Source organism: Puccinia triticina, chromosome 2A (genome assembly GCF_026914185.1).
Source record: "Puccinia triticina chromosome 2A, complete sequence".
Classification (NCBI taxonomy): Eukaryota; Fungi; Basidiomycota; class Pucciniomycetes; order Pucciniales; family Pucciniaceae; genus Puccinia; species Puccinia triticina.
The window spans coordinates 2,561,744-2,632,120 of NC_070559.1; the positions used below are offsets into that span (position 1 = coordinate 2,561,744).

The 70,377-nt window shown below is 47.2% G+C and overlaps 9 protein-coding genes across 9 annotated transcripts; 6 read left to right on the forward strand and 3 right to left on the reverse strand.

The window, feature by feature from the left end:
- Positions 1-2,377: 2,377 nt before the first annotated feature.
- Positions 2,378-6,062, forward strand: PtA15_2A259 (uncharacterized protein; the record flags this gene model as incomplete). The annotated part of the gene is made up of 9 exons (XM_053166261.1): positions 2,378-2,443; positions 2,564-2,851; positions 3,427-3,543; positions 3,940-4,205; positions 4,534-4,697; positions 4,778-5,327; positions 5,416-5,574; positions 5,677-5,825; positions 5,923-6,062. 9 exons carry the CDS (start codon positions 2,378-2,380, stop codon positions 6,060-6,062), a joined length of 1,899 nt encoding a protein of 632 aa, XP_053017501.1.
- A 1,467-nt stretch (positions 6,063-7,529) lies between these two features.
- Positions 7,530-8,024, reverse strand: PtA15_2A260 (uncharacterized protein; the record flags this gene model as incomplete). Its single annotated transcript, XM_053166263.1, has 1 exon — positions 7,530-8,024. One exon carries the CDS (start codon positions 8,022-8,024, stop codon positions 7,530-7,532), a length of 495 nt encoding a protein of 164 aa, XP_053017502.1.
- An 838-nt stretch (positions 8,025-8,862) lies between these two features.
- PtA15_2A261 (uncharacterized protein) lies at positions 8,863-9,139 on the forward strand (the record flags this gene model as incomplete). The annotated part of the gene is made up of 2 exons (XM_053166264.1): positions 8,863-8,924; positions 9,028-9,139. The coding sequence occupies 2 exons, from the start codon at positions 8,863-8,865 to the stop codon at positions 9,137-9,139; spliced, it is 174 nt and encodes a 57-aa protein (XP_053017503.1).
- A 9,619-nt stretch (positions 9,140-18,758) lies between these two features.
- On the forward strand, positions 18,759-20,066 carry PtA15_2A262 (uncharacterized protein; the record flags this gene model as incomplete). Its single annotated transcript, XM_053166265.1, has 3 exons — positions 18,759-18,822; positions 18,905-19,238; positions 19,820-20,066. The coding sequence occupies 3 exons, from the start codon at positions 18,759-18,761 to the stop codon at positions 20,064-20,066; spliced, it is 645 nt and encodes a 214-aa protein (XP_053017504.1).
- Positions 20,067-20,722: 656 nt separating this feature from the next.
- On the reverse strand, positions 20,723-21,191 carry PtA15_2A263 (uncharacterized protein; the record flags this gene model as incomplete). Its single annotated transcript, XM_053166266.1, has 3 exons — positions 20,723-20,952; positions 21,029-21,072; positions 21,148-21,191. 3 exons carry the CDS (start codon positions 21,189-21,191, stop codon positions 20,723-20,725), a joined length of 318 nt encoding a protein of 105 aa, XP_053017505.1.
- A 158-nt stretch (positions 21,192-21,349) lies between these two features.
- PtA15_2A264 (uncharacterized protein) lies at positions 21,350-22,259 on the reverse strand (the record flags this gene model as incomplete). Its single annotated transcript, XM_053166267.1, has 5 exons — positions 21,350-21,415; positions 21,525-21,794; positions 21,866-21,939; positions 22,038-22,132; positions 22,195-22,259. The coding sequence occupies 5 exons, from the start codon at positions 22,257-22,259 to the stop codon at positions 21,350-21,352; spliced, it is 570 nt and encodes a 189-aa protein (XP_053017506.1).
- A 1,287-nt stretch (positions 22,260-23,546) lies between these two features.
- Positions 23,547-24,209, forward strand: PtA15_2A265 (uncharacterized protein; the record flags this gene model as incomplete). The annotated part of the gene is made up of 1 exon (XM_053166268.1): positions 23,547-24,209. One exon carries the CDS (start codon positions 23,547-23,549, stop codon positions 24,207-24,209), a length of 663 nt encoding a protein of 220 aa, XP_053017507.1.
- Positions 24,210-28,725: 4,516 nt separating this feature from the next.
- On the forward strand, positions 28,726-29,988 carry PtA15_2A266 (uncharacterized protein; the record flags this gene model as incomplete). Its single annotated transcript, XM_053166269.1, has 5 exons — positions 28,726-28,783; positions 28,872-28,977; positions 29,066-29,445; positions 29,524-29,891; positions 29,971-29,988. 5 exons carry the CDS (start codon positions 28,726-28,728, stop codon positions 29,986-29,988), a joined length of 930 nt encoding a protein of 309 aa, XP_053017508.1.
- A 37,693-nt stretch (positions 29,989-67,681) lies between these two features.
- PtA15_2A267 (uncharacterized protein) lies at positions 67,682-69,168 on the forward strand (the record flags this gene model as incomplete). Its single annotated transcript, XM_053166270.1, has 5 exons — positions 67,682-67,796; positions 67,868-67,918; positions 67,990-68,756; positions 68,814-68,990; positions 69,070-69,168. 5 exons carry the CDS (start codon positions 67,682-67,684, stop codon positions 69,166-69,168), a joined length of 1,209 nt encoding a protein of 402 aa, XP_053017509.1.
- Between the last annotated feature and the right edge of the window lie 1,209 nt (positions 69,169-70,377).

Sequence of the window (70,377 nt, forward strand, 5' to 3'; positions counted from 1 at the left end):
CAAAGCCTACGTCGACGCGGACTGGGGGAACTGCCCCGACACACGACGATCCTCCACTGGGTTCGCCATCATGGCGGGAGCGCACTTGCTTGCCTGGAAATCGTCTAAGCAAGCGACTGTGTCCTTGTCAACGACGGAAGCCAAATACAAGGCCTTGTCGGACTTGGGCCGGGAGCTCGCCTGGCTATCCAACCTCATATCTGAAGTCAAGATACGGGACAACTTAATGAACATTCAAGTCCTAGTCGACAACAGGGGAGCCATTGACCTTGCAAAGTCGGAAACCTCGCAGAATAGCTTTCGTACAAAGCACATGTCAATCCGGTTGCATTTTGTCCGCGAGCTGGTAGTCCGAAGATTAATTCAACTCAGCTACATCCGCTCCGAGTCAAATGCCGCAGATTTTCTGACTAAACCAGTCGGTCGTTTAATCATTCGGCGAGCGCTGGAAACAATCGGCATCAAGCCCTCTTCTCAGGCTGCTTCGACCCTCCCGGATCGAAGCATGGCGGGATGTCAAGACCTAGGGCTTGTCCCGGGTCAAAGGAAGCGCAAGGAACGAAACCCTAACCCCGCAAGGGGGAACGGTAAGTCCGCGCATCCCTTAGGTCCATGCATATGCATGTGACTCCCAGACGGAAGGAGTAAGCTAAAGCTGAAACTCTGTTCATATTCTATAGCCACGTCAACAACCGACGAAGAGCCTAAGCATCCCAACAGAAGCACACGACCAAACAGGTGAGTGATGCTCATTGGGATTGCCCTTAGCCGAGAGGTCTGCCGCTGATAAACAATGGAATTGTTTCTGTCTCAGCGAGCACGCACCCGAAGCCGAATCAGACCTCAGCGTCCCTAGCCTCATCGATAGGATCACCAGCTCTACGAGCGGTAAGTCCATTGATGTAGTGTTCAATAAACCAGTGTAGCCAAGAGCTGATGTGAGGTGCTGTTAATACAGCAGACCCAAACAATCACGGCACACTGCGCACTCGTATCGGCGGACTATAAGGTTGCAAGCCTAAACGAGCTAACGTAAGAGAATTGTCTCCGTTATTTAGCTTCCCACCAGGAAGTCCAAGCGCTGACTTCCGTCTCAGCTGCTGTCCTCAAGCAGGGCCGTTCATACCACGATTTCGTGGTCAAAGCTGCATAACAGTCAAAAGTTTCTACTTGTTTTCTTTATACCAGAGCCGGCTACAGTTCCGCTCTCAGGTACATACTTCTTGTTTCCTTTTTCTTCTATGTCTCTGAGATTGTCAGATAGACCTTTTCCTAACAAGAAATATTATCTCAGTCATCTGAATTCTTTTAAGGACCTCCCTCCAACCGCGGAGTGGTAAACACCTGGTTTTATTGTGCCCACCAGAGGGAGAGACTTAGGGCCTGTACCATAGGGCATGAAAATTGAAATTTTCCAAATTTATTTGCCTCCAAATTTCTTGGGACAAAAACTGAGCCTGGCCAAAATGTAGGCTTGAGCCCAAATGTGAAGAATTTTAACATTTGAACCCTCCGCTAGTTTTCAATTTCTGTGTACAGGGCAAAAAAACTTGAAATTTCTCAAAATTTAGGCCCATGTGGTACAGGCCCTTACAGGAAATGTCTGCAAACCCGTGACCTGGAAGCTCATTTGGGTGGGGACTTTTTCATAATCAACCTCATGCACACAAGTTGCTGAATAAGTATAATTCTAGGTTTGATGGAACAATGATAGCCAATGCCTCTCCTTTCCATATCCAATCCGTGTATTTGATAAAAAAACTTCCTTGTAAAATTGCAAGTTTTGGATTCTGTACAGTGCCAGTTATGTGATAGGAGAATCAATAGATGTCACAAAACCCCGTGTTGAGTGCAACACAAGACCCAATGTAATCAGGAAAAAAATATGGGAAGTTTTACCATCATCTTTCGCATGAGTTTCTGACCAAAAAATTATCCATCCAATAAGAACTGGGGTGGCTAACAGGAATTGGAATGCCCCCTTCCCAATGCTCAGGCCGCGGGGTTAACTTAGCCGTCAGTCCTCCCTTCGGATCCCTGCGGGACAGGTCCCCCCCTCCAACTAAGGGAATTAGTCTGGGTTAGTCAAGCTATATTTTGAGTGGACTGCAATGAACCGACCGGACGAGTTGCAACCTCACTGGAGCTCTGGTCAAGAAAGGTCCGGTCCCGGGCGGCTTCAGGGCTTCGGGGTTCAGCGTGCCATCCGGGCACCCCCCGGTCGGGCTGATGACATAATATCGCCGCCGGTGAGGCCTCGGCAGGAGAGCGAGCTCGGCGCCCGGCACCCGGCAGACGGTCAACAAGAACCACCAAGAACATCATCTGGACCAAAAACAACTATCCAGGAAACCAACGGACGAAACACGGAAGCAGGATGGAGTTCGACGACGAGGATGAGGACTTCTTCAACGACCCCGCACTGCACGCACAACTAGACCAGGTAGAAAACCAATTCAGACTCACCCAGACTCAGAACCAGCACGAACACGAACACGAACCAGAGCCACCAGCCAAGAAACCGAGACTGCAATCAGCAGCAACAAGGAACACCAACAATCAGGACGAACAGAACGAACTCAACAGACTCAAGAGGCAGATCGAGCAGATCAGAACAGCACTCCAGCAGTCCGATCGAGAGAAACTGCGACTCAAGGGCCAGGTCTCGATCATCAAATCCCAGCTAGAATCGACCAAGAGCACGACCGGCCAACAGCTCAATGAGCTCAAGACGCTCGAACAGCAGCTCAAGACGCGTGCCGAACGGGCCGAGCACCAGCTGGCGAGGATCGAGTCGCAGCGGAACCTGAAGGACACCTTCAAAGGGCTCGAAGAGTCGGCCAAGAAGCCGGCCCAGCCCTCCGCCTCCTCCCTCCACCGCCGCACCGTCCTCTCCTCCACACCCAACCCCTCGTCCCCCTCCAGGAACATCCACAAGGACCCCAACAATCGCAAGCTGGCCTCCCTCCAACAGTCCTTCACCCCACAGCCACTCCCCCATCCCCGCTCCAGCTTCAATCCTAACGACCAATCCACCCAGCCCCCTCAGAACTCTTCCAACCAACATCCCCCCCGCCCTGCCCCTCGGCCATCCATCTCCTTCATCGACCCCCCGGCCTCGTCTCCGTTCACAGTCCATGAACCTCCCCCTAGCCCTCCGCACTCAACCTCCCAGGCAGCTGCAGCCACTGGTGGTCCGCCGGCCAAGCATCCCTACGAGCTAATCCATTCGGTCAGTTTCCAATCTCTAGGTTGTTTTTTTTTTCTTTTCCGTTTTGGCTGAGGAAAAATGCTCGGGAACGACATGTGTGTTATCAGGTGATCGTCCGACTCTTCCAGAGCTTTGTTGTCAGCCTTGGAGACCCGTCCATCCCCACGAAAGGTCCAGGAGAACTACCACGGGCGCCGGTCGCGCCGACGCTGCAGCACATCCTGAACGCCTCGCGACAGCTTGCCCCAGGATATCCGACACTGAAGCCGGTCTTCGACGCACTGGTGATCGACCTCTTCAGCGCCCTTGCGTCCGCCTCAGACCTTGACACCGTCACGGCTCCCTCGAGCAGACCCTCCAATACTCTCCTCTCCCTCCACTCCACTCACTGCTCTTTCCTCCCAAGTTCGGCCAACAACGACGACTCTCGCGTCCTGACTTTTGTCGTCCGCCTGGGCTCGCTCTTCGTCCAGATCTGTTCTCTCTTGAGTCGCACCGACCTGGTCTGTCCCCTCCTTCCTCGTGTCCGCCCCCTTTGAAACAAGTCTTTCCAATTCATTTATCTTTTTTTGGCTGGGGATGTACCTTCTTAGATCGAATCCCAAACGCATACCGTCCACATCCTCGTGACCCTTGCACAAGCCTCGCCGCTATTCGGCGCGTTTTTCCTGAACCACCCGGACTTCGAGGCCTACCGGGACCCCCATCGCGTCCCTCACCGCCCACAGGAGCCGGACCTACTGGCAGTCATGCTGGTACTGTTCGATGGGCTTGACCGACTACGAACACCGCGTGACATGCCGAGCCCGTCTTCCTCGGCCGACCCGGCCTCTCAACCCGGGCTCCCCGCTCTCTCGCAGATCAAAAAGGACGCCCCTGGCGCCGCTACTGGTCTCTCCTCCCCCCGCCCCTTCAACCCCTGTCGCTTGCACACAGCATTGTTGGACCTCCTCGCCGCGCTTGCTTGGGACCCTCCTGAGCCTTGCTATCCCACGTACGTTTTCTCCTTGCTTGTGATTCTTTCTTTTCTTGGGTCCCCCTTTGGGCCGTCCAACCTTATACGGTACTGTCTCTGGGAAGCCCAGCGCCAATTCGCGCTAAGCCAGATCTATCGCTATCTAGCGCCGAATTTGGCCGACATATTGTCTGTCAATGCCCGTGTAAACGAGGCCTTGAACAAACACAAGGGAACAACAAACCATTATTGTCAAATACAGAGTCCTAAAAAAGCGAAGCCCTTCTGTTTACATCACTTTTACTTCAGAAAAACATAATAATAATATCTTGGTTAATGTTTCAAAATCAAATCCATGTACGAAAAGTTTAGAAAGATTTTTCAAGTCGCATGGACCATCAGTCTTCCAGTTCCTGTTAGTTGGCCCGCACTACCCCCAACACCAGGCCGGCGCAGGCTCAAAAGAAGAACAAGATGATGATCTGATCTTAACCGAGAAGTCGATCGACGTGTTGCTCTCCCTAACGTCCAGTTTAGTTGTCCCTCTTCTCCTCAATTGCAACGTCCCTCTTCGTCCTAACCTGAATTTTACTTGGACACGGTTCGTGTAGAGACTGAGTTTAGCAAGATTATCTTAGAAGCTCGTGTCCATGATTCTACCGGCCCCACGCCTTCGCAGCCGAACCCGACGAGCTCGACTTCGAACGCTCGTCAACAACAGCCGCAGAGAGCCAAGAGTGTCGGGTCGACCAACTCGCCCGCCAACCACCGGCGATCGACGGCCGCAGCTCCACCGGTTGATCCGCCGAAAACGGCTGAACAGCGGAGCGAGGGGAGTGGGAGTGGGATGACGGTTGTGGACCGGCTGTTGAAGGTGTTTCTTCTGGCGGCGACGAACCTCCCTGGCGCGACGGCGGATGACCCGGACCGTCACGGACTCAAGGTCAAGATCCTCTGCCTGCTCCATCTGCTCGCCATCAATCATCATCGTCAGCACCAGCCGTCGGCGGACGACCTTGCGGGGGCTGAATGGACCGGGTGGAAGGCACTCGAGTCCGCTGGCTCCTGCCTTTTTTCCGTCCTCCTTAAGACCATCTTCGTCGACTCCTATCGGCTCTGGAACGTCGACGGAGCCGTTGGCCATCGGCAGCTCGTCCCCAGGTCTGTCCACCCTCTTTCACCCTCCATCACCCTCTCTACTTGGGTTTCTTACGTTGGGTTTTTGCGGGGGCGGCGATGCGTTTGTTAGATACGTCGAGCGCATTACGTTGTCCGTCCAGATCATCCACAAATCTGTCTTCCCCCAATCTTCTTCATCCTCTTGCTCATCACCAAGGACCCCACTGAACCTGGTGCACCGAATCAAACAAGAATCACCCGTCTTCCTATCCACGCTCTCCTCGCTTCCGTCCGCCTTCTTTTCTTCCTCTTCTCCTTCTGCTGCTGTGGGTGCATCGTGGTCAATGATCATTGGTTCCCATAACAACATTTACCATGAATTCGTCCTCAGCTTCGCTAAACTCGCATGGCTCGACTACCTCACCCCCTCAGCCAACACGTCGTTCCCCTTCCCGTGGGATCCCGATTATCGCCACTTCGCGCCCATGTTTAATCAACTTCTACCCAGACATCTTTTCCCAAAACTCGACCTCATGGCTGGTGTGTCTTTCCTTTGCCTCCTTTTCTGTTGTTGGCCAAACGGGGCGAAAACAGGAGGAATGAAAACGGGAGACTGATTTATGGAGATACTTGATAGACCTGGCTTTTGATGTCCTTTCCTCTTTCGCCTCGCCCGACGAACTCGACGAATGGAAACAATGCGCACTCGACGACGATGACGAAGATGAAGAGGATCCCTCGGATAACGAAAATGGCGAGGATCATCGACGCGCGTGAGGTGATGGTCCTAGCCCGAATTGAAGCTCTCCTCTGGCTAGAGCTACTGTCAGTCGCTTTCTTGGGGTATCATGCACAATGATCTGGTTAGGTCTGCGTGCGGAGAGGGTGTAGCGTTTATTTATGGGGTCCCACTGTACTTGGTACTTGACTTGAATGAAGATTGACTGTTGTTATGTCATAAGAAAAGACCGCGGGGAGCAGACAACAATGGCGAACATAGTTCAGAAGTATACCTGTTTAACTTAGAGCTGATAGGGACAGCAATGTTTGAGAGTACACGTGTTGCAAGGAGCTGGGTTGGCTAAGTCGGGAATGCTGGAGATCAAGCAAGGACTCAGTCCGAGCACAATATTCAATAACTTATGATAATCAGTCAGTGACTGAGAGGAGACAGAACCAGGCAGAGATCAACTAGACTATATAGATATACCAACATGGTGGAGGACTTCCTGTTGGCTGAATGGCTTAATTTAAAAGAAGGCTCCAAACCTTCTTTGCTGGTGAAACCACAATCCTAATCAATTTTCACGAGCTTGTAACATTTAACAAACAATTTTATATGATTGGAATTTCTCCAGTTTAGTCTTCTAGATCTAGTTCTGGGTGTATAGATGAGAAGCATAGCATGCTAGAGAGATGCGAATATACTATCTCAAACAACAGTGGCAGAGTTGTAGGTTTCTTGCTGGCGGTTGAGAAGAGAAAGCTAAAAGATTGATTACTTGGACTAGGCTACAATATATAGACTGGATGCAGGAGGTCAAAAGGTGGTTGGGTTAATTAATGTGTAAAATAAAGTGGTGCTCTGGAAGATGCTATAATAAGTCTGATAAGAATCAAGTACACCCAAAAATGAAGTGCTTGCACACAAGGAGATAAGAGACCGGAGGAAAGATGACGAGCTCTGTAAACTAGGGTTCTTAGACTGCAAACATGACTATTAAAAATTCAGACTATCCTGAGGTTTTGAAACTAGTATTTTTGACATTCCAACAGGTTCAGAATACGTAATTGAGATTTGTAACATAAAAAAGGGAATTTAAGAAACACCAAATCCCAACAATGACAAGAAGTGCATGAGTACCATAAGACAAAACCACGGCAAGTATTACACAAGCGGAGATAAAAGTTGCTTAAGTGATAAGCCATTCAAGTCCAAATACGCTTACCAGCCAGTTGTATAGGTTTTCTTCGTCGGACCCTTCTTGATTGCGTGGCGCATTCCTAACGGTGTTGAACGTTTCTGGATATTCTGGATTAGCTGCTTGGTTATCCGCCTTTTGTTTTTCACGGCTCTCTGAATTAGGAGATCCCAAGAGCCTTTCTTGGTGAAGCCTTTTTGGCACTCGTTCTACTTCTATTTTTTGAGCTTCCTTTAATATTGCCTGGTCTATCGCTGCGTGTTTGATGTTTTTTTTTGGCCAAATTTGGATGCAAGAGATATTAAATGAATGTGATTACAATTCATGAAAGATATGGGCCTACGTCAAGGATTTCTAGCTGGAGAGGAAGAGATCTGAAGGAAGACTGAGGCTCACACCGAACCATTTGGTACCAAAATTTATCACCAAATAACGTAGGTAGCCTATCTTGACGAAAGTCGTGATTAGCCAAGGTGAGTCTGGTCGGAACTGAGTTTATCTCGTCCTCGATCAGACCACAGCGCAAAAGTTGCCTCGCAATCGCTATGTCATGACGGAAGCTTCGGTCGTGTGTAAGTTGAACCAAATCATGTTTAAGCATCAGACGAATAGCCATGAAGATAGCTTTGCGAAACGGATGGTGTTCTCGATCTCTGCTGTATACCTCTTCCTCAGGGAAAAGACGCATTGCCAAGAGGAGGGCAAGGTTGGACAGAATACCGTTTGGATTGTGCTCGTGATCTGAAACGTCTGTCCGATATCTGACCACCGACTTCGAAGAATATTTCCTCTTTAAAATATCGCTCAGGGTGCCCATTTGTAGGCCCAGATAAGCAAGTCGCGTTTGGTAGTGTTCGTTAAGTCCAACATTACAAAAATGTTCTTGGGCGTCCTTAACATTTTGCTGGACCTCTCGCAAATCGTTCAACGCATCTTCCAGAGTGATTTAAAAAAAAAGTGAATGCATATTTGGCTCATAAGTTTATCGCTCTAGCTTCTTGTCATCACGGAAGGAAAGTAGAATGTGGAATTACTTTGAGTTAGTGCGTTAGTCGGTGGGGCTTTGACTCCTTGAGCAATGAGCCATAATGGGAAAATGAGGAGGGTTCCTATGCAGGCAAATCTCATATCTATCTGGATGGAGAACGGCGGCTAAACTAGTCAAAGTGAGAGGAATATGGGGGATCTCAAGTTTATCCGGCCTGTCGTAACGACTCTGGTGTTAACATGTGGAGCTAATGGAGGTAGTGATGAAGCAAAAAAACGGAAAACATGGGTATACATGTACTCAAATCTCTCTTCTTTGGAAAGATGTTTGACCAATTCAGTGGCCGCCGGCGCCGCCGGTGTTTCACGTTCTCGCGGGAGGAAAGATCAAGTTGTTCAAGTTGTAGGAGAATCAAGTAGCTAACTTAGCTAACTCCCTCCTCCTCGGGGGAGCGAAGCGACCTCCGAAGGGCGGGACAGCGTCCCCCCTCCACATAGAGAGGGACTTAGTTAAGTTAGATCAAGTAGATAAATCAAGTCGGGAAACGTGTGCAATCTACATATTAGATTATTTATGTATGTGCCCAGGCTCCCCGGCTTGAGTCCGGAAAGGTCATTTTTCAAAAAGTAGTACGGAAGCCGAGGTACGACACAATCGTGCCACCCCCATGTCACATGTCCCATGTGCAGAAACCGAATGTCAAAAGCTGATGTCAAGAGCTGAGAGACGGTAAGCCCCGGCCCTGAAAGGGATGAGGTCTTGACTGGTCTTGAGATCTGTACATGTACATACATACAACCCCCCACGGTACACCACAGCCATGTAATCTTAGGTACACCACGACGCTGGGTGCCCATTACTGCGATCGCCTAGGCGAAGCGCTCGTCGTCAACGTGCCCACCCAGTATGTCTGGGTCCTCAAGGTATGTACGCCCTTGTGCTGATGAACAACACTGTTTCATATGCAGGATGAGAGTTCCCGGGCGGCGCTGAGTGCGGAATGCACCGAACTTAACAAAGTCCCTCGATGCTGCGGGCGTGGGACTCGCGAAGCGAGCCTCCGACAGCCCTCGGCAGGAGGGACTTATGTACACCGTACCTCCCCATCCTGACGCACGGGGAATGGGATTTTCACCCCTCTTTTTACTTTCCCCTTTGTACATCTCTCATACCACAACCTTTTTTTGTTTGTTTTTTTGCTCCAGGTCTGCCCAACATGCTACCGCTGAGACCTATATTTTTTTCCCTTTATGTACTGATACCAGTATGTCCTGAAAAATTAAACAAGACAAAAAAACCTCAAGCCTGTTACCGAGTCTGCAACCCAGAATTGCAGAAATTAATCACAGAACGAGAGCACGGACTCTCTGTTTAATACATAGTGTGTTTCACACGCAGCTAGCTTGAGGATGACCGGAATCAACCGGTCATCGAGGGGACTCGACCCTCTCAATGACCAGTATGTTCCGGTCATCGAGAGGATAAAGCCCTCTCGATGAACGGCACAGTACCGGTCACCGAGAGGGTCGAGTCCTTCCGATGACCGGTCGATCCCGGTCATCGGGTGTGTCAAGTCCCCTCGATGACCGGCACAGACCGGTCATCGAGAGGGTTGTATACTCTCGATGGCCGATCTGTACTGGCCATTGAGAGGTTCTACATATCCATTCGATGACCGGCATCCAGGGCGTTGTATATATCCCTCTCGATGACCGGTCTTTACCGGTCATCCAGAGGGCTATGCGGTCTCGATGGCGGGTCTGTGCCGGCGATCAAGGGCTCAGAGACTTGACTGTAAGTCGAAAAAAAAACTATATGTCCAAGTCATTGAGCACGGACCTCTTCTGCTACTCGGCTTCAGTAAAATCAAAGTTTTTATTTACTTTGATAATTTATTTCTCTTTGAAGGAGTTGTGTGGCGTAACTCAGATTGTATCTGATGACGCGCAAGAAGCAAGGCTTTGTGCCAAGCAAATATTTAAGGTTTTAAGTTTAGAGGGCCAGGAACTGTGATGGTTTGAAAAAACCACCCAGCCAAACTCAAATTCTAGGCTCTGCGAAAGGGGGTGATAGCGCGCAAGTCCCTCCTGCCAAGGGCTATCGGAGGCTTGCTTCGCAAGACCAGATGCCCGCAGCAGCGAGGGACTTGGGTTAAGTTTGGGAATGCACCCGTTGGCGACAGGCGCACTTGGACGAGTGGGAGAAGCTGGGCAAGACAGGGCCCGAGCAAGCTGGATGGCCCGTTGTCGCCGATGGGCTCGCAGGCCTGCAGAATCCCAAAATGCTAAAACCAAATTCATCATATAAATACATAAGCCCCACCTGCCTTCACATACAAATCGGACTATCGGACTACATGAGCCCCAAATTACAAACATGAAACTCACATATGTTATCGCCATTTACCAGAAGTGGCTGAAGCAGAGTCCGAAAAAAGTACATACATACATGTCACCATAGGTACAATGGGTGGGGATCCCCCTCTGAGCGGCAACAGATCCTATTTGTAACGACTGACTTATTTTATCGTTGTTATTGGGATTATGTTAATAGAAGTTTAGGTAAGTGATAAGAATGATGTCATTTTGATTGTTGAGTCATGCGCTTTTGTTTCCGGTAAAGTGTCATTAATAATTATAAGTCTTTTATATTGAATTAATACTCAGTTGGTTTGTAAACATGATTTCGGATTTGTTGTTATATTCTGGTTGCGTTCTTTCTCTTGTTCCTCTTTCCTCTTTTCCTTATCTCGATATTCTTGTCCTTTACATTATTATCAATAAAATCCCTTATTGTATAAAGGCTATTCTCATTAGAGTTTCTACAAGAATAACCTTTCCATCTCTCACTTATGCTAGGCTATCTTGCCGATTGAGATAAGTTGAGTAGGTTGGCCTTCACAATTATATCAAGATCTTTATATTCAGATTCCTCAAACATATTCATAACGTTCTTGGAATCTTGTTCATTTTAAAAGCTCTCTCTCTCTCCGTTGCAGATTCAATAACAAACCTTCAAGCTCTCAAGTTTATTCTCTTTTACATTCAAACTCGGTTCTCTCCATCACGCAAATTCTTTTTTTGAACAAGTTTTAAATTGATTGACTATGTCTGATGATTCCTCTCCTCTTGAGAGATCTTCTCATTGAATGCCCTTTCCCAACGCTAATACTTCTGCTTTGACTCCGTTTATTCAATTTTCCCCGACTCCTAATGTTCTTCCCACTCAACCTGATCAAGCTACTCTTATCAATAACACTATTCCCCCTCCTTATAACACTCTTCCTTCTCCCGGACCAGAACCTCCAAATTTTATTCCTCGTCCCATTCCCGGAGTCATAGATATTAATCATCGTCCAGGTCGTAATCCACATTTCACCACTCCCATCATTCCTATAGTTCCTCCTACTCCTAATGTTTCCGATTTGCTAGCCGATTTGAGAGTTAACGACGGTTTGGATTGGGACAACACGATTCTTTCTCACGCTCAATCCATCGCCAATCTGCAAATCAAATCTCGCCGAATGAAGGACAACTTGCGTTGAACTCAAGCGGCTGTTCGCGAGTTAAATGAATTACGAGTTTTTGCGGAAGATGTGACTCGATTGAGGGGTAGTTTACAGCGTGAATTTCAAGAGGTTTGCGAGTTGGTTGATGCGGCTAATGTGGCGACAAATGTTCGATTGACTCGATTAGAAGAACCAGTTGTTGCTCTGGCTTGTCAAGCTGTTCAAAATATCCCAGAGCCTCCCTTTTTCTCTCACATTTACTTCTCTGGGGATGTCACTGAGACTCATCGTTTTGCTTCTCTGGTTCGAGACACTTTTGCTCAACTTCCCAATCATTTTGCGGGTGATAGACAACGTATTCTTTGGATCGCTTCGTATTTTAGGGCGGCTTCAGGACGTATTGGTGATCCATGCGCTTCGTATTCTTGGTGGCGTAGTTTGTTGGCTCGGAATGCACATACTCAAGGATTGGATGCGAGAAGGGCTTCGGCGTTAACAGAGTATGTCATCGACGAGTTATTAACCTCAGATGGATTTCTTTCTGCTCTCGAAAACACCTTTTCCTATCATACTGAAGAAGAAGATGCTCGAAGAAAGTTGTTGGCGTTACGCCAAGGATCGCGTCCCATTGGCGATTTTAACATTCATTTTTGAACCTTGTTGTATGGTGTGGAACTTTAGGATGCGTCTCAGATGGAAGTTTACGAGGCGGCTATCAACCCAAGGATTTTGGATTTAGCAGCGATCAGGGGTGGTTGGAATGATTTAACTTCATTAGAGGCGAAAATGCAAATGGCGGTGAAGCTTTTGGTTGACGTTCCGCGTGTGGCTTTAATTAGTCAGCGCCGTCATAATCCTCCTAACCCTCCTGCCGCTCCCAGAATTAAATCAAGACCAGCAAATACACCCCTTTCCGTCAGGCCGTCTCAACCGGTGCCTATGGATTTGGACGCCATGGAAGCGTCGGAAGGTTTTTCTTTTGTCAACTTTAGGAACAAATGTTGCAAGCGACATCTTTGCATTTGATGTGGCAAATCTTATGATACCAAGCATGAATCCATCCATGGGTGTCCTCTCCCTGATAACCAACTATTGCGTCGACCAGATATTCTTCGGTTATGGAAGGAAATGGGTGGTGTGCTTTGCGAAGATTATCGAGAAGATCATTCGGATTCGCCTCGCGAATTTCGGCGCGAGCCTACGGTTGGAAAGGGGAAGAAGAGGGAATCTATTTCAGAAATCACTCAACCAGGGGCGGCCAAGCGATCTCATTCGGAGTCTCCTGGTGTTTCCGGTTTTCAGAATGGCTCTAGAGCTTCGGCTGTGGCTTCCGGTTCCGGTTCTCATGCGCCGGGTGGCTCTGGTGCTTTGGTTGGTCCTGCGGCGGGTCCTTTGGGAGGTTTTGCATCATCCAATCATCAAGCGGGTCCTCCAAACATGGAGGCCTTGGATTCCGTGTCGGCAGAACCTTGGTCAATCAGCGAAATTTTGTTTCATAGGCAGATGATGGAGGCTGAGTATGACGATAAAGAAGAAAGTCGTAAGTTAAAGAAACTTGTTATGAAACCTAATGTTCCAAGTAACAGACCTTTCTTTGATGGAAAGTTGTTAGTGAGAAAGTCAGAACTAATTGATATTTCTGTTTTGGTTGATTCGGGGGCTTTGACTTCTTTTATTGATGAATCTTTTGTACTGCAAAATAGGTTGAAACAGCATAGATTAGAGTGTGGGCTTCAAGTTTGTTTGTTCAATGGATCGGCTCCTGTGTCTGGGGATGTATTTTATTTTATAGATGGTTTCATTTTGATCCCCACTGTGGGGGGCAAATTTCTTCATTCTTCCGTACGCTTATACATTACTAAATTATCGTCAGCGGCTGTTATTTTAGGGAGTACTTGGTTGAGTGCCACAAATACTTTCATTGGTGGAGTTTCGAATGATATTGTGATTCATGGTTGTGAGATTTCTACTCCGTTTAAATCTTTTTCAAAAGGCTCGTGTTTGTTAGAGGAATTTTCCGATGTGTTTGTAACTGAAAGCTTGGCTTCTCTTCCTCCTCATCAAGCTGGGTTTGATTGTGAAGTGAATTCAAAGGAAAATTCAACGCCTCCTTTTGGTAAAATGTATAATCTGAGCAAGGTGGAAAGAGATCAATTGCGTTTGTATGTTGATGAGAACCTAAAGAAAGGGTTCATTAGAGTTTCTTCTTCTGCGGCGGCCTCTCCCATCTTTTATGTTAAAAAGGAGGGTAAGGCGGACAGACCTTGCGTGGATTATCAATTGTTGAATGGTATGACCGTTAGAGACTCTTATCCTTTGCCCGTTATTTCTCAGTTGCTGAACAATTTACAAGGTTGCAGGTTCTTATCTAAAATTGATTTAAAGGCGGCGTTTAATTTATTGCGGGTAGCCGAAGGTCATGAGTGGAAAACAGCTTTTCGCACTCCGTGGGGTCTTTACGAGTATTTGGTTATGCTGTTTGGTTTGGCGAACGCTCCAGCAATGTTTCAGCGTTTTATTCAACATGTGTTGAGGGAATACTTGGACGTATGTTGTTTTGTTTATATTGACGATATACTGATTTTTTCTCAAACAGAACAGCAAAATTTTGAAGATTTAAGGAAGATTTTGTCCAAATTAAGAGAATATTTGTTAAAGGCCTTGTTATCAAAGTGTGAGTTTTTCTGCTCGCGAGTAACATTTTTAGGTTTTGACATTACGGCAGAAGGATTGAAGATGAACAGAAAGAAATTGGACACTATTAAGGATTGGCTGTATCCAACTAATTTGAAGGGATTACGCAAGTTTTTAGGTTTTACAAATTTCTACAGGAAGTTTATTCCAAACTTTTCCCGAGTCGCAGGACCTCTTACAACGTTGACACAAGTGAAGGTGGGGGAGAGTGTAGGTTTTAAGACTATTGATTCAGTGAAAGCTTTCGAAAATCTAAAAGCCTTGTTTATGGATGAGCCATTGCTTTGACATTTCGATTTTGATAAGTTGCGTGTAGTACATTGTGATGCCTCAGGTTTTGCCATCGCTGCGGTTTTGAGTCAACAGGATGCAAATGGAAATGTATTTCTGGTCAGTTATTTTTCTAGAAAGCTGACTGACAGAGAGAGATCTTGGCCGATTTTTGACATAGAGTTGCTGGCGATTGTGGCGGCGTTTGAAGACTGGAGGGCTTGGTTGATGGGTACGGTGGAACCAGTGCAAGTATTTTCAGATCATTCAAATCTTCTACATTTCAAAACCGCTAAATATCTTTCGCCAAAGCAAGCGCATTGGGCGGGTTTTTTGGGTGGGTTCAATATTTTGATTTATCATATTGCAGGCGCGAAGAATCCGGCTGATGGGCCCAGTCAACGTGAGGATTTTGTAGGATCGCGGTCAGCTATTCTGGAGTCTGATACAATTTCAAAGAAGTTAGTATTGTGTCAAGAGATGGACTTGGATGATGAAGGGTCAAAGGTAGGGTTTCATGGTATTCATGATATGGGTTTTCAACGCCCAAATCAACAATTGTTTGACTATTTTGAGAAATATTATACTGAGGAAGATTTAAGTTTAAAAGGGGTTTTGGTTGTAGACGGAGTAGTTTGGTATTACGATTGAATCTTGGTTCCATCACCTTTACGTGTCAGAATATTAGGTATGTATCACGACGCACCAACTGTGGGCCATCCAGGAATAGCGCGGATGCTGTCCATTCTTACGCAAACTTTTGCTTGGCCACGGGTCAAGGCGTCAGTTATTGACTACCTTAAATCTTGTGATTCTTGTCAGAGGGTGAAGGCTTGGCGGCAAGCGGGGGACGGAAATCTTGTGTCATTGGTGGCAGACGCAAAACCTTGGAGTATGATTGGTATGGACATGATTACTAAATTGCCTCTTTCAGGAGGTTTTGATTCTATATTAGTGGTAATTGATTTGTTGAGTAAATTGACACATTTTATTCCATGTAAGGAGGCTTCCTCTTCGGCGGTGTTAGCAGCTTTGTTTCGGAAGAATATTTTCAGGTTACATGTTTTACCAGAGCGTATTTTGTCGGATAGGGGTGCTACATTCGTGAGTGAATTTTGGAAATCTTTGATGACTTTGTTGAATATTAGGAGTGCGTTGTCCACGGCTTATCATCCGCAATCGGACGGTCAAACTGAAAGAATGAATCAAGTGTTGGAAGACTACTTGCGCCACTACTGTTCCTATTATCAGGATAATTGGGATAAAGCGTTAGATATGGCTGAATTTGCCATAAATAATTTGGATTCGGCAAGTTTGAAAGTTTCTACATTATTTTTCACTTATGGTCATCATCCCAAGTTTAACATCTTGACCGAGTCTCGAGGTCGCAAGGATTTAGACAATTTTATTACAGATTTGCAAGAAACGCAGGAGACGGCAATGGAATGTTTGGATCTGGGAGAAAAAAACAGGCAAAGTATTACAATCTAAAGCGGAAGCCGGCGCCGGTATACAAGAAGGGTGAATGGGTATTGTTGTTAAGAAAGTTCATAAAGACTCGACGATTGAATTCCAAATTGGATTACCGCTATATCGGACCTTTTCAAGTAGAGAAGATGGTCGGAACTAATGCGGTTGAGTTGGATATACAGAAGGAGTATCCGAAATCGCATCCGGTATTTAATGTTTCATTGATAGTTAAATATTTCGGTCCAAATAGTTTATTGAATAGGGGTTTGACTGAAGGCATTAAGGATAAATAATATACTGATGATCAAGTTGTAGATTGGAGTGCTATGAAGACGATTTTGGATGCGCGAGAATTTAGGAAAGGTAAGTATGAGTACTTGGTTTCTTGGAAGAACACGACGCCAGGAGAGGATACTTGGATTACTGAATCTCATATTCCAGAGCGGCTGAGATCTTTAGTTGAAAAGTTTTGTGAATCTCATGGCGATTTATTTGGGTTAGGTAAAAGAAAGAAGGGTAAAGTTGCTGCCAAAGGTTTGCAAGAGTTACGAGTATAAGGTCAGTCTTATTTGTAACGACTGACTTATTTTATCGTTGTTATTGGGATTATGTTAATAGAAGTTTAGGTAAGTGATAAGAATGATGTCATTTTGATTGTTGAGTCATGCGCTTTTGTTTCCGGTAAAGTGTCATTAATAATTATAAGTCTTTTATATTGAATTAATACTCAGTTGGTTTGTAAACATGATTTCGGATTTGTTGTTATATTCTGGTTGCGTTCTTTCTCTTGTTCCTCTTTCCTCTTTTCCTTATCTCAATATTCTTGTCCTTTACATTATTATCAATAAAATCCCTTATTGTATAAAGGCTATTCTCATTAGAGTTTCTACAAGAATAACCTTTCCATCTCTCACTTATGCTAGGCTATCTTGCCGATTGAGATAAGTTGAGTAGGTTGGCCTTCACACTATTGGCCTGGGTCAAATGGCAGTAAAAAACCCCAGAGTAGCAAGTGTTGAGTTTGCGGTATGAAATTTGCAATAATAATTCTATTTTCTATCTGTTTGAGCAAAGGCTACCAGACAGGGCTATGGTTGTATATATGATGAGATCAAGATAAAAGTGGATGTGTGTGAGTGAGAGCAAGTGTGAGAGTGTGAGTGCGAGTGTGAGTGTGAATGAATGTGAACAAGAGGGGCAAAGAGAGCCCAGTATTTATAGTAAACAAATGTTGCTGAGAGATTGATTCTCAGCGTACTTTCTCAATGAAAAGTCATTGTCAAAAGTATGGGAGAGAAAAGTACCTATACTTTTCTCCTCCTTGCAGGAATGCTCCAGTCCTCTGGAGCATTTATTTTCTTATTACTTTCTGCACTGTGATAAGCAGCTGCAGCAGGAAGCTGAGCATAATTGGCAGCAGAGAGCTGAGCATACTTGGCAGCATGGGTCTCAGCAGTTAGAGCACTGCTGACCATGTTCCCTTCTACAGGGATTACACCTTCAACAGCAAGCCCTGCAGGGTCTACAATAGTATTGGGTTAACCCTGCCTTTGTAGATGAAACAAGCATCTCAAAGCGTTCCTTGAAGCCATCCATCCTTGCAATGTGATCTTGATCAGGGAAGGTACCACTTATAATTTCCTCAAATGCAAATCACATAAATCAGTGCTTTGTTCAGTGCGTTTTTTCCCAGCCCGTTGTTTCCTCTCTCTACTTGACCATTCCTTAAATTACGCACCATGCCGCTATGCCCCAAGTGTAACCACTGGTCTGAAAATGTTCTGGTTGGTGACATGTGCTATAACTGCCTCAAATTCCTAGGTGTCAATGTCGACAAGATGGCACATTTTTTTACTGCCTCAGCCTCATCATCTGCACCATCCACTTCTGCAAATAATTTACCAAGCACCCTTACACCCCATTTGGCCCAATATAGTCATCGAAAAATCACTACTGCTCCTTCTCAATACATTTCTCAACCTGGTCAAAATAGTTTAAACGTCCTCAAACCTCCCACCACTTCCCGTTCTGCATTACATAGTAAACCCCCTCTGACTGTGCATGACCCTCCTATTGATTCTGGTTCAATGGCCCATTTCCGTAGGATTGTAAAAGAAAAGTGGGTGAAACCTTCAAACTATGGGGGAAGCTCAAAAAGAGCTAAACCAAGCACCACCATACCCACCCCTCCAACAGCTAGTTCAATCAAACACCGTGATTTTGGATTCCTCCTTTATGAATCTGACATGCTTGTGAAAAATACTGGCATTCATCAAATCAAACAACCTTACAACTTAGATAACCCCAACCTTTATAATGATCTTTGTACAACCCTTTGGGCCATTTTTTCACCACAAATCTTGACTAAAACCCATATAACATCACTTCCAACCAACCCAGAAGACTTCCTCTGCCTCAGCAATGGTGAATCTCGGATCCCAGACCAAGATACTCTTCTTGGTGTGCTGAAAGAAGCCAAAGGACGCAAAGTCACCCACATCAACCTCACCTATGACCATCCATTTACTGGGGATGATTCCAACTCCGATCCCAACTCTGCTTCCCCCAAGAGATATCCAACTCGAGCTTCCACAGCAGCGGCCATTTCAACCCAAAGGACCATGGCCTGTAATCATGACAAGCGTAAAAAGAAGGCAGAACCATGGGCCCTTGGCCCATTAGCTGGTAAAACACCAATTCACATTGTTTCCACTATCCTCTGTTTTAAAAATCAAGCTAATACATCAATAATTTGCAATTATATTAGGAACTGTCATTGCTCGAGGAAACAAAATTCTTGCCAGCAAAATTGCCTTGTTAAGCAAACCTTTGCCAGCCTACTTGAATATCAACCGCGATGGCTGGGTCATTGCGCAGAGGCTCATCTTTGATGGTATTGAAACCACCGACACCCATACCGAACCCATTGTCATCAAGGTCAATCAAGAAGAAGTGATTGGGACAGGAGGAATGCGGACGACATATGCAGCTCAAGTCAAAACCAACACTGATGGTGTTGAAACTATTACCGATTACGTTGCCAAGGTCATGAAAAACAAGGATCACCAAGACCTCAATCTCCATGCAACGGATGCCCGAATGTACGAAGCATGTGCGCTTCTTCTTGAAGAGTATCGATCTGTAGTTCAGGCGTGCCGGGGCCTTCCAATGAGCACCAAGACAAAAGCAAAGCAAATGCAGGTGTGTGTCTCTCCATTTTTTTCTTGGCTTCACCAAACACTAACACTGGGAATATGTCTTACTCACCAGATTATCCGCCACTCAGTGGTCTTTACTGGTGATAAGTATTGTCCAGCAGATATATACTTTTTTGAAAAACGCTTGACTGGCACCTATGTTAAATATTCGAGCAACATTGACTTCAATGTCCCCGTCAATCAACCTGGGATGGATCCAAAACTCCTTCAGCTCATGGATGCTTTTACGCACTGGACATACAATACTTCGAAGGGAAAGAACTTGGTTGCAGACCTGCAGGGGGTTGGTCCACTTATCACCGACCCACAAATCCTTGACTTGGATGAAAAGTGAGTACCAATTATAATTTTGGAGTATGTTACTTACACTGACACCAAAAAAATAGCCTTTGGACTTTGGGAAATAATTCTACAGATGGAATCCAGGCGTTCACTGAAGCTCACATCTGTAATGAAGTGTGCAGAGCTATAGGCCTTCCAGAAGTTGGTGAATTAGCATGGGAGAACAATCAAACCCGGAATCAACAACGAAGTCCCAATGAACAATCACAATCTTCCAGCCATGCGAACCGGCCTACCAGAGCACCCCATGCCAGCAGTTCTTTGTCGCACTTGCTTATTAGTTCTGATGATGAGGGCGTGCTCCCAGATCCAAACACATTATTTGGAACTCGTTCATCCTTCAAGAGCCCACGAAACACCAGCAATTAGCACAAAACCTAGGTTGAATGATATTTTCTTTGAACTTTTTTGCCCGTCTCCATGTGACACTTAATGTCTTTCTCTCCAGCTTCTGATACACATCCTTTTCCCAATCCGACCTCACATCCAAACAGCCATTATCTTACTTGACCTCCTCACAATGTTTCCCACTTTACTCTCAAAAACAATCAGTACGTTCTCTAAACCATACTGAATAATATTCCTGTGCTACTCTTGCTTGGGTTGGCTACAGCTGTTACATTCCCTGGTGCGCTAGGTGGACGTTTGAGATAGAATCTGATTAACAAGAGGGCAAGGGACCCCATTGACCCCTTGCCAACTGTTGCCACTTTGCAGTTGGATTATCCTGTTTGGCGGAAGAGATGGCTGCTGAGGCCTGGCTTGGGTGGGATTTGCTTGTCGTATTCCCCCGTGCGCTAGGTTAATTTTTGAGATGGAGTTGGATTTACAACAGGGCAAGGGACCCCATTGACCCCTTGCCAGCTGCTGCCGTGGGAGTGGGCGAGTGTGTGTTTGTGGGCGCGGCGGGCGGGCTCGGTGGGCGTGGGCTGTTGGCAGAGGGGGATCACGGAGGAGGAGCGCGAGTGTGCAGCTCTGATGATGGGGGTGTGTTGGTTGCTGACCTTCTTGAATAATGTGGGTGATTATCGTGGGAGGGGAATTTTGAGCTCGGGGTTTGTGATGGTCAGCAGATTGGTCTGGGGGGTGGGCAAAGCCGAGCTACTGCTGCTGTTGTTGTTGGTAGTGCTGCTACGGTTGGTGTTCATTGGATGGTGGGAGGGGATGGAAGCCAAGAGGAGGGCTAGATCGAGGGCGTAGGTGGGCAAGTGCTCGGCTGGCGGCCGAATGGCAGGGCGAAGTGGCTTGGCGCAGTCTTGGTGGCAGGGGGCACGCTGAGGCATCCAATGAGCTGCACTCTTTAGCGGAACAAAAGCTAGAGAGGAACTTACTCTGAAGAGGGGGTTCGCCAACACTAGCGCGTTGGGTTGCAAAGCTGACGGTGGTCAACGTTATGAGCTGGCGTGATCCCGATTTCCAGAAAGAAAAAAAAGTAGAGATGAGGACAGACAAGGGAGATTGTAGATCGAGCAACACTTGAGTTCGGGTAGCCATCGGGCACGTCTTGTCTCGGCGTCAGAGGGTGCATCAAGTTGAGAGGCAGGAGGCCGCTGAGGAGAGGGGACAATGTGGCTTGTGAGTGCCTGAGCAAAAGCCTCGAAGGAGATCTCACAACGGTCCCAGCCGAGCTGAACGATTGATTGGGGTAGCACTCACAACGGTCCCAGCCGAGCTGAACGATTGATTTCGAAGGAGATCTCACAACGGTCCCAGCCGAGCTGAACAATTGATTCAGCAAATGAGAGCTTTTTAAGATTGCTCAGGGTCGACGAAGTCTTGAAGATGTGGTCCAACAGGCCCGGGTTCAATTCGGGGCGGCCATCTTACTTGGGGTAAACCCACTCTCCCCATCGATCGCCCACCTCGAGCGTCAAGGATTCCAAGGCCGGGCTGATGCATTCCGTGAGGATTCGGTATAGGCCAGGCCGTTGAAGCGAATTGGCCGGATTGCAGAGCTGGAGCGTGCGCAGGCTGGCAGGATAGCCGTTCAGGATCATGCGCAGGTCGTGCTCGCTCATCCTCAGGTCGTTCAAGACAATTGCTCTCAGGGCACACATCTTTTGAGTCGCCGATTGCAACGATCGGCGCATCCGGCGACTAGCAGAGATTGAGGAATGAGAGTATCGAGTCGTTTTCGACCGTCCGGATCGGTTTGGATCCCTCTATACATGCCGAGCCGGTAGTACATCGGTCAATGGGGGAAGGCTGGAATGGCCCTTTAATTCGGCGGATGCCTTGCCGTCTGATCTAGAGATGAACGCCCGGGGTATGGTTGGAGGATGGTGTCCATGGCTGTTAGTGGGGCTTGATCTGATGGTGGGAAAAGTAGGGGCAGCTTACAGTCAGCTTGCTCTGGGTTCCATATTCGTATCCCCTCGTCCTTCGATCCGCTCGCCAGTTTCCCTCCGTCGACCGACCAGCCGAGGGTGAAGACACTACAGCGGACAGGGGTGGGTTCCTAGGGTGCGGCCACGGCTCAACGCAGAGAGAGACTCACGGCCCGGTGTGGCCGGGGAGCAGTCGAGTGGTGGGTGGTTTGAGAGCCATCGGCGTGGTTTCCATTCGGAGGGCAAGATGCACGAGTCCGGGGGTTGTTGAAGTTTGCGTGTATTTTTTCGCAGCCAAGCTGTTGCCCAATCCCCGATTCCCCTCCGCCAGATCTCCACCAACACGATCGCTCCCAACAAATCTCAGCCACCAGCCATCAACATTTCAAGATGGCACCAGAAAAAAGTGTGTAGCATCATTGGATTTACTCACTTGCAGCTTCTTGACCCTTACTAACAATCATTTTCTTTTCCTTTACCCACAGACTTCGGAATCAACAATCGTTCCCCTCCTCAAGATCGTTTCCACCGCGCTCACTTGCCTGTTCGGGGTCGATTTGCTAGGCAAGTCCTCTCTTCCTCAAAATGCTTTATGACATTTTGTTTCAACTGTTCATAACTGCATGTTTTGTATTTGTTTATTAAGTTTGCCCCCCCTAATGATGGGAATTACATTCGACCTGGAAAGCCCAAGGCTCTGTTCCGATCATACACGACCAACTCTTCACAGTATCGCTCCATGGATTTTTCTCATCAGCCCCGCTCACCTGCTCGTGCATCCTTCCACCCGGCTCGAAATGCTTCACCTTATCCGGTTCTCCCTCTTAGGCACTCTCGCTCGCCCACTTACAATCAACATAAACCGGATTTTCCAAACATTCGTGGTTGCTACACTCGCCCTTGTCCTCCTGGCCAACCTAACGTTCCGTCAAGCAAATCCAACTGTGTGCAACCAAGGGGTCAATGGGGTCCCTTGGAAGTCACTTATTCCAGTCGAAACCAAGCAACTGGTGAACAACCAAGGGGTCAATGGGGTCCCTTGGAAGTCACATATTCTACCGATAACCGTACAAATACTTCTGTAGAAGAAAATCGTCAGCTTACTGAAAGACAAAAACGAAACCTCAAGATTTTCCCTCGAATCCGCAACCCCTACTTGACTGAATCAGCCAATCAGGCAGTCAAACCCTTTGTCCTACAGCTCAACCATAATGCAAAAAATAAATATGTAATAAAACCCTCAAAGCTTTCCTCTTGTCGACTTATTGCTACCAACAACACTGGATCGCAAACCCTTTTCCTCCTTCAGTTTCATCCGATTAACCCTTCAGATCCAGACGAAAAATATGTTTCCGAAAAGCTTGGAAATATAATTTCAGACACGTTTTTCATGACGAATAACCGACAGGACTTGCATCCCAAAACAATGTGTAGCGGTGTTATGAGGGGGGTTGGTTTTTGACCCGGTTCTGATGAAGGGTCAACTGCAGGTAAGATTTGATACTTAGATTTAACCATACAAATGTGTTCTCTGATTCATTTTTTGACATATGCAGGCACATATGCCCGCCGGCGTGATCTTCCTCAAGAAGTCTTGGATGATGATGACAGACACTGGGATCAGCTTGGCGACCACAACCAATTTCTGTGTCACCGAGTCCAACATTTTTCCAAGCAATTTTTCCACGAAAATGCCGATATCATGAAGTCGTTTGGCATCCCGAGTTGGTCCAACAATGAATGGAACGAATTTGAACAAGAATGTGACGGGATCTTCTCTAGTGCGATGATAACTCATTCAAACTTTTCAAACAACCCTCACAAGGATAACGATCTGAACCCATGGACATACGGTCTATTCAGCTACATCAACCCATCGACAGGCCTTCCCATTTCCCCTGACAACTTGGCTCCAGGACATGTGTTTTGGTTTCCTGAATTCAACTGTGAGATTGACTTTGGAACATCTCCAGGGATCATCGAGCTGTTATGGGCAAGTAACTCTGTTGAACACCAGACTAAATATCCACCAGCTCCGATGCAATCAACTCCTACAATGACACATTACGGATCCTCTTTTCAAATTAGCAAGCGTTTGATGTATAGAGCTATTAAGTTAAAGAACATGGCTGCTGAAGAAAGAAAAAAAAAAAAACCCTTTGCCAACAGAAAAGAAAACAACTAGAAATTTCCAGGTTTGTTGAAAAAATGAAATAGTCATGTGTTAATTTCCATCAGATTTTGTTTAAATCACTTAGTTATTCATAAATCTTTTCTCATTTTGAATATGTCCAAGAAGAATTTTCAAATTTTATTAACTTCCCAGTGTCAGATTTGTGTGAGAATACAAATGATGTTTTTATTCTTATTAAATTTTCCAAAACAGGGGGTGAAGAAACATCAATTTACTGTGCAGGTTATTAGATCCCTTATAATACAGATAGAAATCATGAAAAGCTTTTAAATACCTCAAAGGTGTGCATGGCACTTTCCAAGGGTGGCCTGAATTTTACCTTAAAGACTTCTATGGTACACCTTGGAGGTAACTAAAATTCTACTCAAAAAATTATCTTGTCTTTTCTCATAACAATATGTTGTAGGAGATAAATGGAGAAATTAAACAGATTCTTGAAGAATCAACTCCCAAAAATTAAAGTTCAAACTCCCAATGGGAGTGGACAACCTGAGTAGCCAAATTTGATGTCCACCTGGTCCCCACAACCATTTTTTCTCTGGGAAATAACTGGGAGTTGCCTTTGAATACAAATTCTGACTAATTGTTTGGGAGTCAGGATTTTCATTTTGAAAAGAATCCCAAAAATAAAGAAAAATTCAAAACTCTTCACTGAGCCACCCAAAGCATACCAGGTCTTTAGAGTGGTAAGAAAGGCCTCTCAAGAGCACATAGTGAGCTGCATGGAATTTGCACACCACAGGAAAGAGGTGTTCTAGTGTGGGTCCAATTTGGCAAGTGTCCTACTAAAGAAAACTATGTACCAAAACCTTAGCCAGGTTTCCCCAAAGGGCATCAAAATTTCATTACATTGATAAAATTGCTTTTCCCTAGAATATTTAGCTTCTAGGCAGTATCAGACCAAGATGTATAGTGTAAGAGGCACTATTCAATGTGCTGGAGCCACTATTGAAAGTGCCAGAGGCACTATTCAATGTGCCGGAGTCACTATTGAAAGTGCCAGAGGCACTATTCAATGTGCCGGAGCCACTATTAATAGTGCCTCTGGCACTATTCAATGTGCCGGAGCCACTATTAATAGTGCCTCTGGCACTATTCAATGTGCCAGAGCCACTATTAATAGTGCCTCTGGCACTATTCAATGTGCCAGAGCCACTATTAATAGTGCCTCTGGCACTATTCAATGTGCCAGAGCCACTATTAATAGTGCCTCTGGCACTATTCAATGTGCCAGAGCCACTATTAATAGTGCCTCTGGCACTATTCAATGTGCCAGAGCCACTATTCAATGTGCCAGAGGCACTATTCAATGTGCCAGAGCCACTATTGATAGTGCCAGAGGCACTATTCATAAGTGGTATTCAAAATTGAATCATAACTGCATAAACATAAAATCATAAACAGATTTTGGCTGGGTTATGTAAGAATGCCCCAGCCAAGTTCACTTATGATTTCATGTTTATGTAATTATGATTTGAATTTTGAATACCACTATAGTGCTGGAGGCAATATTAAAAGTGCAGGAGCCAATATTCATACTTCTGCAAATGATTTTCCAAGTTGCTCAATAATCCAATAAAGCAGTAAAAACATTGCTTTTGTAGCTCAGCACTGTAGTGGAATAGAAAAAAATTGTGGTGAAACTTCAATTTTGGGGCAACAAAAAAAATAATAGTGAAACTGTAACAAAATTGAAATATATACAGTAAAAAATAACTTGCACATGGGATGAAATATATTTGAAAATGGATTATTCAAATTTTAACTAGATTGGTGGCCAGCTATTTCTGAGTCAGAATCACTATCTGAGGATGTTGGAGTGGTTGGTTCTGGAGGCCAGCCATAACTTGGGAGGGGCTGGTCATCAGGAAAGGACCTTTTTATATATGGGAGCATGTGTTCATAGGCTGACCACACTGAACCAATTGAAATGTCTCCAAACCTCAGCCCAAGGGCTGCCATGTTTCCAGTGGCTTCATTGTGGAACCAGGGAGGTGTTTGAGTGAACATAAGTTCTTGATCCAGGTATTCTTCTTGGAGTATTTCCTGGATGTGGCTGGCTGGAACTGGAAGAAGTTGATTGGTTGTATCAAAGGATTCAGGTGTACTATATGAGAAATCAGGGGTACAGACAGTGGGGAGTGAAATACGATGATCCCGTCGCTTTCTTGAGTTGTTCTGGTGCAGGACCCATCTGTCAACACTTGCCTGGAAAACTGGCAACCAAAGAAAGAGAGAAAGAAGTCTGGGATGTGGAGTGTTAGTTGAACTTATAGTTTTTTAAACATATAAATATATATATGCTTACTTTTCAATTTCATTGCCCGCATCATATCCCCCATGTTCTATTTAATCTTCAATGGCATTAATCACTGCTTGATTATGGTGTTTCATCATTTGAGACCACAGAGCTTCAATCTTTTGGTTACGGGTGGATTTGGTGAAATGCATTCTTTTTGAGGCTTCTTCTATACTGATTCCAGCATGGTGATAGGAGAGGAACATTTGATATGCCACCATGTCAATAGTTTCAGAGCTGAAGTCAGTTGTCACCTTAAGAGGAATTCCGCCGGCTTTTGCTGCTGTTTGAAGGAAATAAACTCCGATGTGTTTAGGATCATTGTTTGTCACATGAACAAACATTCCAAGGATTTTTCTGGACCATGCATCAATGATTCCATATTTCTTCAACTTATCATGCCCATCACAGGCCCAGACATGATTTGGACCAAGTGTGCGAAAAATACGCCGTTTGCATGTTTTGCGGAGATGCTGCGCCAGACCTTCTGGATCAATCTCTCGCAGTAATTCATACACAGTGTTGCTGCCAGAGGGTTTGAAGCAAATAAATTCAAAAATTAGTGTGGGTAAAGGGGCATAGAAAAGGTTTGGTTCACTCACCGGGGTACACTGATGGAATAAAACCTCTTTAAAATTCAGTGCATGCTCCGGTAGCCAGCAGAGGTTTGGAGGAGCTGGGTGCGTGCATGGTTTATACACTCAGCTACTTTTTCCAATGTCACTTTTCCATCTTGAAGATCATTTGTATTTTGTTTCAAATTGAGGTATTTCATGTATCTTTGGATAGTGCGAACATGTACATTGATGTTGGTTTCCTTGAGAAGTCGAGCTTTGATCTCATTCAAGTTGAGTCCCTTTGAATGGGAGGATCTGATGGATGCTTGTATGATTGCGGGAGGGCCAGGCGGAAGGTCACGATGTTGGAGACACCATGCTTTTCGCTTGCGGCTGAGGGTTCGGGGGTGCATTTTGATCCCATGTCTCTCTTTGAGGATGTGGAGTACTTGGGGTCCTTTGTAGCCTCGGAAAAGAAGGCTTTGTATGATTTCTTTATCCATGTCTTGTGCTTGTGGGGGTGTATGGTGTTCGTCGGTGTCGCTATCATCTGAGCCGGTGTACTCAGTACTGTAGTCTGAGGTAGAAATGTCGCTCATTGAAACAGGTGGAATTCGGCAATGTGTGTGGTGAATTATTGGCAAAGGAAGGGGAATAAGAGACACTTGTGGGGTCGTAGCTCAGCTGGAACCCGTCCTGCAGCAAGTGATGGATTGCCCTGGCCGGCAATGGTCTTCATCATGTACACTGTGGCAATTGGGTAACCAGCTTGGCGCGTCCTTTGTCGCCACTGCTGCCCCACAAGGGGGGGCCACCATGGTTACAGCGTTTCAATGATTCAATGAGAGCGTCACCTGGCACGCTTGTCAAGGTGGGGAGCAATCCCATTTTTTCTCACCAACGATGAGCCACCCTTTGCTGCCCTGGCCATCGGGCAAGACACAGGTGTCAACAGTTGTACCTTTAGCAACTCCCTCCAATCCAACTCCACCGGCAGCCATCGCCGCTCGATACCTATGTATCCAGCTCGCCAACAGGGGGAACTGCTCCCGGCGGGCTCTTGCCGGGTCAGCGGGCCGGGAGGACCCCTCTCTGCAAGCTGTATATGTATACCGGTCGCCGAAAGGAGGCACCGCGCCCGACTTGCTCCTGGCAGCCTAGGTGGCCGGGGGGGGGGGGGGGTCTCCTCTCGGCAAGCTGGCTACATATGTATCCAGCTTGCGGAGACTCGGCGACCTGGACACACACCCCCGCGGCGATGGCCCGCGGGGCGCAACGGGTCCCAATATGTAGGTGGTATGTAGGCTTTGTTCGGTAAAGGCAGCTTGAAGATCTTGCCATCGGATATATGTAGTATACATACAGAGGTTGACACATGAACAACCAGGGTTGACCAGGGGCTTCGAGTCTTTTGAGTCTTTGACTTTTGGCGCGGGCCCTATTTGGTCTAGCTTTGACAGGCGCCCGGCGGTGTTTCACCCGCCGCCCTCTGAAACGAGGGGCTTGTGTTAAGCTAGCTATTTGGTCGCATACGGACCCGAATCGGGACCGCGGTGGAGATGCTCTTAGCCCGATATCCACGTCGCGCCTGATCCCCGATTCAACACTCCCCTCAAGGCGCGCGACTACCCTTCCTGGAAAAAATCTTTCGATGGCTTTTCTTGCGGATTCCCTGTCTGATCGCCTACTATTTGCTATCCCTAAGAAAGGTCAGCTGCATGTAACCCCATGTTTCTGATTTAACAACGAAAGCTTAATCTAACATGACTTCTGATTTGTTTGTGGATTCTTATCCAGGAAGGCTTTACGAAAAATGTTTAGGGCTGTTATCGGGTGCAGATATTCAATTCAGCCGCAGTCACCGGCTCGATGTGTGTCTTGTTGGAAACCACCAGATGGCATTGTGAGCGATTCTAAAGGCTTTTTTATGATAGTTTTGAAGTCAAAGCTAAATACGATTTTCCGTGGTTCATCTCCTTGGATCTATGTAGAGTTTTCTTACCCGCAGCTGATATTCCTCGATTCGTTGGCGAAGGAAATGTCGATCTGGGAATCACCGGGCAAGATATGGTGGCCGAAGCGGATCTCGACGGATTGATAGAAGAAATTTGCCCGCTCAACTTTGGGAAATGTAGCTTACAAGTTCAGGTGCCTGTCCACTCTGACGTGAAAACACTGGATCAGCTTTCAGGAAAGAAGATTGTCACCAGTTTTGAAGTTGTCAGCAAATCGTTCTTCAAACAATTAGACGACAGGATCAACGCCACTCACTCGGAAGGCCAACCCAATGCCACTTTTATTGAATACATCGGTGGAAGTGTCGAAGCAGCTTGTGCCTTAGGCTTGGCCGATGGGATTGTAGATCTCGTAGGTAAGCTGACAGATATCTAACTGTCCTCCCATCGTTTTTTGCGAAGAAAAACTGATTGAATGCGGCTTCAATGTACAGAGTCTGGTGCCACAATGCGTGCCGCAGGCCTACATCCCATCCACACAATCATGACCTCGGAAGCTGTACTAATTAAATCGAGCAGGCCTCCAAGGTGTGAAATACATCAACAATTGATAGATCTGATCACTAGCCGTATTAAGGGAGTCGTCGCGGCCCATCGCTATGTACTCTGCCAATACAATATAAACCGGGCGCGATTACCAGAAGCCCTGAAAATAACACCAGGACGACGCTCTGCCACTGTCAGCCCATTGGATGACAACGAATGGGTGGCCGTATCGGCGATGGTCTTCAAAAAGGACAGCGCAGATACGATGGACAGGCTACAGGCACTTGGCGCTTGTGATGTATTCCTACTCGGCCTGGTAAATTTCTCAAAAGCTCTTGTCGGGATTCAAGATCCATAGTGATTTAAAACTGACTTAACATATTTACACTCTTCAGGAGAACTGTCGAGTCTAGACCAAATGCATGCTCTCTCATCTTTACGATATACCCTCTTCTTGGAATTCCATTTAGCAGATGCTGCCGTTTATTTCTAGTACTGGTGTCTAGGATAGAATTAAATTACGCCTCCCTTTGCTGTACCGCTGTTACAGGTTTCGTGCATTGGGTGTAAATATCCTCTAGGGTTAGTAGGGATGTGTAGTCCTCAGCTAACCCGAGTGTGGGAAAAGATTGGGAGTAGAACTTCCTCTGTTTCTCGGCCAACAGGCTTGGTGGGAGGATGTTACCCAATCAGACTAGAAAAAGGTAAATTGTTTGGTGTAGGATTTCTCTCAAGAAGAATGTAGTTTGAGGGCAAAAAAACCACCTCTCAGGAAAAGGATTTTTATAATGCAAGCCTGAGCCCATTGCGCAAAAACCCAATTCTTCATTCTAAAAATTCGCCGTCTACACTAGCAAAACCAATTATCTGTCCCTCCACACTCGATTCAGCTCCTTTAGGAGTTTCCTGGCTTCTGACAGATCCTCCTCCGAGTAAGTCCGAATATATAGTTTTTAACAGCTAGATTTCCAACGTCCTATGTCACAGATATCCTCCACTTGTTTAACAAAAGCAAACCAAAGAGATGCGCCGCCTACCCTAAAGGAGTGGCCTAGGTAACCGTCAAAACCTCCTTGCTGAAGTGTCATTTGTATTCTGGACACAGCGACCGTCCTTGTTAAATGCTGTTGTACCACCAGGAAAATAAAATAGTCAGTTGATGACAAGTGACATCACACCAGCTCCAGCCAGCTACCCACCATCTATCCAATATCTATCCACTATCTACCCCAATCTCCCAACAATCTCCTCACCTTCCAAAATTTACCAAGGAGGTCCTATTCAGTTTTTGATGAGCTCAAATGATCCTCAGTTCTATCCAGCTGATACTCAGCTTTGGTACCCAGCTCATACTCAGCTTTTTTGCCCAGCTCATACTCAGCTTTTTTGCCCAGCTCATACTCAGCTTTTTCACACAGCTCGCTCTCAGAATTGGAATAAAGCCTTTTGACCAGTCCTTGCCCAGGTGATGCTCAGCTTTGTAGTAGTACTTGCGCAGCTGATGCTCAGCTTTTTACCAGTCCTTGCTCAGCCTTTTCCTAGTCCTGTCCCAGCTGATGCTCAGCTTTGACCCATTCCTGGGCCAGCTGGCCAGCTGATGCCCAGCTTGCTGAGTATCAGCTGAGCCAGACCAGGGAAAAAGATGGGAATCAGCTTGGACAGGACCAGAGATGAAAATCAGCTAGGCTAGGGCCAAAGCTGAGCATCAGCTGAGCCACGGCCAAGGCTGAGCATCAGCTGTGCCAGGGCCAAATACGAGCATCAGGTGGCTGGTTCCAAAGCTGAGCATCAGCTGGGCCAGGGAAAAAACTGAGCATCAGCTGAGCCAGGGTAAAAGCTGAGCATCAGCTGGGCCAGGGCCAAATCTGAGCATAATCTGGTTTTTTCACATTGAGTGCTTTGATCCTGGCACCTGTCATGTGAGCCCTAGATGTGCTGGTGGAGAGGAGCAGCATTGGAGGAGTGTTGGAGCTGAAAACAAAGCTGTGTCATGTCACTTGCCATCAAGTGACTACTTTTTTTTCCTGATGTACGCCATGTTTATAGTAACCAAAGAGTGATGTTTTAAAAACCCCTGCTTTGACCAGACGCATAGTTACCACTTCTATGGGGCATAACATGTTCCCGGTACTCTGTAGCACTAGCGTCTGAGTAGTCCCGGGTGCCGCCGTCTTTGCGTTCCGTAAAGTCAAGTAGACAAATCTCTTTTTCACTACTTCTCCATTCCTTATGTCCGTCGTTGTGGAGCTACTCATTGGGGGAATATAGCTTAGAGAGGGATGAGTGCGTGAAAAGCTGCCTATCAGGTTGGGAGAGTAATATGGGAAAAGAATAAGAGTATGGACTCTTAAAGAAAACTGTGGCTGATGAGATGTTGAGAATAGTGCTTTTTAGACAAAAGTAAAATAGGCTATGTAATTCTTTATTCTGTGACCAGGGATGCAAAATGACAATCTGATGGGGGACAAACAGAATGGGCCAAAAGGCTCTACATTTATAGTGAGGGGACAACAGGTGGTTCTGAGACGAACAGAAAGATGGGAACAGGGTAAAAAAGGCCTCCAACAAGGGGACAAGGCAACAAACCAACAAGGCATCTACTCCATGGCTTGGGATGACATAAGAGGAAACAATAGCCATGGCGCATCAGCCACCATGCATCTGAGAAAGAGTTAAGCCTTGATGGAATATAGAGGAGTAAATTCTAGTGAACACTCAGAGTCCTTCCTAATAGTCTGGCTCTGTTTGATGGTGGACTTTCTCCCACTTTGAACCTAAATTTGTACATACTTTATTACCCATTGTGGAGGCCATCCATGAAAGCAAATACTGAAGGGTTTGATGCGCCTGTAGAGATGATTCTGGGCTGTTATGAAGTGTCTGTGGGTGTGGATTACATGTACCAGGGTGATTTCTAGAGGGCGCTGGGCGGTGATTCCTTCCTGGTGAGTGTCTGAGTGGTGTGATAAGGTTTTGATTAGGCTCACCACATTGTTAGTAAAGAAAACTGGTTGTTAATGTCGCCTGCAGCCTTCTTGTTGGCCACCTCTCCCATCCTAGCCATCCCCCAAAATACCACTATCGCCAGATCTCCAATGGCTTTGTCCTTCTTGGAGCCAATGGACAAGTTTTTTCACAAGCCACACAAGATGGCGTAGCATAACTGCCGGTTTTGGTGGTTTAGGTGGTAACTCTGCATCCGCTTTGGCAGAGGTTTACAGTGTAACTGATACTTTACAAGTATTGGTATTGTGTGTGTATTGTATTGATTTTTGAGCCAATATTTTGTATTGGTATTCTATTGGCAAGCCAATGCAACAGCAATTTTTGCTCCAGCAACAGTGGGTCAGCTACGCTAACCATAGCTGTTAGCACAGCATAGCGCAGCACAGTGCGCTATTTGTCAGTGTAGCGTTAGTGCAATTGCACACATCTGCGCTAATGCTACGCACACAGGGTGCAAAGCTATTTTAGCTTTTAGTGTAGTGTTAGCGCAGATGCACACAATTGCGCTAACACTAAGAACAAGGGTGCCAAAGAGGGCGCGCTCCGCTGCGCTACAGCGCTTTTCGCAACAAAAAAGGCCTTTTTTCCGCTAAAAGCGCCTTAGCGCAACGCAACGCAGCGTAGCGGAGCGCTAACGCTAAACAAAAATTGGGGTGCTGTTAGCGCAGCGCAGCGGTGCTAACAGCGCGCTAACCCTACTCAAAAAAGGCCGGTGCTTTTTGCCACTACGCTAAAATAGTGTAGTTTAGTGTAGTGGCCCACCGTTGCCTCCAGGAGTGTATTGGCTCACCAGATACAATACATCATTTTGAAGATTGATATATTGGCTACACCAATACAATACATGGTAAATACCAATATTTATTTTCATGTATAGTGTGTCATAATGGGTACCCACTGGCGGGTGTGGGTGTTCAGATTTAGGGGTGAAAACAGGCGGGTACCCGCACCAAGTAGCCGCCTGAATCACAAAAATGTGCCGCAGTTGTACTGTCCAATCACGGGTAATTGGACAGTACAACTGAGGTGCTGCAAGTTATGACACAGGAGGCCACAGGCTGCCGGGGCAACTCAACTCCAACCTCTCAAGCTCAAGCAATAGTACAGGTACCTCGGGTACCTGTAGAAAGTACCACCCGCACCTGCCCACACCCACCAAGGGGTGCTGGGTGCGGGTGTGGTGCTGGTTTTTCATATTGGCATTGCCAAAGTCCCCTGCCATTCTTGGTTTGGTGACATTAAACATACAGCTAATCATAGTTCCAATTGTCCAGTTCATGCAGGTTCATGCGTTATCAACCCTGATAATAATATTTAAAGCTATCTAGAAAAATGTATTTTCAACACTGTAACTTCAAGTGCATCTTGGCATTTTCTACATTTTACTCATGCTAACTGTAATCAGCATCCTGGTTTGGTGGCTCAGCATCACCGGCCAAGCTCTTGTTCAACTCTTCAGTCCTCTGGTCCAGCTGATCATTCTAATCATGACCATAGTCAACTCTTGCCTCATCATCCTTATGAACAACTCCATCAGCATCAGAATTATCATCAACAGTTGCTTAATCAGTTCTCTAATCCTGTCATCCCAAGCCATTGCCTTCAAAAGCAACAGCAGCACCAACAAACCAACAACAACAACAGCCCCAGCATTGCCAGCAACATTACCAGCATTACCCCCCAACCCATGCCAAATGGTAAAATTAAATTTCTTTTTATTTATTTAGATTTTGTTTGTGGAATGTTGTGCCAGTCTGTGGCACTTTGCATGTTTACTGTATATCTCAACCTCTTCAAAAACAGACAATCTAAAACAAATATCAATCAATTGTGTACAATTAGCATGTCTGCTATCTCTACTCCTCTGATCATGTTCACACTTGCTTTTTTTTTGGGGGGGGGATTTTCATGCTTTGCCAAGTGAGTGTTCAAGAAGGAGACTTGATTTTTTGTTCCTTTTTTTTCTTGCCTTGGATGTTTTTTTCTGTGGAATGGTAGAAGCAAACTGGGTAATACAGTCTCCCAGCATTGAGGAGTGGATCTCTCAACACACTCCTCAAGCAGAGAGGGGCATGTGTCCACTCAACCTTGCTGGAGTGATTGGCCAATGAATATACAGGACTCTGTCGGTCCAACAATGTTGGCATGCCCACCCCTCTCCGACAGGATTCTGTTGCTAACTTAAATGAGTCCTTCTCTTTGTGGAGGGGGGATACCATCCCGCCAGGAACCTCCAAAGGAGGAACTTATACACCATGTCAACCCCGTGACCTGAGAGAATTTTTTTGTAGCAGCACCTATTCTCATTGGGTGATTAGGTGTTGGGGGAACAAAAGATGCAGAAGATCATGGAGAATCTTTCTACATATTTTTAAAAAATTTTGAGGCCTTGAGTGGCACTCAAATTCCTTTTTTATGACCACCATTGGTTCTGCTTCATCATTCATTACACATCTTGGACTGTACAGGATCCAAAACTAATATGTCCCTTCTTTGGAGGTCGCTTTGCTCTTAGATTCCGTTGTGACAACCAAAACAACACCAACAATTTCTTTCTTGGTGATTTCTGACCTCTTCAGAACGTTCCCCCTTGCGGAGGAAAGCAACGTTAGGGAGACACTCAGGCAGAGTGTCAACAGAACATTGACACCCTGTGGTGTACAGGTTTCTTGTTGCGGGGGAGGGGGGCGGGGGATGTTGTGACACTGTATTACACTTCAAGTATAATTAAATTTCCCAAAAAAAATACTCAAAGTTTGATGTTGGGAAAATCACTGAAAAAAAATCACTCCGTACTGAAAAAAAATGTAAACTGAGCGTGCTCAGCCAAAAAAATAAAAATGTGTCAGACTGAGTAAAAAACAACGGGGCACATTTTTGGGGTGACTTGTTGGACAGGCCTGCACAAGGCCTGCATGGGCCCCTAACAGGCCCGTTGGGCCCATTGAAAAAGTAGTATTTGTTTGGAATTCCCATGCTCTGCTAAAATGTGAAATGGGTCAAACTGAATAAAGAACATGGGGGTACATTTTTGGGGAGATTTTTTGGACGGGCCTGAATGAGGCCCACATGGCCCCCACAAAGCCCACTGGGCCCATTGAAAGAGTAGCCTTGGTTAAGAAAGCATATTCTCAGCTAAGAAATAAAAATGTGTCAGACTGAGTAAAAACCCTAAGGGCACATTGTTGGGGAGGCTTTTTGGACGGGCCTGCATCAGGCCCGTACAGGCCAACAGGTTTCCAAGGGAAAGGAAAGGGCCTAGACATACATTCTGTGAGTGCACAAATGTCATACAGATGTCAGAAGCCCTTCAATGTCTTCTGTTGATTAGTGGTCAATTGGTGCTGTTCTGAAACATCATATGGGCATTCTTAACCAAGACTACTTCTGGGTTAGCCAAACCAGCTTTGGGTGGTCCCTGACGGGCCTGATTCAGGTCTGTCAATAAGCCCTCCCCAAAAGTGTGGCCCCATGTTTTTTACTCAGGTTGACACATTTTTGTTTCTTAGCTGAGCATAGGCATTCTTGACCAAGGCTACTCTTCCAATGGGCCCAGTGGGCTTTGTGAGGGCCATGTGGGCCTCATTCAGGCCCGTCCAAAACATCTCCCCAAAAATGTACCCCCTCATTTTTCATTCAGTTCAACCCATTTCACATTTTAGCAGAGCATGGGAATTCCAAACAAATACTACTTTTTCAATGGGCCTAACGGGCCTGTTAGGGGCCCATGCAGGCCTTGTGCAGGCCCGTCCAACAAATCAACCCAAAAATGTGCCCCATTGTTTTTTACTCAGTCTGACACATTTTTTTTTGGCTGAGCACGCTCAGTTTGCATTTTTTTTCAGTACAGAGTGATTTTTTTCAATGATTTTCCCAACCTCAAACTTTGAGTATTTTTTTTGGGAAATTTAATTATCCTTGAAGTGTTAGCTCTTGACTGCGAAACCTGTTACAGGTTTTGTACACAGACTTTCACTTCAGTTCTCTTTCCTCACTTATTTGAAAATTATCACATTATCTGAATCTACTCCACTTCATCCACTACCAGATACCTGCCGGCCAGCAGGGTTACCCACCAGCAGATAGCAGGTACCCGCAATTGGTTCTTAACTTTGTTTTGCCCAGCTCCAGCGGGTACCCGTTTTCCAACTCTATGCTGATATTACCATGTACGCGCATACATTTGGGTGACAAGCAGGTGCGGGTCTGGATTCTGGGATTCTGGGTGAAATCTAACGGATACCGGGTAATTGAAGTTTGAACCCAAACCCACCCACACCTGCCCCCGGATTCCTTTGGGTTGTCAACCTTGTCCAACTCCAGCCAACCTCGGCGACCAGAAGAGAATCCTTGTGGTTTCAGAGGCTGTGTAGACTCTGAAACCTGAAGAGTTTCTTCTGGTCGCCAAGGCGGTATTACCTCTACAACCAGAGTGGATTCCTTCTTTTTGCCAAGGTTGTATCACCTCTGCGACCAGAAAGGATTCCTTTGGGTCCTCCGGGCTGTACAACCTTGGAAACCAGAAGGATACCCTCTTGTTTGCAGGGGTTGAAAACCCTTGGCCACAAGAAGGAAGCCTTCCTGGTCGTTGATGACATTCATTGTTCCCAACCAGAAGGAATACCTTCTGTGTGAAGAGGCTTTTATTTACTCTATGACCAGAAGAAACCCTTCTGGTCAAAGAGATTATAAAGCCACATCAACCAGAAGGCATTCCTTCCGGTTTTCAAGGTGAATGACAAGATGCGGGTACCCGCGGGTATCTGCGCGGGTACCTTCCCAGGCCGCCAGGTACCCCCCAACAGGTGCGGGTGCAGGTGCGGTTATTGGGATTCAGAACTTCATCCAAAAGAGGTGGCGGGTAGCTGCACCCGCGCAGGTATGCGGGTGGAAAGTGGCCAGCTCCAGTACCCAACACCTCTTGCCGGCTACCTATCAATCAATTGGCTCAAGCCTGCATTGATATATTCTACTTGATAATATTGGGATGCAGAATTTTCTGCATTTCATATCAAAAAGCTCTGAAAAAGAAATAAAGCTTGTTTCTGTGTTTTTTTGCTGGTATGTAGCTCTGCAAAAGAAATAAAGCTTGTTTCTATGTTTTTTTGCTGGTATGTTTGAGCCTGAGGGAAAATATTAGCAAATTGGGGAAATATATTTTGTGCAGAAAAAGTGAATTTGGAAATTATTAGCCTGTTTTGCTACATTTCAACATAAAGTCAACATGATTTATTGATGAGTTTGCATTTAACAAAATCTGATTTCATTGAAATTTTGAAATAGAGTTCCCCTTAAATCATGAGAAGTTTTTAGAAAACATTGCATTGACTCCTGAATCACTTTCAACAAAATTACCAAAAGCTTGTGATTTGTTTCTGACAAAAATTCAGAATCATTTCCTAATGTACATCTGACTGACATCCAACCAAAACTCACATGAAATTCAGCTCTGGCACTCTCTGGAGAGTGGGAACATATCTCCCCTGGTGTAAAGAGTAATATTACTCGTGTAAAAATACCCCGTGAAAGTATTATGTAGACTTTTACTGAAGCTCTTTCACATGAAAATTGGTTATAAACATGTCATGTGACAGAGTCAGGAAAATTGGTCTATTATAATCCAAGTTTATTAAAGACAGAGAAACACGGAAAGAAAGATCAAGGGTTCCCCCTACAAATCAACAAAATTACAAAAAAAAATGCAAGGGTTCCCCCTTCCAAAAAAAAGCAAATCACAAAAAAAGTGTTCTTAACAAAAAATCTAAACACCACAAACTAGACCCACTATCCAGCCCTGTCTAGCAGGGTTTAAAATAGTGGGTGGATGGCCCCCAGCGCGCCGCATTGAAGGCATTATGCAAAGGGGGGCCAACGAGTTTAGCCCCTCAAACTGTGCAAGTGCAACAGCGGAGGGGTGAGGGCGAACCGCACGCTGGAAGTACATACAGCGGCAGAGGACGCCCTGGGGGACACAAAGACACAACCCGGAGTCCTCTTTTATAGACAATCGGGAATTGCCCTCAGCAAAATTGACGCCACATTCATCAAGCCATGACTACCACGCCACCGCCACGCCCCTGCATGTAACGCTGACCTCCGCGGCGGTGCCTGGACCGGCGAGGCGTTGTCAACAAGAACAGTATACACTCCGACTCGGACAATCTGCTCGTCCAGGAGGGCGACATCCAGGTCGGGATGAGCGGCAATTGGTCCGTCTCCCGTTCTCCCTGCCCCCCGCGCATGACTGATTGAGTGTTTTGGGATAGGTTGATTCGAGGCGTCGGACTCCGACCTCCCGTTCGCGTTCTACCGGGCCTACCATCGCCAGCTGGCGACCTACCTGCGTCCGCAGGCGCGGCCGGTGGTGCACCCGTCGACGCTGATCTCGATGCCGGGCTTCCTGCTGGTCTCGGCGTCCTTCCTGGACAAGTGCGACTCGCTGGTGCACCGCAGCCTGCGCTCGGTCACCACGCTGGGCCCGACGACGAGCAGCTTCAATGCGGGCGAGTCGGCCAACCTGGCGATGGGCGCCAAGCCCAAGGTGCTCGAGCTCGCCCACCTTCGGCTGGTCTCCACCGCCCTCGACATCGTCGGCGGCTCGCCCAGGCCTCCCTCCTCCCCCCAGGAGCAGCAGGAGGAGGAGGAGGGAGAACTGGACGACAGCGCGCGCCGGCGCCAGTTCTTCGGCGGCCTGCTCAGCCTCTGGATCCGCGCCATCACCAAACGCACCTCCATGTGGAACACCCGCTCCGTCTTCCTCCTCCTCGACTTCCTCGACGGCCTCTTCTACACCGTCCTCTACACCGCCCCCGCCCCCCCGCTCCTCCTCAACGACCTCCCCAGCCCCCCCGTCCTCGTCCGACCCTCCCTCGCCCTCTTCAACCTCCCCTTCATCCTCGACGTCCTCGCAGGATCCTCCTCACCGCCGACAACACCGTCTGCGTCATGCGCACCATCGCCTTCATTTACTCCCAGTTCGAGGCGTGCGTCTCCCCCTTCTCTCTCTCTTTCTTGTAACTGACAAGGGGGTTTCTTGGGATAGGTTGACGACGCAGCCGGAGACGCTGAAAGCGCTATGTCTCGACCTGCTGCTCGACCCGCTCGTCTTCCAGCACCTCTTCCTGCACTGGAACTCGGGCGTCCGCGGCTACTACATGCGGCTGCTCGTCTGGCGCCTCAGCCGGCTCAACGCCGCCGCCGCCGGGCCCAGGACCCCCAAGGCTAGGGACGTCGTCAAGATCATCCTCGCCTTCAATGCCCGTCTCGACGCTATCCGCAAACGCCACGATCAGCTCTCGCCCGTCTCCGAGTTCTTGGGCTCTCAGGAAGAAGAAGACCGGCGTCGTCGGCGTGCGTCTTTCCCCCATATTGTTCTTTCCATCAAAGTGAGGGAATGTTATAGATGTAACTAGAAAAATCTTCTTAGTTTCTTAAAATATTTCAGTATCTTGATAGCCAAATTTCCTCAACCTGAACCTTTCAAGTTGAGCGTGATTTCTTGGATCAAAAACCTGCACCAAAATGTCAGTAAGTCGTACTAACACCGCGACTGGTATAACAACATCAATGCTTGTGTAGGCTAGCCCCAAATGTAGCTCTTATAGTCAGACTCAAAGCATGCCTTGTCCCAACACTTCCATTGGCAAATGGTCCGTTATACTCTCACTGATACTACTGATAACCAGGACAAGATCTAGCTTCTGCCAAACCCCAAGTATCCAACCTGAACACATACAGGAGACCTGCAATTGCAAATTTCCCCAGCTCAATCAAGGTATCTGCTTGTCCTCAAGGCGGGGGTTTTACAACTCGGTGTCAGTTCCCTGTTTCAAAGCCCCCACAAGTAAAAATATCATAACCTACCACAGAGACCCTGATACTGGCTTTCATGGGCTTCCTTCTCCCCTCCCTGGCACCTCCAAACATCAACCAAGGGGGGGGGGGGTAGGACTCAACAAATACAACACATGGAGTGTATTTGGTAAACGTTTTTCATTGAAGATGCAGACCTACAGGTCCCATTTTTTTTGTTTTTAGCTATTATTGTGTATATGATGGCTGAAAACAAAAAATAGGACATGTAGGTCTCCATCTTCAAGAATAAACATTTACCAGAGACACTCCATGTCTTGTATTTGTTTCAGCATTGGGAGGAGGAAGGGTACTCATTGTTGGGGCCGCTGCATAGGTTCCTGGCCGCCACACCAAACTTACTAAGCATCCATGTGCCCTCCCCAGCATTTTCCCAACCTGCCCAAGTACCCATTGATTCTATTTGCCTTTGCTGTTGTTGGAAACAAATTCCCAATGCTGATCAGTGCTGTCCCCTCTATGGTGAACCTTGTGTATTGATCTAAATAACAATTAAAGAAATGTACATTTTAGCCAATGTTCCCCCCCCCCCCCCCCCCCTTAAAAGGTTGGGCAATGGATGCAGTATCATTCAGATGGGTCTGCTTCCTGTAATCTGCAAAATCAGAATATCATATCATCCTCTGTGGGTCACACAATCTATGTAGGCTCAAGCTGATCCAATTATGAGATCTGTGGGGTTCTTGGTCTTGTTTTATACATAAACTTATTCAAGTTGTTGAGTGTGTTGTACAATTTACCACTAGGGGTGTTCAAAGTTGACTGCATAAAATTATAACACCATAAATTCATAAAATTTTAATCTGAAAAAAATGTGTAACACCCAATCACTCAAAAAAGAGCAACAATTCTAAAATGGTACATAAAAAATGATCACTCAAAAGTGTTATGATTTTATGATTTTATGATTTGAAAAAAATATGATTTCAACTTTGAACACCCTTACTGTAAATATTTTCAAAGCCAGTCTTTTTTGCCCAACAGAAACATTAACCTGGGTGATTACATATGTATCACCTCAAGAAATGTGTACATTCAGCATTCAAAAACATGGTCGCATAAAATACCACCGCTGAGTAAAAAAACCATTGCTGCTGAGTGAAAAAGCTACTGTTGCTGACTAAACAAAGTGGGGCTGGGCATGTGGGCTCTGCAGCGGCACAGCCGCCTTGGCCTCTAGTACAAATAAATTGCCCACAGCCAAGCCTTGTTCACGTGTACACCTCAGGATACGGGGCTGTTGATTTTTACAATTTCTCTTTTACCATGTGGGTACATTGTAAAAACATGAAATTGTAAATTTGCATACCAGCCAAAATAAATTAAATTTGCAATTTAACCCTGGAAATCAGGGGCCTCAAAAAAAGCCCTTGCAAAAATTAAATTGCAAAATAGGCCACAAAGGTCTTTACTTTACACAATTCCAAACTAATTCTTACCACCACTGGCCATTGTAAAAATGGCCATGGTCAAAGTACATATCCAAGCCCCAAAAAATAAAATTGCAGCTTCTTTTTTGAAATTTGAATAAAATTGCAAAAAAGGTATTGTAAAAGTACACATTCCGCCTATTATATGTAAAATTGCACTACCTTGAAAAAAAGGCCCCAAAGGCCTGAAAAAAAACAAGGCAACACATGATACGTTAAGAGGTCGAAAACAGGGAAGGAGAGAGGAGAGAAAATAAGCCAAGAGGGAGGGGAATGGGGACCCACAAGCAGATAAGATCAAGTACAGGGGAAGAGATCAAGGACAGGGGAAGGGGGAAACAGCAAAGAGATCATGAAACTCGACATGAAGATCTGCGCGTCGGTACCTTTGACTTGACAGCGCTGATTTTTTCCCTGGCAGCAGCTGCCCTCCAAGCAGCCATGGCCTTCTGAGTGCCCGCGGCCTTCTGAGCAGCAACCACTTCGTCCAAGGGAGCGGAGTTCTGGCTTGGGGTGTCTTTGTGAGATGTGGGCGCAGGTCGATCACTCAAACTTGAGGCCAGGTTTCCAAGGTCAATGATGAGGGACTTCCTTGGATTTCCTGGGTTCTGGGCTTGAAACTTCACATTCTTGGCGGTGAAGTGAGCTCTCAGTTGGCCGCTGAGCGGGCCGCAATGCGCTCCCAGTCCGCACTGCTCAACGGGGCCGGCTGAAATTTGCTGTCGGATATGATTGGCTTCCGAGGGCGACCACGTTTTCTGGCAGGCTTCTTGGGGGCCAACTCTGAAAAGGGGACATTGGGACCCAAGGCCAATGGAGCAGATGCTGCGGCAGGGTCCGGTAGCGAGTCTTGCGGAAGCAGAGGTGGCAACACTGTGGTGGAAGAGGAGGGGCGAGGGGCTCTTGAAGGCTGGCTCCGTCTGGTAGGGGCCTTGGAGGTAGCTCTTGCTGCTGGAGTCGGCTCAGGAGGGGGAGTCGGAATAGATTGATTTGGTTGACTGTTGTTCAATTGGAGTCGTATCTTGATTGGTTCGGTGACAGGTTGGCTTGGTTGAGGTGACAAAACTGCTTGGAAGTCTGAATGCAATGACTCCTTGCTGGTAGATTCCTCATCTTCGCTGCTGTGGTCTGAGAGATCTTCGCTCCAGTCTTCAGAGCACAAAGGTGACGATATATTGTCACCAATGAACTTGGTAGACTTCATTCTACTTCTCACGGGCTTAGGCACAGGGTTGGCGGATGGTGCCGGTCCCACAATGTCATCACCCGTTATGTCGCCGTTGTAACCGATATTCAAGAAAACTTTGCAAGTGCTCAAAGGGGAACCCCGATGAGATTTTTGGGTTGTCACGCCGGATCCTCTGATTGCTTTCTTTGACAAAGGTGGCCTCGTTGTCGGTCCATTGTTGAGATTAGATTAACCAGCTGGTGTTTGGATGTGCGCCACTGATACTTCCAGGCACCGGGTCAACCATCTGAGCATAGCCGGTGTTTTCTTGATCGTTGTGTAGCCAAACACCAGTGACGCCTTGAATCTGCCGCAATACCTTGCCCCAGTAGTGATGGGCACCCCAGTATCCACGCAAGATTAAAGTGTATTCCTTCCCGGATACCGTCAACTTGAAAGGCCAGCTCATCTGGGCCACAAATTCCACCTGCTTTTGTTCATCGAGAATTGAAGTCGAGTTGATGTTGAAGTAGAGATGAGGAGGAGATTTCCCATTGGGGAAGGATATTGTAGACAATTCTTCCAAAAAGCTTCCGGCAATATCATCTGGATTCTGCGGCTTACTGGGTCGGAATTTCTTACTCCTGGAGGTGTTGCAAGTCTGACATTGAAGACCAGAGGTACCCGCTAGCCCTGACAATTCCCAAAGTGTGATGAGCGCCCCCGCATCAGCATAGCCAATGCCGTTGCTGTCAAACATAGCTTGAGTTATCTTTAGCGAGGCCAATACGCGGTCAGATCGGGGATGATTGATTGGCTTGCTGTGTTGCTTGCGGGGGCACGAAAAGACTCGATGTTCTTCCATTGCAAACAGTGTTTGCAAAGCTTCTGAGGAGTTGGCCTTTGGGTCCAGCATGATTTCCATGAAGAAATCTGCTGACGAGTACTCCCCGGCGACGAAAGAGGTAGGATGGAGATTGCGAGCCGCTTTGAATAGCTGGTTTGACCCGCGAGTAAGGATTGCCTTCAATGATTTGTTCCCAACTAGCTCGTTTGTTGATCTGGAGGCAAAGTGGGAGAGAAGAATGTCGAAAAGGTCGTTTTTTTTGCCGCCCGGGGATCACAGCCAAAGTGGCGTGTATAACGCATATAAGAAATCCAACAAAGCAGCCAGCCAGCATTGGTTTTGCCTGGGGGCGTTCTTCAAGGCGGCGTAGGACGCATAAGTCGTATGCGCCGCCCGGTTGATGTTTTGGGAATTTCGCGGCCTTCCAAGCTTGGCCCGCTTGTTGGGACCGTCCAGGAGAGCCTCGGTGGTGTCTGGTGGCCGGTAATCATTCATTGCTGCCCTCTGTCGCTTGGTTGGTTTGATCCAGCCAATTGATTGAGCTATGCTCTTCTGGTCCTTGGTGGCAATCCCATATTGGATCGGCACCCCGCGCATCCTGAGGGAGTGATCGGTCTCCAAAGCTTTAACAAAGGCGTAAAGCTCCGAAAAGCCGGCCAACATTCTCTTTTTACCGGAACTACAGGGAGAAACACAGTAGTGTTAGATTGATCTAAGAGATAAAGTGCTGTAAAGCAGACAAGATAAGAAAAAACCGACTGACCTAAACATATAGTACACGCGATGCATGCTCTCCTGAGCATTTGTCGAGCTTGGAAGACCATCTTCGCCGTTGGGCGAGTCCTCGAGCATCTTGCGGCGGCTTGGAAACAGCATGGACTCGACGTCCGCCATTGTCCACCAGTCAAGCCACGCCTTGACCTTTGGGAACCGGTGTCGCATTTCGTTGATCTTTTCGTCGTGAGTACGACCAGTTGCGTCGCATGGCTGCAATAATGCCAAGCACTTAGCTTCAAAGAGCGCCTAGAGAGAGGGAATGCCTGGGTTAGCGTTCATCCAGCCTACAAGAGCAAGAAAGGGGAATAAAATCAGCAATCCTCACCTGCTCATCGGCCATTATGACTGCCCGGTTGCGCTTCACCCTTGTGATCGACTGTCAGAAGTGTTCCCAACACCCCTTGAGCCTGCGCTTGGCTTCCTTGGGGTCCGTTTTGCCAAATACTTCCATATAGGCCGCGATGAAACCCCTCTGCTGGGCTTTTGAAAAATCAACAATGCTTTGAGCAAGGCCCTCGCATTTGTGTTGCAGGAGTGAGGGAATCAGGAATTGACGGAAAAGAATAGAGAAATGGATGGTATAATATGCTTTGCTGAGCCCTCGGATCCAGCTCAGCTGGACTGGTATCCACCGACCAATGTCGTTGCAGTACATTGAGGTTGTAAGGAGATATCCGGAAGCAAAAAATTGGTAAGTTACGTCCGAGATCAAACCTCCTGAGTAGAGTTTCCCGCCCTCCTCGCTACGATCAAACAAGCGTTGTGACATCCAGTTTGTCTGGAAAGTAATATGCTCTTCGTCACGCTTGCAAGCAATTGAAATGATATCCATTCCGTTCCTGCATGGAATATGTCAACAAAATCAATGAGATTCTCAGTGAGTGAATAATCTGAGTAAAAAGATAGTCAGATGATTTACAATTGCCATTCAAACAAATCGTGCATGAATTTGTCGCCACCATCACCGCCCTTGCTGGATCCGAAATCCATTTGCTGAAGAATCTGTTGGCGAAGATGGCGCAGCCGGTCGGAGTTCCCCAGTGACTCGTGAATGTTAACCACACTGGTGGTAGGTTTGCCTGGCGCTGTTATATTCCTTATCTGATGGACCAAAAAAAATATTTCCAGTCCAGTGAGCATGTGAAATGCCAATCCACAGGCGAAAGATTGGAGAAGGAAAGCGGATAAATTTGAAATAGAAGATACAGACCTTGAGCTGGAGGGCAGTGGCCTTTGGGTTATTCTTGACGGTCTCGGTTAAGTCCTTTTTTGCCAATGGGTTGGGTTTCTTTGAGGAGGGCCATCGATGGTTGTGGAAGCCACGGTGTCGGAGGAGCCCCCAGCCAGTTTTTTTGTGATAGCCGAATTGGCAATGTGTATCTGAGCAACTTTCCCAATAAATCTTGCCTGGGAAACGACCGGCAAGGCCTTTGCAGGTTGGGTTACTGCACAATTGACCCAATAATGATCAGAACAGTGTCAAGGGTAGCCGCAGAACACATAAGGGACGCCATGGATCCTACTAACCTGCTGAGGAACTCCTCTATTTTTCCGTGGCCGGTTGGTGGGGGGCCTGCGTAATCACACCCGTCCTGATTGCACCGGAGAACACCAAGACAGTAAATTTGAATAACCCGCCACTTGTCCGACTTGGCGCCATTTCTGCTGCGCTTTGAGTAACCAACTGCTCCAAAGTTTGCAAACTCGCTGTTGATGGGGCGGACAAATACAGTCAATCCATTTGGGTATAGGGGATATCCCTGCCTGTCCAACACGCAGCCATGGTCGATGTAAAACGAGAATCCCTGGTCCATGGCGACCGGGAATTGCCAGTTGGCGACGTCTTTGTGTTCTGCCGATGTCGGGTCTTCAGGGCCGCCAGATAGATGAGGAGGGGGTATTTGCCAGAGGGTATCACTAGCCGGGTTGGAGAGGGTAGTGCTAGGGGGAATGGATGGTGTGGAGGGTGTCGTGGTGGGGGGATCAGGGTCAACTGGCCTGGTGGGATGGAGGATTTGCGCTGAGATTATTTTCTTGCAGGGCATGGGGAAGTGATTCCGATGACCAAATGCAAACAAATAAGCTTATCGCGGGTATCTGACGGGTATCTATATGGTTATCTCCTTATCTCCTGGTTAATATGCTGGGTATAATTTTATGTATCTCTATTAAGGTTGGTGAATAGAGTTGGCGGTGGGAAAGTGGGAATTAGTGGGGAGGGACCGATTGGTGATGTTGCGGCACCTAAACCCAGTTTTTGATGACAAACTGGTTGGTTTCGAGGTTGTTGCTGCGCTACTTAGGGAAGCGGTGATAAATGCTAGGCCTCCTTGGGTGAGATACTGGAGTATTAAGCTTAACGGAGGGAGCGTTGACGGTTATTCCGGAGGGATTGTGAAGATTGAGTTGCAAATTTGTTTTTAGTTCATGGTTTATGTAGATTTACATGCTATGTAACGAGAATTGTAACCTCACAGGTGGTAAAATTGCATGATGTAGGGCTGCGGGGCCAGATTTACAAATTGAGGTTTACGGCAGGTACCTTTACAATGGGTGCTATGTAGCGCACAAATTGTAAAAATAATTTACAAATTGAATATATGCAATTTTACATTGTGCGGTGTTTGCAATGTACTGACATTGCAAAACACATATTGCAAAAATCATCCACCTCTCAGGATACTCCCATAGGGAGAAAAGGACTTAGTGGTTGCGCCCACTGAAGTCCCCTCTATAAATAGAGGCCTGTTTGGCCCTCAGGAAAAGTTCCCCAAGACCATTCACCGCCCATAAACCGTAAGTTTGCCGTGAATATTCTCCTCTGCTACTACTGTAGCCCCTTTTCCTTACAAACCATCCCCAGCACGCAAAATCACTGGATTAAACCCTTTAAATCATCAAAAAATCCCTTATTAGCATATTTAAAGCTTTATCCTTATAAGTAGTTGCCGTAAGACCACCGCCTCTGTCAAGCAGCCAATCAGTTTAAGCGCTTACCACCTACTTTTACGCCAAATTAATTCCCTGTAATTAATAATTACATATCATTAATTACATAATTAATCCTTCCTCTGTTACAGAGTGTTAAAACCCTTTTAGTGGCCATATTTACCACGTAACAAGTTTGGTAATTTACATTACCAGTGTTTACATCAGCACAGTTATAGTGCTAGGGCCCAAAACCCCTATTTTTGACGGGTTTTTGCCCTAAGCTTCATAAACAGAGCTGTCAAAAACAATCAGTGGTATTGTTCCTTGAAACAGTAAACCCCGCTTCTGACCTGGTTATCTTCACTGACGGCTCTGCTCACCCAGAGGAAGGGCTAGGAGCAGCGTTGGCAACAGTGGGTCGCTACGCTAAACTACACTATTTGACCAAAATCTCTTAGCGTAGCAGCCATTTTTCCCTCCTGGATTCATTTAGTGTTAGATAAATTTAAAATCCGCTACGCTAACAGTCAGTGTAGCTATAATAATTTCATTTGCAAAACAAATAACGTTAGATTTAAAAAATAAGCGCTAAACTAGAAATTAGTGTAACTTGTTATGAGCTAACAAAATTTTTGCACACATTTAGCATAGCTAGTCACAAATACGCTACGCTAAATAGAAGCTTCATTACACAGAACTAAATTGGTTAGCTTGAATTCTTTCCCTCAAACCAGACACTGGCACAAGCTTTGGGATGAAGAAAATAGGTGTTTTTTTGACCTCTTCTTATTACGATGAATATGATAAATTATTTCAAGTCCCCAGGCAGATGTCCGCCCAAGATCTCTCATTTCAATATCATAGACATCACAACAAGACGGGAAATAAACATATACTTATACAAACCATTAAAAAGAAGAGAAACAAGGGTGGTTGAGTGATGAGTTGAAGCAATCAAGCAAGAGATGAGTGGAGTTTATTGAGGGAGAAGTTATAAACTGATGAATGATTATGATAAATGAATGATGGTTGTGTACTCTCATATAGTATATCAGGAGTGAAAATTGATGCTGTCTGAGGTCTAATGTGGTCCACTGAGTTCAATTAGAACCTGGTCTTGGGCAAAATTACACAACATGTGTTTACATATGTAATCAAAGTGCAACCACCACAATGAGAGTTAGCGTAACTTCAAAGAGAACCACACCAACAGTTAGTGTAGCTTTTTGGAACACTAACATCGCTAAAATGATAATTCCAAAGAATTGGAATAGTGTTAAATTTCTTTTTCAATTCCAGCTAACACTACGCTAACAGCTATTTTTTTTCTTCAAGAAAATGCCTTGGTGTTAGTTGGAAAAAATCAAAGCTAACAATAACTTCTCTGTAGCGTAGCTGAAAACAGCTAACACTACGCTACACTACAGCTATTGTTAGTGTAGCTGACCCAGTGTTGGCAGCAGTCTCAATAGATGGAAGTCTGTCTGAACTTGCATTCTTAGGTCCGCCGGGCATGGCCTCCAACTTTCAGTGCAAATTGGTAGGCATCCGGCTTGGACTGGAGATAGGCAGCATGGCAAAGCTCCCGGTAACCGGGGCCCAAATAATCATCTTGACGGACAGCCAAGCGGCCATTGACAGGTTGAGGAACCCAAGGGCTCCAAAATCAGGCCAATACATTCTTTCTCAAATCCAGGATACAGCTGACTCACTGACTCTATCCCAATCTCAACACAGATTATGGTCCAATGGTGCCCGGGCCACGTCGGGATCAAGGGCAAAGAGCTGGCCAACAGAAAAGCAGCGGAGGCCAGAGGAGCTTCCCTCCTTGACGAGTCAATCAGGGGAAGCGTGTCAGCCAAGAAGACCAATTTGCTCCGGAAGGAGAAACTATGGAAAGGGTCCCCGCAAATGACCTTTCTTGTCCAGGCGGCATTCCATCAACTTTGCTCAGGGCACGTCCATTTGAAAGCTTTCCAATTCAAGTGCAGTCAAGCTCCATACCCAATTTGCTTGGAGTGTGGGGTCCCTGAAACAGTGGATCACTACCTTGTCTCTTGTTCCAGGTACACTGGGGCTAGGGAAGTAGCCAGGACAATCCTCCGCGACAAGAGGATCACCACGTTCAGGACCAGAACTCTCCTCCACAACCCCTTGGCCTTCCTGGCCACAAAATCCTTCATCAAACTCTTGGCCAGACTCCCTCAATTCCAACGGGAAAGCAAATTTGGGGATACCCTTTGAGGTCCCCCTTCCAGCTCTTTGGACCCAACTTCTCCCCACGGGTTCTTCCCTTTTTCACCCATCTTTTTCCTCCTTTTTCTTTCTTCTCTTCTAAATAAATAAATAGCAAAAAAAAAAAAAACTCTCAAAAGCAAACTCCCAGAAAGCCCGTTAAAGTTCTCCCCTCTATTTTCAATTGTAAGGCTGTGTGTTTCTGCTCAGTAGTTAAGTTTGTAAGCTAGTTGGATATGCATAGTGCGCAATGTTAAATCAAATCTGCACTTAAAAAAAAAGAAGCCCCTTAACCCGTTCATGGTGTGAGCCTGAGTCTCTTATGTGACAGCAGGAAACATAAAAGAGGGGGACACTGATTGAGTTCCTTGGGATAAAGAAATACAAGCAGTGGAGAGAAGAGGAATAGAAGAGAGAAACTGAGAAGAGAGAAACTTGAAGTGTTTGAATTATGATTTAATATGGGCCAAGCTCTACCTGGAAAAGTAGGCTGCCAACTGTGCTAGAGATGCAACAGTCTCCACTCACACCAAGGAAACGGTGGTGGGATTCAGAAGTAGGTTGACTACTCTGCTCTGGCTTTAAAGGTCTTAACAAGAGATAACCTGTGGATCTTTTGTAGCAGAAGAGAGAAACAGAAGCAGGGAGAGAGCAGTCAAGAGCAACAGAGTTTCTTCTGAGACAAACAAGGTCAGTAGAAGAGGGTACTTACTGTCAATATCCTGTGGTGATACTGGGAGTGAAGTGGCCTCTGTTCAGTGATCCTGGGTGTCTCTGGGGTATGGTTCTGGTGTGCTGAAGTCTGTAGATCCTCCTCAGGCAGGGGAGATCCTGACTTCAAAAATTTTACATAATTACATATGTACAAGTGGTTGGCGCGCCTTGTAGCGCTGCCGCGTCACAACTGCGCATGCGCGCCATGACTCAAGAACTCAGGGAAGGAGTGGAGTTACAAAGAAGTGGTAAGTTGTAACTAGGGTTAAAATTGCATGAGAAAACAGAATATGAAGTTAAAACAAGGTTATCTATTAAGATGAAAAAGATATGAATTAATTCATATGTAAAAAGGTAGAAAAGGCAGCTTTTAGGTCAGCTGTGTTGACTCTAAGGCTGACACATGGCCTGTTGTTATTTCATTTATTTTTGTTGTCTGGGTGCAAGTGGCACGTACAGCTAGGGGTTTTATGGTAGTTTCACAATCTGAGATGTGGGCAAGACAGGGCCCAATGGATGCAAGAGAGTTGGCAGCTTTGCATCCGTGATCTGAGATGTGTGCAAGACAGGGCCCGATGGGCGTGAGAGTGGGGAGCCCAATCTGAGAATCCAACCAGATATTCCGGGTATTTACCGGATATCACGTGACCGCTACCGGATATTCCGCACGGGAAATCCAACAATGTTTGAAGTGCTTGTTGTAACCTAACCTGTTAGGTTACGGCATGTGACACTCGCCCAGCCCCGAGACCGTATTTAGGTAGGGAAACAGACTTTAGAGTCTGTTTCTCCCATCTGCATTACCATTCTCATTACTTCAGTCATGTCAGCCTGTATGTAACTAACCGTGTCTGAGAGGGTTGTTACTATCAAGATGATGGTGTAAGATGCCAAGGATGGACCAATGGGTTCGTGGTAAGACCTGTAAAAGGTTTCACTCTATCAGTAATCTTGACTGAGAGGCTTTCTCAATTAAGGCGCATCCAGATCAACACAGGGTGTTAATAGGCATCCAAGGAATAACTAAGGGTAATCAAGAGTTGATGTTATTCCTGAATTGAAAGATGGGTGAGAATGAAGGCACTGTTTAACTATGTATGTGTTAAACCTTTCTATAATAATATTCTGAGGGATAAACAGTCCTGGGGGGTGTGTTTATATAGAGGGGAAAAGAGCAGGAGGGAATATGAGGCGCTTGGAGGCGCTTCAGGACCAGGGGGGAACTGGAAGCGCTCAAGGGAAGCATATCCTCATGAGGATCAACATTGGAAATGATCAGGGCAGTGTAATGATCAGTACTGATCCTGGATCAGTAGCTGTGCACACTAGCTGATCATAACCAATCATTGATTCCATTCAGTGCTCTTTGAATTGGATTACATCATGTATTGTTTATGTATTTATATCATAACAAATATGTTATGTAAATAGGAACTGAAGCATAACAGGGGATAAATGAGTGATACCTGTCTTGGGGTATTTGACGTTTACAGTAATATTACAATGTATTGTAATCTTACTGTTTGCACGTAAGTTAACTCTTATAACAACAGTACATTATGGTGACTGTATTTAACTATGGTTATCTGTACTGTGATGTATAACAAGAGTACATTCTTAAGCCTGTATCTAATGATATACATATGTATTAATAAAGGTGTAAAAGGAATGTACTATGAATAATGTGAACAATTGCAGGTACTTGGTACGTGTAAGGTACTGTGACATGTACTCTGTGGCTGACAAGTCACTTCAGGTTATGAGCCTGTAAACCTTGCTCTACCGATTGTCCTTTTCATCAATCAATCTGTTTTCCACCCTATCATCAAGGTAGTCCAGTCAAGGACGTAATCGACCTGCTTATAATTTCATTGTTTTGATCTACCTCATCGGGTATCCTAGATTAAGGTGTAATTGACCCGGATCTTGAGCGTTTCTGTCTCCCTATTATACTACATCTATCAACATCATTCTTCTTCCAAATCATCCTCTATTCTTAGAGTTAGCAGAAGCCGGAGCGTGTTTTTCAGGGATTCTGAGTTCTGTCATCCGCATACCCCACTACTCTCTCTGATTCGGAAGAACAAGCACGTAACGATAAAGCTATACAGAAGGCCAAAACTGTGAAAATCTGATTCCCTGGCACGGAACAGGCGCTTAGATGTTACCTTGTGACTTCAATCTACTCCTCCTTCTTTTTCTCCGACAAACTCAGAGGACCTGGTAGGCATTCTCCGGTGGCTTGTTGGCTCTAGGTTTAGATTTTTTTTCTTCTTTTATGTCCAATAACCCTGTTACCAACCCACCTTCTGAATCACATTGACAAACATCTTCTTCCGCTTGGTCAGGTTGTTCGATTGTTGAACTCAACGGTCAGGATCTAATTGACGCAGTTACAGCATCCATTCAAGACACACCTCATCGACTGGAGCATATCTTCGGGAATCAACCAAACACTCAGACTTCTCCCGGTGACGCTTCTGCAATCAATCAACGGATTCCTGGAGCTTGGCAGCAAGCTCAACCGCCTACACCTCGAAATCGGTATTACCCGGAACTCCCTCCGTTTCCCACCTCTGGACCGTCGGCAGGCGAAGAGACACTCACCGAGCGTCACTACGTTCCTTTACCTTGATCTACCTTCCAACAGCCAATTTTCCCTCTCACAGCTCCTCCCCCGTCTTTAGCGACTGCAACAAACTCTGCACCGGACGATCTTTCTTCTCCACTCCTGGAAATTCCTCCGTCACCCCCCTCACCAAATCACCCTCCTCCTCAATCTTTCGTTGCGCCACAACCTTCCCAAATGGATGCCCCCCCTCATCTCTCAGCAGCACAAAGAGCAGCCGACCTTGCCGAGGCAAAAGCTCAACTGGAAGAATCGAAGATTGTCGGGCAGGCGATACATGCAGCAACATCAAACATTCCTTCTGATAATGTTCTGGCAGCGGACGGGTCGAATTTTGAATCCTGGGCCCAAGAACTGGCAGAGAAAGCTGGAATCCACCTGAGCGACAAGGAGTTTTTTCAAAAGAAACAAACTAACTCCGTTCTTGAAAAGATTGGACAGGCCGTCTTTTTAGCCATGATCCATGAATCACTGAAGGCTGATCTTCACAATGCAGCCGGCTGTTTCGACATGTACAAAATAGTTTTCAAGAAATTCAAATCAATCAGTCAGGCGGCTCAGCTCAATGGTTTCTATTGTTTCATGGGATTCAAGAACGTGGACAACCCAACTTTGGCTGGGGTGGCGGCAAAACTGAAAGAACTGGCAAAAGAATGGTCGAACCTCAAGATCCATCTGACGACCGACATTTTTATGGGTTTTATTCTTCAATGTAGCATTGGCCGCAACACCTCACTCGGCCTGGATTTCAACAGCAGGATAGAATTGGAACTCCAGAAAACGGCTGGAAACACGACTCCCTCTTTTGACCGTTGTGGTGCGCTATCTGGTACACGCGGTGTCAAGATCAAATTTCGCGATGGCGCGCGGAAGACCTCAAGACGCGTGGAGGGATCAATTTTCCTGGGCGCGACGCGCGTCAAGACTCGACATCATTGGATCTCAGGCGGGCGCGCGCGCTTTGGCGCGCCGGTTCCCTTTCCCTATTTGGTTTTGTCTTTTTTGTTTTTTTTCCTTGTTTCCTTCTTTCCTTTATTTTTGTTCTTACCTGTTTGTTTTATTTCTTATATGCGCGTGTTTGGATGTTCTGTTATGTGGTGGGTTGGTTTTGCTCGTTTGTTTGTGGTTTTGTTTGGTTTTGCTGGTTTTGTCTGGTTTTGTCTTTGGTTGTTTGTTTTCTCTTTCTTGTGTTTGTTGCACGCGCGGGGCATGATGAGCTGTCCCGCAGCATGTCACGACCCCGGAATCTGAGTTCAGCCCAAACTCAGATGATGGGGCGGCATGGGATCTCTCTGAACCGTATTTTTCCATCAAAATTTTATCGATCATCATCATTTGCGCCCTCAATCGCCTTCCTGGAGCTTTATCCATCCCGAAGACGCGTCGGACACGTTCTGATCACGCTTTGGCGTTTCCCAACTCATCCCTGATCCCTCTGGCCACGTTTCCCCGGCGTTTTTCGACAATCTTCGCCTCCTGAACCCCTCATTCAGTCGGCACTCTCCGACATTCCTCTTTGATCACGACCACCGGCCGCTTTCGCCGGTACTCCCCCTTTCCTTTCCTCAAAACAAACACCCGCCGACGCGCCTCCAACGCCGTCGTAAATCACCCCTTTCTCACCTCATCGCTACAGATTTCATCCCCCTCTTCGACCAATTCCCGGAGGGCATCCCCAAACTTTTCCCCTCCAACAACTGCCGCCGCCTGGCACGGACGGAGTTCCACATTTGGTCCCCCGAGCCGGGATCAAACCAGCGACCTCAAGATTTACAGTCTCGCCGATTTTTCACGGTTTCAAGACGCTTGGCGGTCAAATTCGTGCTCTTCCAACTGAGCAGAAACTTCAATTCTCTGATCTCTCTTTTCTTTTTCTTTTTAGTGTTCAGACGCAGAGGCAAAGGAGGATACAAGTAAGTTCCTCCAATTGTGCACCTCCAAGGGTATCTGCTACACCCGTCATAAGCATTACTCTAGCCACTGCTGTGAGCCACCCGATTTCGACGCGTCTTTTCTTCTCAGATCCCCCCGCCTTTCTACGCGCGCGATGGCCGACGTTACAACTGGAGCAACGAGTGCCGCCGCTGCGCGGCGCGTGAAGATTAAGCCTCAAGATAAGGCGCTGGGTTTTGATGGAACGCATGTGGAGCGTTTTCTGGCCGACTATCAGCTGGCAGCAGACTTGGACGGCGCGTCGGAGTTCGATATGGCGCAGCAAGTGCGTTTCTTTGTGCGCAAGGTCGAGGTCAAGGACGTGTTGGAGACTCTTGACGGGTATGACCCGCCGGTTTGGACCTCGCTCAAGGCTGCCATGCTCGCGTACTGGGACCAGGTCGACACGGCGCGCTTCACTTTGCCGGATTTAGAGACCTTGGCTCAGTCGTGGATTGCTAAGGGTGGGGTCTCGTCTGTGGTGGACTATCAAGACTTTCGGCGTGTCTGGGAGCCGATACAATCCTACCTTCTTCGCAAAGCCCATATTGACTCAGTGGAGGAAATTTGGACTCTCTATTATCGATCGCTGTCAAGTGGAGTTCAGGAGCGCGTTAGAGATCATCTGATCAAGGCTAACACTATGATCACTACCCTTGATAACCGATTTAAGCTTCCCGCTTTTGAGATCTTGAAGACCGCGGTCGCGGAGGTGATGAAAGGCCAAACGGCTTTGACTTTTGAAGACGCAAGGACTTCTTCACCTGTTCCCGCAGGTCCTTTTCAGCAGGCCAACGACGTCATGCGGAAGATTGAGCAAGATCGCCGCCCTAAAGCTCCCGCCGCGTCAGAGAAGCCACCCGCCACCATCGACGACATCTCCCAGATGCTGCAATCTTTTGAGCAGCGCTTGGAGAAGAAATACGGTGCTCAGCCTCCTCAGTCCTCTGGCAAGGTACCGCCGGCGGAGCGCGGTCCTTTGGTTTGCTACTACTGTCACCGTGAAGGGCACGGTACCGGACGCTGTTTTGAGCTCAAGAAAGACAAAGAAGCCAATCTGGTCGAGCAGAAGGGCAACAATTTCTTCTTGCCCAACGGGGCACTTATCCCTTTCGATTCCTCGCGGCCCATTCGTCATGTGGTCGCCTCTTTCCAACCTCCTCCTACTGCTAGTGTAGTCACGCCGGAATTCCGCGCTACGTGTGGCTCCCTCGATCCCTGGTACCCCCCGGCTGTCACTTCTCAGTCTTTTTCTGGATCCTACGAGGCGGATCCGGCGCGAAAGAAGCACGAGGCTCCAAAGCCTTACAAGGCGCCTGCGGTTCCTCCTTCAGCTGTGCGGAAGCCGGTTAAAAAGTCTACGGCGCGTGCTCCCAATTCTGAAGTAGATGACTCAGATATGGAAGCTGAATTGTTTGAGAGGGTTCCTGCTTCTCCGACCGCGGGCCCTTCTTCTCCCGAGCAGTCTTCTTCCGAGCAGCCAGCCAAGCCTGCTAGCGCTGCGCCCAAGGTGCGCTTCGAGCGCGGTATCTCCAAGGATCATCCAAACGCCGTCGAAGGCGTGCTCAAGAAGATCTCCGGTCTCAAGGTTCCGGATTTGTCGGTTTCGGAGCTTTTAGCGGTGGCACCGTCTGTTGCTGAAGGCATGAAGCGATGGGTATCGCGCAAGCGCGTCGAGGTTGGAGCGGAGGAGCTGAAGGTCTCTTCGGGTACTCTGGCTGAGGGCGTGGATTTCAAGGCGAACGGATTTGAGCCGCGGCTCTACTCGTGCCCGTTGGGCTATTTGCCGTGCTTGGTGGGAGACGAGGAGAGTAATGCATCTCCTTTGGTGGATTCTGGATCCCAGCTTAACCTTATCTCGGATGCGATGGCTAACAAGTTCAATATTAGCCCGCGCGTCAACTTTAGTTCAGCAGTCTACGGAATTGGCAATCAAGCCTGTGAACTGGTTGGTGTCGCTGAGGACGTTCCGCTCCGCATTGGCAAATCCATCGTGGGCACGTGTCACTTCTGGATCACTCGAATGGCCGGGCCCATGATCTTGGGGCGGCCCTTTCTCATGGATTTCGACGCCACTCTCAGCTTTTCGGCAGAAGTAGGCGAGAGGATCTTGCTCCCGGACTCAAATGGGAGGAGGATAGAGGTTTCCCTTTGCGCGACGGATTCGGGACGGTGGGAGCGCGAATTCCCTAGCAATGGGAAGAAGGCGATCCTGACGCGCTCAAACACGGCGCGCGACGACCCTGTCGAAGGGCGTCATTTTTTATGAGTCAAGTTGATCCGTCGAGCGGCCGTGTTAATCTAGGATCTCGCCCACACGCCGCTGGATCAACTCATCATCAAGAGATTCACCGGTCTTGTTTTTCTTTCTCATTCAATAATCAAAATATCAAATCTGAAAAACATGAAGAAAACACTAAATCCCTCAAAAACATATCATTAGATCTCAGTTCACCTTTTCTTTCCGGCTCTCTTGGCGTGTCTCCTCGTGGATCTTTTCCTTTCTCTGGCGCGGCCCTTGGCGCGTTTTCTTTTGGTAATGGTTTAATGGCGCAGGGTGGAATGGAGGATATAGGTAATCCGCGGAGGTTTGGGAGACAGGAAGTAAGTTCCTCCCAATTATGCACCTCCGGGCTAGATGCTCTATTTGTGTCAAAAACTCTACCGCGTGCCACAAATGTGAGCAAAAATTTGGAAACCCCTCTTTCCTTGGCATCAGGCTCCGACGCGACGGCCGCGACGGTTGCGGCGCTGCTCCGAAATGAGGGTAAACTACGATTTTCTTTGAATTGTGAGAATGGTGTGGTGGAATTTGGTGTTCCGTGGAGGCAATTGGGAATAGAAGTAAGTTCCTCCCAATGTGCACCTCCGAGGCGTGATGCTGCGCAAGCTTTCGAAACTCTATCTCGTGCCACACTCGTGAGCGAAGCCCTTCTGTTTGGTTTTTCATTCTCAGATAAGGCGGCTTTCCGGGATCGCGCTGAGCATCGCACGTGGAGTTTGATGGAGCACGGTCTGCGCTATCACGAGCAGATGGCGCTGGTGGATGCGTGGACGCGCGGGGAGTTCCTTTCCTTCGCCACAAAGTACAAGCCGGTGGCGCGCAAGATCAAGCCGGTCAATCAAGCTATGCCTCAAGATCTGAACCCCCCTCTGCAACGTCCGCCTCTTTCACGCGATCCGTATCGCGGTCTTCCTCGCTCTCTAGCCGGTCCTTTTGTTCCAAAGGGACGCGTCACGGAAGATCGGCTTGCTGTCGTCAACTTTGGCCCTGAAGGCTGGCTCTGGCCGGCTGAGTTGGATTTGATCAAGAATGTCTTGACAGAGCGGAACCTTTCAATAGCATTTACGCCGGAAGAGAGGGGTCTGCTCAAGGAGACCTACGGCTTGCCTTACATCATCCCCGTCGTGGAGCACGAGCCGTGGCAGAAGCGCAAGATTCCTATCCCCGCAGCCAAGTTGGACGAATTCATCAAAGTCATCCGTGAGCGCGTTGACACGGGCCTCTATGAGCAGTCAAAATCAAGCTATTCTTCCCCGGTCTTTTGCGTACTCAAGAGCAACGGCAAATTACGCGTCGTACATGATCTTCAACCACTGAACAAAGTCACAATCAAAGACGCCGGCGTTCCTCCAGCCACTGAGGAGTTTGTGGAGTCTTTCGCAGGCCGCGCCTGCTATGGTTTAGGAGATATTATGGGCGGCTACGATGAGCGCGCATTACATCCAATCTCGCGACCACTTACTACTTTCAACACCCCGCTCGGCAGGTTTCAACTCACGCGGTTGCCCCAGGGAGCCACTAACTCTGTGGCCGTTTATCAAGCCCAGATAATGTGGATTCTCCAGGAGGAGATCCCTGATCATGCGGGTATCTTCATCGACAACGGTGGCATCAAGGGCCCAGTATCCGATTACGACAATGAGGTCCTTCCTTGGCATTCCGGCATACGCCGCTTTATCTGGGAATACGCGACAATTTTGGAGCGCGTTCTCTTTCGGATCGAAGAATCAGGGCTTACGGTTTCAGCATCCAAGCTGGCGGCTTGTGTGCCTGCACTGGAGATCGTGGGGCATGTCGTGTGTAAAGAAGGTTGAAGGATGGCGAAGAGCAAGGTCAACAAGGTTCTCTCCTGGCCTACCCCCATCAATGCGTCTGAGATTTGCGGTTTCTTGGGCGTAGTGGTTTATGTGCGCATCTTTATCCCCGCTTTGTCCAAGATCTGTCTCCCTCTTTGACGCCTGACGCGCAAGGACGCGGAGTGGATCTGGTCCGTGGAATGCGAAGCAGCTTTTCAGAAACTCAAGACAATCGTGGGACAGGATATTGTCCTGGTCAAGATCACTTACGGACCGGACACGGGCAAGATTAAGTTGGCTGTGGATTCTAGCTTTCACGCCGCAGGAGCCGTGCTGACTCAAGAAGACTCCAACGGTCTAGATCGCCCTGCTCTCTATGAGTCCTTGTTGTTTTCCGACGTGGAGTCTTGGTACTCTCAGCCCAAACTGGAGTTGTGCGGCGTGGCGCGGATCCTTAAGAAACTTCAGACGGTCCTTTGGGGACAACACTTCGAGCTTCAAGTTGACGCCCAATCCCTCATTCAGATGATCAACGCCCTGAGTCTACCCAACGCACCGATGACGCGCTGGGTCGCCTTTATTCAGCTGTTCTCGTTTGATATCGTCCACCGTCCGGGCAAGTCATTCACGATGCCGGACGGTCTTTCTAGGAGGCCCATGGACGAAGATGAGTCCATTCCAGAGTCTGATTTTGATGAAGACAAGCCGCATATTCGGCCTTTAGCTTTCTGTCTAGCTTCTGCTAATGGCGAGTATTCAGGCTATCAGCAGGGTTTTTGGAGACAATTGGAACAGTATCTCTTGGATCTCGAGGTGCCGGATGGCATGCACACCGACGACTTCCGGGCGCTGAAGCGCAAATCTGTCGATTTCTTCGTTCACGCGGGCCGTCTCATGAAGCGGGGCTCCCCGTGCCCGCGAATTGTGATCACCATTCCCTCTAAACAAGATGAAGTACTCGAGAGTTTGCATGAAGGTTTGGGCCATCGCGGCGAGGTCGAGACTTATCGACGCGTCGCGGAGCAATTCTGGTGGCCATCCTTGAAGAAGAGCGTGCTGCGCTGGTGCAAGAGCTGCGAAGCATGCCAGAAGCGCGATCTTCGGCGGCCAATGGAGCTTCGTGGACCTACAGGCGAGAATTCTGTTTTTGGACGTGTAGCCATGGACGTCGTGCACATCAAGGCGGCTGGGGCTCAATATCTCATTGTGGCGCGCGACGATTTTTCGGGCTGGGTGGAGGCCAAGTTTTTAAACACCCTCAGTTCGGAGTCCGTGGCCACTTTCCTTCATGAAAACTGGACTATGCGCTATGGTTTGGCGCGCTCTTACTCGACTGACGGCGGCTCTGAGTTCGGTGGAAGGCTTGCGGAGATGCTGCAAGAACTCCCAGGTCAGCACCGCGTCTCGACTCCCTATTATCCTGAAGGTCAAGGCATGGTCGAGCGCGGCCACGGTCCTCTCAAGGCTGCCCTCGTCAAGCTCGCCGGCGAAAGCGGTAAGAATTGTAGGAAGTATCTTCCTTTGGTCTTGTTTGCCGACAGGATTTCAACTAAGCGGTCAACTGGCTATTCTCCTTACGAGCTCATCTTTGGTCAGAGGGCCGTCCTGCCCATTGATCTCAAGATGGAATCGTACCTGGGAATTGATTGGGATGAAGTTCAAGACACAGCAGATCTCTTGGCGGCGCGCTCCCGGCAATTGGAGCACAGCAAGGAAGTGCGCGAGTTAGCGCACCGGAAGATGATGAAAGCCCGTGAGGAGTCCATCAAGTACTGGGAAGAGAAGTCTGCAAGTCGCCTCAGGACGCCTTTGAAGCCCGGCGACATGGTCCTCGCGTACAACCGCGCTCTCGAAACTCAATGGGGCAAGTTGTTCGCCAACCGCTGGAGCGGCCCTTTTCGCGTGGTTCAGCAGGTGCGCGGAGGTTCTTACATCTTGGAGGAGCTCGACGGTACGCGGTTGGCGCGGCGCTTTTCAGCGGATCAGGTCAAAAGGTATTATTCCCGTGGAGGCAAAGGAGACCAGAAGTAAGTCCTCCCAATGTATGCATCTCCAGGGTAGCTACTACCGTCTTTCAAAACCCTACTCTATGCCACATTTGTGAGCGCCGCGGTGGCCTTTGGTTCTTTCCCCCTAGTTTCCTGGATCTTTTAGGCGCGGATTCCTTTTCAATTTCGACAGTAGGCGCGGAGCAGTCTAGGGACAGACTGCATTTGGGGAGGAGATGTGGTGCGCTATCTGGTACACGCGGTGTCAAGATCAAATTTCGCGATGGCGCGCGGAAGACCTCAAGACGCGTGGAGGGATCAATTTTCCTGGGCGCGACGCGCGTCAAGACTCGACATCATTGGATCTCAGGCGGGCGCGCGCGCTTTGGCGCGCCGGTTCCCTTTCCCTATTTGGTTTTGTCTTTTTTGTTTTTTTTCCTTGTTTCCTTCTTTCCTTTATTTTTGTTCTTACCTGTTTGTTTTATTTCTTATATGCGCGTGTTTGGATGTTCTGTTATGTGGTGGGTTGTTTTTGCTTGTTTGTTTGTGGTTTTGTTTGGTTTTGCTGGTTTTGTCTGGTTTTGTCTTTGGTTGTTTGTTTTCTCTTTCTTGTGTTTGTTGCACGCGCGGGGCATGATGAGCTGTCCCGCAGCATGTCACGACCCCGGAATCTGAGTTCAGCCCAAACTCAGATGATGGGGCGGCATGGGATCTCTCTGAACCGTATTTTTCCATCAAAATTTTATCGATCATCATCATTTGCGCCCTCAATCGCCTTCCTGGAGCTTTATCCATCCCGAAGACGCGTCGGACACGTTCTGATCACGCTTTGGCGTTTCCCAACTCATCCCTGATCCCTCTGGCCACGTTTCCCCGGCGTTTTTCGACAATCTTCGCCTCCTGAACCCCTCATTCAGTCGGCACTCTCCGACATTCCTCTTTGATCACGACCACCGGCCGCTTTCGCCGGTACTCCCCCTTTCCTTTCCTCAAAACAAACACCCGCCGACGCGCCTCCAACGCCGTCGTAAATCACCCCTTTCTCACCTCATCGCTACAGATTTCATCCCCCTCTTCGACCAATTCCCGGAGGGCATCCCCAAACTTTTCCCCTCCAACAACTGCTGCCGCCTGGCACGGACAGAGTTCCACACCGTCTTATCCAGATACTCAGTGCCTGCAAGCTACTTGTGGAACTACTCTTGGGATGAATAGAGCTGGAGAGGGAATGGTGCTTTAATGGGCTGCCTCTCTGGGAACAAGAAAAAGATATAAGAGTGTGGACTCTTATGGAAAGGTGTGGCTGTAGAGGATTCTTGAGGTATGTCTTGAGGGTTACCTTTCTACTAATCTAATATTTTGTACACAGATAACAAGCTTGTCCAATCTGATTTATTGGCATAAGCAAGGCTAATGATAGGTGACCAGTGATCTGAATTACTTTGACAGGATCTGATGGCCAACAAATGAAGAGGAAAACAACCCAGTTTATATACGCAAGAAAGAAGAGCCATGAGGAAACAAGGATAACCTGAAGGGAATCATAGTACATTCTACTTCTATAGGATGAAACAGCCATGTGGTCAGAGTAGTGGGTCAAGGAGTCACATGATGGTGTAATAGTGGGTGGGGATGATGCCATCTTCTGGGGCTATGGTGCAATCTTCCTAGTTGGAGGAGGGGATATGTGAGACCTGACAGGGGTAGAATATTCTATGATCTAAGATAGGAGGAGTTAGGTGTTTCAGGAAGTGTTTCAGGAAGAGGTAATCTAAGGATCCAAGATAGGAGGAGTCAGGTGTTTCATGAAGTGTTTCAGGAAGTAATAATCTAGGTGGGGTTTGGGGCTATGTCTAGTATACTGTGTATCATGTTGGGTTTGGAGGGTGAAGGGTTTCAAGGGTGCTTATACATCTTTGAGCACATGGTTCTAAGGAAACACTAGAAGAAGGGGTAACATGTGATCTGGGTAGATGTTTGAGACTAGGGAGAGGGTTTATCCAAGAAAGGGGGTGTGTGGGAATAGGAAATACTATTATCCAGGGTATGACCATTGAGTGGGGATGTTGAGGGCCTTGGGCTTTGCTGACAAGGGGGCCAGAGGTATGGTATTTAGTCTTGAGGTGTGACAGCCTTGTGATTGATGGTTGCTGGTTTTCTGGGTAGATCAGGATTGGCTTACCACACAGGACAATCATACCCAACCTGCGTCGCGCTCAATTCCTCCTGGACAACATGCGCCTGTGATCATGCAAACGTCTCTGGAACTTCCACCTTTTGACCAAGCTGCATTTGTTATTGACATCCCAGAAACAGACTGGCCTGCGGCGCTTGAGTTTTGTCAAGTTACCGCAAACAGATGCTGGGCTTGCGGGGATAAGTTCCACTACCTAAGAGACTGCCCGACTTGGAGTCGATCGACACCGGTCAATCGCCAACAACGTGGTCCGGGGGCTTTTTCCTACAAGCCAGTTTTGTCCAACAGTCATCAGTATCAACAAGCTCCTTTCCTCCCGATTGTAGGCGCCGTCTACCCACCACCAGGGTTCCTGTATGGACAACAACTGCCCCCAGGTTTTCAGTTTGGCCATCAGTTCAACCTGGCGCTGTTCTACCAACACCAGCAATTGCCCTACCCCCCTGCTCTGTACTGCCCCCAGTCGGCTGGTCAACACCAACAGCTACCAACCCCAACAGAATCAGTCTCAACGTCAACACCCGAACAATTTCAAGCCTTGATCTGAATTCCAGCAGGGGGGCGGGGCATCGGCGAAAGCAGCAGAGGCGGTGGAGTTTCCCGATGGTATCGCTGATAGCGATTTCAGGGCGATGACCGCTGAAATAGACGTGAGTACTCCCGCCATTGTTGATTCTGGGGCTACCCACAACCTCACAGGCAACCTGCGCCTGCTTCATAACTTCCGGAAGCTCAAAGTTCCTATTGCTCTCAATGTAGCAACTGCAGGAGCTGGAGCCAGCATATCAGGCGCAGGAGAACTTTTGTTCCGAAAACCAGATGGCAGTACAGTCACCATAAGGAGTGTCTTATACTGTGAGCGGGCATAATCAACCTTGATATCCCTTGCGGCCCTTTGGAAGGCTAATTGGTCATTCCTATACAACCAAGATACAGACTCTTTTGATATATTCAATCAGTCAAATTATCTTTTGTTTTGTTGTCCGTTCAAACGCAAACGCAACCAGTGGTGTATCCCGTGTCCGATGGTTCAATCGCAAATGAGTGCCCAAAGCTCACCGACTATGGAAAACCGTTCAACAACTCAACCCATTCCTTTGCCTGTTCCCATTCCTATTGTCTCAAACCTCTCCTCTGTTTCCTCTACTGTTCCTTTTTCCTCCTCTATTCAAAATATGCCAGCCCTAACCCCTGTTTCAGACTCTACTCTTTCCGTTTCACCAGCAATGAATCCAGTTTTTCTTTCTAATTCCCCTAATGACCCGTTCGTGACCTCTTTTGAGCGGATATATCCCTCCTCTTGGAGAACATAAGCGTTGAAGGACGCGGAGAAAGTCCTACTCTTCTGGCATTGGATTTTTGGCCATGTGAGCCTCAGGAAGATCAGATCTCTGATCAAGCAACGTCTAGGTTTTGGTTTACCGTCTGATCTACCTCCGGGAAAGATCCATTGCCCTATATGTGCTATCAGCAAGAGCACCAGTCTGAATCCACTCACTAGCTCAATGAGGAATCCAAAGCGTTTGGAAATTCTGTGTACAGATTTGATGGGTCCATTCCCTGAGGAGGCCATTGATGGCTCGAAATATCTATTCACGCTCTGTGACATAGCTACGGGATATTTGTTTGTGAAAGGACTAAAAGCCAAATATGACGCCAACGGTGTTCTCATGGAACTTATCCAAAAGTTAGAAAAGCAAACAGGGGCTGTAGTAAAAATCCTGAGGAGTGATAACGGTGGAGAGTTTGCTAATGAGGCACTCAACTCTTTCTTACAAGAGAAAGGCATCATTGCGGAGCGTTCTCTCCCATACCATCACTACCAGAATGGAGTAGTTGAGCGTTTCAATAGGACAGTGGCAGACATGGGACGCACGGTACTAAGCAACAGTCAATTACCCAGGAGTTTTTGGGTTTATGCATTTCTCTGGGCCAACCATGTCCTGAACAGGATTCCAAACAAGGCTAGCAAGGGCAAGTCACCTTTTGAGGGGATGTTCGATAACTTTAATACCTTCCGCATTTTTGGCTCAAAGGCTTTCATTCACATCCCAGCAGGACACCGTGATAAGCTTGACGACCGGGCATATGAAGCTTTCGTGGTAGCACACCTAGAGAGTAGTAAAGGGTGGTTGTTTTATGTACCATCTACACACAAGTTTGTGTTGTCTGCAATGGTGCGCTTCGTGGACAGCATTCCTAGAGTAACATTACCTCTGTTACCGCCTTGCCCGCCGGTTAACCCAGGGTCAGGAGAAGGAAAAATTTCTTTAGATTTCATTGCAAGACAGATTTCCCTGGGAAACTTCGTGAATGAAATAGAATTTGACAACCAAGAGTTCCTGGTCGACGCTGTACTTCAGTCATGCTCCTTTTATGGCGTTGATATACCAAAGACCTATAAGCAAGCTATGAGATCAGAGGACAAATCCGAATGGGCCAATGCTGTCTTGGAGGAATTATCCAATCTCCTGCAAATGGATGTATGGGTGTCTAAACTAATGCCAAAAGGGGTTGCGCCGCTGGATGGACAGTGGGTGTTTGCCAAGAAATCTGGGGACAACGGTACCACGCAGAGGTTCAAGGCCTGTTATGTGGCTAAGGGATTCAAACAGGTAGCCGGCAAAAATTTCAATGAAACCTTTTCTCCTACTGCCACGTTTGTGTTGTTGCGCCTCTTGCTGACTTTGGCGGCAAGTTTCAATTGGAGTGTACACAGCTTCGATTTTGTAGCTGCTTACCTTAACTCACCAATTGAAGAGGAAGTTTGGGTCAAGGCGCCAGAAGGTGTCAACTTGCCCAAGGGTCATGCTTTCCTCCTCAAGAAAGCCCTATATGGAACCAGGCAGGCCGCCAGGTGCTGGTGGCTCCACCTACAAGGCATCTTAGACAAACTGGGTTATTCCCCTTCCCAATACAATAATAGCCTCTACATTCTTTGTCATGAAACTCAGACAGGGGTGATTTGGATTCATGTGGATGACGGTGTAGTTACGGCATCCAACACGGATATTTTGCGGAAGCTGGAGATAGACTTGAAAGACGTTCTGAAGATCAAATGGTTGGCACAATTAGATTCAATTGTTGGGTTGAGCATCCAGCGCACGGCTCAAGGTTTCATTTTATCACAGCCCAAACTGACCAGAGTTTTGCTTAACGAAGAGTGGGATGGAGTCCAGGTGGCCAAGACACCGCTACCACCGAATTTTAATGCACCGACTGAAGACGGGGACGCGTTGACTTCATCGAAGTATCTGCACGTGCTAGGCATGATGAGTTATCTTGCCATTGGCACATGGCCAGATATTGCATTTGCGGTCAATTACCTGGCGTGATTCTCGGCTAAACCTTCTGTCCAGCATTGGAAGGGTGTAAGACACCTAGTAAACTACATTGCCGGCAGCACTGATCAGAAACTTTGTCTTTTTCCAAACAAGGCCCCAAAAGCTTTGCAGACCTACTGTGACGCGTCCTGGGGCGGTGAATTCTCTAGGTCTTCTTATGGAGTGCTCATTCAATTTCTATGTTGCCCCGTGCTCTGGGTGGCACAAGGCCAGGCCAGTGTTGCCGCCTCGACTTGCCATGCGGAATACATGGCTCTTGGCGCGGCAACACGGCATACCCTTTGGATCCGAAATCTACTCACAGATGTTTTGAAGACTGATTTTGTAGGTCATCTGCACTGCGACAACCAGTCGGCAGTGCGTGTTGGTACGGATGATGCATCCAACAAACGGACAAGACATACTGATTGCGATTTCTATATTACCAATGAGGCATTATACAGGAAGCTGACCACACTAACTTGGGTACCCACAGCGGAGCAGAGAGCGGATATTTTTACCAAGAGCCTGCCTCCTGAGCTCTTCCGGAGGATGAGGAGTTTTCTTCTTATGGTGGTGTGATTTTGTTGGAATTTTTTGTTTTTTTTCTTTCTTTCCTTATTTTGGTCTGTTTTGCCCGGAATTGTCTCTACCCTAATGTTTTTTACTCTCATGGTCAATTTTTCTTTCTTTCTTCTTTGAGTTTTCTTCCTACTTCTTTCTTCTCTTTTCTCCGTTATTTTTTTTCTCTCTGTCTCTTCACTTCTATTGTCATTGTACGTAGGGTCTCGTGTCTGGGCGAGGGGGTGGCTGTTGTAACCTAACCTGTTAGGTTACGGCATGTGACACTCGCCCGGCCCCGAGACCGTATTCAGGTAGGGAAACAGACTGTAGAGTCTGTTTCCCCCATCTGCATTACCATTCTCATCACTTCAGTCACTTCAGTGCTCACCAACAAATCTAAAAATCGATCGATCATGGCAGTCGGAATCGTTAACATTGGCAAAGATGCCCGGGGAGATATGTTCCATCGTTACAAGATGCCCGTCTTACAGGTGAAAGTCGAAGGCAAGGGTAATGGGATCAAAACGGGTAGGTGATCCTGATCTTCACATCGCCCTCCCACCTGTTTGAGTGTTAACCCATCTACATGACTTTCCTAGTCATCCCTAACATGTCTGATATCGCTCGTGCGCTGGCCAGACCACCAACCTGTAAGAAGAGCTGCACACCTTCCGCTAGCTGTGTTTCCGAGTAATAAGAGGATTTTTTTTTTTGGTCACAGATACTACCAAGTTTTTCGGCTGTGAGCTTGGTGCTCAGACGACGTTTGACGAGAAGTATGACCGATACATCGTCAATGGAGCCCATCAGGCCGACCGACTGCGGGAACTACTGGATGTGTTTATCGACAAGTTTGTGCTCTGTTCGAGTTGCAAAAACCCAGAGACCGAGCTAATGATCGTCGGGCGAGACGAGCTGATCTGGCGGGACTGCAAGGCGTGTGGGCATCGAGGACATGTGGACAACCGACATAAGCTATGTACATTCATCTTAAAGAACCCACCGGAGTCGTCCAAGAAGAAATCCAAGCGAGACAAGAAGGCCAAGGCGGCTGAGGCCGGCGGGGCACCCACAGAAGGCTCTTCCGACGACGGCCACAACAGCCAGGATGAGCTGACGAAGAGGATTGAGGGCGAGGCGGTGGACGCCAAGACGGCAGAGGCGACATCGACCCTCAAGGATGAGGACTGGTCGGCCGATACCTCGGCCGGGGCCGTCAAGGCACGCATGAAATCTCTCGAGGCCGGGATCCAGAACGGACTTAGTCTGGTCGATGAGGACGACGAGGACAACCCCGGCGGACCCTACGCGGTCTTCAGCGAGTGGATCCTCACTAACCGTGAATCGGTCTCGGACCCCGAGATCCTTGTCAAGGCGAAAGAACTCGGCATCGAGAAGAAACATAAGACCGTCCAGATACTTGCCCTTAACTTGTTTACTGAGAACGCAGTCAAACAGGTCCAGAAACACCATGCTCTCTTTGCCAAGGTAAGCTCCCTACTCTTGTCTCCATTCGGACGGTCTCTAATCGTGCTTTGCATGTAGTTGGTCAACAGCGAAAAGCACCAGAAAGCCCTGCTCGGAGGCATCGAGCAGTTATGTGGGGAAGCTTATCCAAGCTTGGTTCCCTTGGGCGTGCCCAAGATCATCATGGAGTTCTACCAAGCCGACATCTTGGAGGAAGATGTGATCAAACAGTGGGGCACTCATGTTTCTAAGAAAGTTAGTCACACTCTTTTTTCCGCTCCTGGTGACTTCCCTCACAACCTGATTGCTCTTTCAATGTGAATTGTGTTATCAGTATGTGGACAAGGACATCAGTAAGCGAGTCAGACGGGCTTGTGAACCCTTGTTGAAATGGCTCGACGAGGCTGAGGCTGAGGATGATGAAGACGAGTAACAAGAGATTTAATGAATGACCAGTTTGGTGGCTTCATTATATGTGCATATCATACACGTAGTCATCAATCTCCTTCCCTTCTGACGCTCTATTTCAAGTTTGTGACTGTCTTTCCTTTGCTTAATTTCCATGCATCGCCGAACTTGGATTCCTTGTGGGCAATGTCATCCAATCTCATGTATCATCTTTTTTTAACCAACCCAGTCCATTCTGCCCACGTGTCAACGCAACATTCAACACTCACAGCAACCAAACTCACATCCGCCCGTGTGTTACCCTGTTGTTGATGACAGCAGTGAAGAACTACTGAAAGATTTTTTAAGGTGTTGAATATTGATTTGCTTCTTATCCATCACAATACCCATTCATTCTCCTTTCCTCAGACTTCAGCGCAACTATATTTCATCTGTCAAACTGTTTGATTATCTTAAAATCAACGAATTGAACAAGCATGGTCTTTTAGTCTGTGGCACACCCTTGTAAATAAGTCCAGTTAAGGGAATGTTTGTATTTGTGATCCTAGATACAAGTGATGGGTGGTGACGCATTAGATATTGTTGGACATGGTGGGGCAATTATGGTGTTCAAAGTTGGTTGCACAACTTGATGCATGCATAGATCATAAAATCATAAAAATATTTTGGTGAGGAAATTTTGTATTACATAATCAGACAGTCATATCCCCTGCAAAAAAGATTTTATGATTTTATGATTTATGCATGCATAAAATTATGCAAACCAACTTTGAACACCATAAGTGGAAATTAATAAGTGATAACATGAAAATGTAGGCAGTTATGGTGTTCAAAGTTGGTTTATGCATGCATAAATCATAAATTCATAAATCTTTTTCAGGGGGATTACATAATCAAACCCGCGCAATCCCCTGCAAAGAACAGTTTATGAATTTATGATTTATGCATGCATAAATCAACTTTGAACACCATAAGCGCAGCCGCCTCTGAACTCTAGTCCTGGTTACAATATGAACTTGGCAAATGTGCAACAAAGATAGGGAAAAAATGATGAAGTATCATTTGGTGCTTCAAATCAATCCCCTAGGGCACGACACCTATCAGTAGCACCTTTTGGGATCTTTGTGCACTATTGACACCCTGGGAGGTTTAAGAGGATGATTTTAGCAACTTGAACTGGGTATTTTTTGGCTCATAATTCTAAGCTTGGACTCACAAGGTCTTTTTAAGTTGG